Raw genomic sequence first — 60,948 nt, forward strand, 5'->3', positions numbered from 1 at the left:
TCATAAAATGTAACTTTTTACGTCACATTTACATGGCCCGCCAGTCTGGGTGGACAAATTTTGTGGCCCCTGATCTAATAACCTTACCCCTGTTTGTTCCAAAATTCTGAATTTGTAAGCGCATAGACGTACGAAGAATTTACGTTACGTTGGCAAAAATGACATTATTTTAATAATATAAGGCATCCTTAAAATCTTGAAATAATTTAACATTGCCAAATAAATTCGTCGTTACCGTATATTGTTTTGGCCCTCTCAAATGTATTATTTAATAAGTAATAGGACTCAACGATTACTGAATAAAAAATAACAAACCTATAGTTGAAATATATTGAGAACTGACTTCATAAAAAATTGAAATTGTGAAGCCCGTATAGTCAAGATTTCCGCACGGCAAGTATTGTTAATTATAGATAATATTGCACTTAAATTAATAACTATTAACGCACGCTTGGCCTTCGTATATAGTTGGGTCCGAGCATTGACTTACTTTCAAAGTATGTGTTTCAAACTGTGTGAAACAACTTGAAACTTCGATATTGGTATGTGGTGGATATGGTAAAGTGCTCACCAATGGTCTATCATTTAAGGATGGAATCGGTAATTGAATAACGAGGTACATAATATGTAACGCCCAACAAGGCTATACAGAGTGTCCGTCCATGAAGTTCTTTTACAATTTCAATTTCATTATGAAGTCAGTTCTTAATATATCTTTACCAGGTTTGTTGTTTTTTAATCAGTAATTGTTTAAAGTATTTTTACTTCATTACATCTGTGAGGGCTAAAACAATATATGGTATCGATGAATTCCCTTTGCAATTTAAAATTGTTAGGACTTTATGGACGCCACATATAACGCAATTACTTTTATGAAAATGAAGAAAATATATTTCACGCCTACTTTTCTCAGGGGCCAATAAAAAAAGTTGGTACTCCTGAAGTATGCGCACCAAGATGTCGCACAACCTGAACCCTAACCTTGTACACAATCTTATATCAGGTTGGGCGCCATCTTGGTGCGCATACTTCAATAGGTCCAAAAAGTGTATGTGTGTGGTTACGCAATACGGTGTCGCAATAACAGAATTCATACCTTTCCTAATTATCTCCACGTGAATAGAGGAAATTTATTTAAAACTTTAACGTCTGCTTGTGTGATGATTGTACCCAATTTCATTAATTTGGAACGCTTTTTATGTTAAAGTTATGTTTTTTCTAGATTCTAGAATGTGTTCCAAATTACTAGGATTAAAGCATTCATTTATTATTATCAATTTTATGTATGATTGTACCCAAATGATATGTTCTCTCAGAAATATGTTTTGAATAAACTGGGTTATTTTTTGAACCTCTGTTCGTGTATAATTGCACTAAAAATTTCAGTAATCTTGGAAGCTTTGAAAAAAAGATATGCTTTCTGCCGTGAAATATGGTTTAAATATTTTGGGTTCTGTTTTTTTTGGCCATCCGTATTTAGTTGGATATGATATAAATTGAATTGGTAATAATTAGCTGGTTGATTGTTTTTAAACGAAGTCAGATACACATTTATTACGCTTTCCACTTTTCAACAGGCTCTGTGCAAGCAGTCATTGTTACGTAAAGGGGAATTTTAGTGTGCCCTTTGAGTTGTCGAAATGTATAAATTTAGTAACCCTTGCCTTAGACTTAGGGCATACAAATCACCCAACATGATATATATACATGTCTTGAAATTGTTTACCGGATAATCGGTTAAAGATTGTCTATACCCAACGGTTACAGCCATTTTGAACGTTGGTCAGGTAATTTTCTGTTCTGTTCTTATTCTGATTCTTTCAATTTGTTTTTCCTTCTAATATTTCTTAAGGATTCGGTCTCTGATATATTTGCTGCTGGTTTAATTAATTATCATTTAATTCATTTGTTTTACAATTTCGCTTTGAGCAAGGTTTGAAGTGTTCAATCTAACGAAAATATTCAAATATCGTGAAACGACCTGTTTCTTCAGATAAAAGCGTAAAAACGAAATAACTCACAAGGATATCACGTGACATGACGTAATTTTGAACAAACAACTAATGATGACGTCATTCTTACAATAACAAGTTTGGATCAGTAAATCCACACCCTTTAATTGTTTATTTAAAGTCTGGTAAAGCACCTCAGATAGGAGGATGTTTTTGTACAATAGTAGATCCAAATTGGGTTAAAAATACAAAGGATTAGGTAAGAATAAGAAACAACAAGTTATTAATAAAAAAAAATTATTTGTGAAATAAGAGCAAATTGTTTGCACTTTTACGAATTTGCCAGGTTAGGATTAGGCCATAATTTTATTCCGATTTTCCTTATTTAGTTCTATTACAAGTTCGGAGACTGGCTGTGTCTGTGCCTAGTGAATTTACTCTTTGCCGATAGGTTACAGTCTCTTTACACAACTTGATGTAAAGTAGGCGAACAAAATTAGTTACTTCCATATTGGTACATACACTTCTGGAGCGCTGTCAATACAGTGTTTGTGAATAAAGCAATATTCATGACAAACTTCGTACTATCCAATCTCGTAAATACAAATTTATTAAATATAATTTTAAAGTAACATAGACACGCCAGAAATGTTCACTCTTTGCCTTTTAATCATTATCATAAAAAAATATTATTCTAACACTACTTATCGCAATTAGTCATTTTTAAACAACTGAGTCAAAATGATTTCATTTGCCAAGTTATTGAAGCGCTATTATTAACATATTTCAAAAAATTTTACGGAGTCTATAATCTTCAAAAAACAGATTGGGTTCAATCTTATGAAACTATAATAAACGTTTATTTGTTTTCACTCATCCTAACATTAACAAATCCACACTTTTCCATGGATTACATAATTCTTTGAAGATAGCGACGATAGAAAACCACTCAATATCCTTCAACAAATCTCTCACTGGCGATTAGTCATCACAGCATGACTATTATCTTATGGGAAAGAATAATTATTTGTATTTGCTTTTCACGCGTAGCTTGGGCTGTACTTAATGAAGAGTTATATATCGTGACGGTCATTTTGTGTTATTCTGGCCTGGGTTAGAGTTTGCTTACATAATTGCCACTATAGGCAAAAAAACATGGTAACTACTACCTTAATAATACAAGAAAAATATCTTGAAACAATATTTGAAAGCAAAAAAATTTAGAAATTAAACAACAGATATTATCATTCTGTGAAAGATATGGACACATACATGAAATAGCATTCGTATCGGTGAAACAGCCGATTTTTTCGAAAAAAAACTAACGATTTTAAATCGGTTGTTCTATGTGCCATGTTCAAGGATTAAAAATTGAGATGTAAGTGATTGGATAAATACATTACATGCTCTTAAATTACCCAGTAAAGGCCTTTGCCTGTGGCTGCTAGAGTTCACTGCGAGCTCTGTTCCACATGTGCATTTGAAATTGTTATATTCAATAAGAGCGATAAGTAGTAGGTATCTTGCCCCAATCCCTCGATTTGATAGAGATACACTATCGTACACTGTGTCGATGACGACAAACACTATGATTAAAAAAAATATGTTATTTTAGAGTTTAGAATCACTCAAGGTGTCCAAATATATGAAATTCTTTCATAAATAAAAATTAATCTTTTTTCAGTATTCAGTATTCAGTCTAATAGCCTTTATTTGCCGATTTTGAAAACACTTTTGTTTGTGCATTTCCAAAAACTTTATTGCGCATCGCCACAAAAACAAATAGTTTTCAATCTATATTAAACTTTTATTTGTTTTCACTAATTCTAACATTAACAAATCCACATCTTTACAAATCCATGGATTACCTAATTCTTTAATGATAGCGGCGATAAAAAACCTCTTTAGATTCTGAAATGTCATTCAACAAATCCCCTCATTGGCGATTAGTCATCGCAGCCCGACTACTTTGAAAAATATAGATAGTTTTATTCGCTTTCACGAAAAATTTGGGCTACTTAACGGACTTTATGTTAAAACGGCCGTTTTGTGTCTTTCAAAATCTTTAGCTTTGTGGCACACAGTATTAAGAACGATAAAGACTGTACTTTTAACATTTTTTTCACTTTTTGGATCCATTTGAATATTCAAATCAATAAATTTGCTTTTGTCTTACTTTATTGCGTATTATGCGCGCACTATTTTTAATATACGAAGTGTAATTCATTCTACAATAGTGATACATTAAATATATCGCTATTCCACAAGACATTCGTAAAGTTCATCATTCGAAAGATTGTCAAGTCCTGACAGAGTCATATATCCCTGGCTATTAGTTCAGTTTTTGAGCCTTTAAATAGAAACTATGCACTAGAGCAGGGGTGGACATAGTTTTTGGACCCGGGGCCAAATATTTTGCCCGATTTAGACTGGCGGGCCATGTAAGTGTGACGTAAAAGTTGCATTTTATGAAGAATATTTACAGCGTTACAAAAGCCCGAGTGAAAAACAATAAGCCTCGTGACAAAACTAAATTTAATCGCAATATCAACAAATTCCTTCCGCTATTTCATAGGTTAACATCAGAATTTGGTTTTAGTTTGGTTGTGGCAGCATCAGGCGGGCCAGATTGAACAACCCAACGGGCTGGATTTGGCCCGCGGGCCATAGTTTGCCCGTGTCTGCATTAGAGTAATGAACTATGTGTAATGGCACTCGTCTCACGCAAAAATTATTTAGGATCGTAAAGACATCGTAGCTAGTGTTACTATGACGACGTCATATTTTATTAAAAAAAACTTAATTTTACCAGCATTTCATTTTGAATAATGTTAATATTTTAAAAATCGAAATATCGCTGGGATACATTTGAAATCACAAACTCGCTATTAGTTCTTAACTATAGCCTGTTGCAGAGCGAATTATTGCGTGCTATTTACGGTACACCAGTATTATGATTCATTTCATAACAGTAATACATCAAACAATACAATGTTATCAATCTATATTTGAAGTAGGTCTCCACCATTCCGGACATTCATTGAAATTGTTGAAGTACTATTAAACAAATCCACTTCGTGCGACGCGGATATACTCGCCACCACCCACACTATGAGAAAATTTGTGATTTTTACTTGTATTTCACGGTTTTGTGGAAAAACGTCATTGAGCGTCGGTTTCAGAAAAGGAGAAATTTAGCCGTTTTGAAAAGGAATTTTGATTAGTATGCGCTGATTCTTAGACCATGTGAAGGCATTAAATCCAAGATTTTCAAACTGTGTGCCAATATTGTTATATCAAACTGTCTAACACGACGCTTCCCGGCCGGGGAGGGGAGACTTACCATGGTGAAATTTTACCGTTTATGAGGAGCATTTTTGCTTTGTATTCGCTGTAGTATCACGGGGTAAGTATATATAGTATTAGGGGACCGTACATTTGAACCCATGTACATTTGAACCCATGTGTATATCCGCGGGTTCAATCTATATGCGGGTGCTAAAACCCATGGGTTAGGGTGAGTATGGGTTCAAATATCCGTAAAACAAAAAAAATTCCATAGGTGCAATAGTATGCAGGTGCAATTGTCGTGGGTTCAAATGCAATGGAACCATAGTATTACAGTGATTACTATGATAATTATTCATAAACACATAACAACTGCTTGAATTGTACGAACAAGGGAGTGCGACTAGAGCATAACACTAGCAAAAAAAAACTAGCAAAAGATTGAACAAATAAAGTAGTTTATATGCACAGGGAGGGAGAAATGAAGAGTTCCACAATAGGAAAAGGAAGGAATTTAACAAAAGTTAGGTGGCAATCACTAGTCTAACAAAACTCACCCCCATTTTTATTTTCCAAACGACAATATATCGATTTCCAATTCGTTTGTAGTAAAATATTTCCATTCACTTCGCGACATCAATGACTAACCAGACATAATTTTGAAGAGTCCTTGAAATGCGAGACAGGATTTCACACGATTAAGTAATCCGGAGATTTGTTAGAGTGTGGGCTTGTTTGTTTAAGTCAAGTAGGGTTGGATGAGTTTTCCTATGTGTAGGTTTTGGTGTTTTGTTGGTGAAATTTTTTTTTTTTTGCAAATAATTGTTTGTATGGCCCTGTAGAAACGTTTTTCTAAGCTTTCTCACTAACAAATTATATGTAAAATTATATTTTTTTACTCGCAAAAAAAAAAATGCTTTTATTTGAACAATTGTTTTCTATTACTATAGTTTCTATTACCATTCTAAACATTTTTCTATAGTTTCCTAACCAATCGAACACAGAATTAATCATAATTTATATTCTCCTTGAAACGCAAAACAGGATTTCACAGGATTAAGTAATCCGGGGATTTGTCAGAGTGTGGGGTTGTTTGTTTAAGTCAAGTAGGGTCGGATGAGTTTCCCTGCTTGTGGGTTTTGGTGTTATTCGCGCAAAACGTTTTGTGCAGATAATCGTTTGTAACGAAAATCTCATTTTAAATACCTCTTTTAAAAAAATCCATATCCATTATTCAAGTTAGACCGTAAAAGCTGGCGTGGGCCGGGTTTTCAAGAGTCTGTAGATCAAAAAATCGTTTCAAAAAATAAATTACTATATGGATGATACAGAAAAAAGTTTTTTTACATCTTAAAAAGGGTGGTTGCTTTTTCAACCCCAATCCCCATGGCTATGCCTCGGGTACAGCCCAAAAAAATAAAATAAAATTATTGTAACCTACCTTCAGTATTCGGAAACATCCTAAATCAGGCATATTCAATAAAGCAAATTCTTGATTTTGGGAACAATTTCATTTGTGAAAGTACGCTTTATATTTACTCAATTTGTGATAAAAGTAGAAAACCAAATAAATCGCGTTATCAATCTCCAACGTGTAATATCTAATTCATTCTATATTTCATCATGTTTTAAAAAACATATAAATGTTGAACGTACTTAAAATAGTAAAATACAAGCTGTGACCATAATATCATAACTTCATTACAGAAGAAGCATGCGGAAAAATAGCCGATATCACATCAATCGGAATAAGTAGATTTAAGTCAATAGTACTTCAGATAACAATAACTGTTATTACTGGTAGAGAGTTCTTGATATATGCGACTGATAACATAGTGTTTTTTATAATGAATTGCTACTTTCGGGTTGATTCACATTTGTACACTTCACCTAGGTGTATAAATATGTATTCAATAAATATGTGACGATTTTCAAGAAATACGGGAGTGTTTCTATGAGTAGTTGATACAAAAACGCTCAAATGTGATCTATGGAGATGATATATCACAATTTGCCAACGGATTCCTGCATACACCACTGTCCTGGACTCAGACACTGCTGTAGCAGTAGAAAAATGCGGGCATATTGAATATATCATTGCAATCGGAATAAGTAGATTTAAGTCAATAGTACTCCAGATTACAATAACTGTTGGCACTGGCGTAAAGTTCTCGATATTTACTACTGATAACATTGTTTATTATGGTGAATTGCTTTCTATCGCGCTGATTCACTTTAGCACACTTTACCTAGATGTATAAAAACATGCGTTCCAGCCCCCACGATTTTTCTTTCACAAATCTGGATGTTCAAGTATCGCGGTGTGCGTTATAATACACTATCCTAAATCTATATTTATTTAAGTGGATCTTGGTTTTTCCGTGGTATTTAGTAATATTACTTTACCTAGACGTATAAATATGTCTTCAAAAAAAAAATATGTGGCGATTTAAAAAAAATATATAGACGTGTCAACCATGTAGAATGGAGCCTATGCACTTTCGCTAGAAATGAGAAGATGATGATGTGGCCATTTATCAACGCAATTCTGCTCACTATACACTGTGCCCTAGACTTGAACTATTACTGTAACAGAAACTGAATACCAGCAGAGGCATTTAGGTCATTGGTTCAAAACCTTTTATGGCTTGTGGTCCCCTTCCGGGTGCTTTCAGCACATATGGACCCTATGTTTGTCATGAAAGTAGTATTTATAGTGTTGTTTTGATTGGTAGATTCCGAATCCAAATTGGTTCAAACAAGTCATACTCAATACAATAAAAACACTCTGTGATATAACCTTGTCAAGAAATGAAACTGGGGAAAACGAGGAGTTTTTTTGTAAAGGGAAAACTAAAATCAGTTTTGTGGCCAGTGTTTTGGCACATCTTCAATTTTCTCTGTGCCCCCCTTAGGAATCACTGATTTAGTTAAATAGCTGATACCTTAGAAACCAAAATGAGTAAGTTTAAGTCAATAGTACTTCAGATAACAATAACTATTGACACTGGTGGAGAGTTCTTGATATATGCGACTGATAACATTGTGTTTATTATAATGAATTGTTACTATCGGCCTGATTCACCTTATACACTTTACCTAGGTGTATAAATATGTATTCAACACGATCGTCAATGTTATAAATTTTCATGACGTCGTTCACGTTGAGTCGAGTATTATTTACTGGCGCTTTTAGGAAAGGGGGGGGACCATGGGGTGGGGGTCGTACCCTCCTCTAAAATGTAAAAAAAGCATTATTCTGTATCATACATAGAAATTTTTCGTGGCTTGAAACGCTTTTTAGACCTTCAAGACTTTAGAAAACCAACGTTTTCCGCTAGCTGTAACGGTCTAATTAGGCAATTTGAAAATTTCTGGCAACGCCCCTTCTCTAATGCCCCATCAAATTCGATACAGTTTTATTTATTCCAGGATCAAGACAGGTATACCCAATTACTTTTTTGAATGAAAGTGATCTTTCTGGTTCCGCATTGCCAATCCAATTTTCACAACCTGGGTAAGGTTTTTGCGCGGAAGTTAGCCCCGTGACCTTTAACCTGTGACGGTCACGTGATTATTGACTTTTTAAACCAAACGGAAACCAAAATATGTTCCCCGGGTGTAAACTTGCGGTTGCAATAAGTAAACAAGCGCATATGAGACGGTGAACATTTGTAATACAAGTACCCAATGTTAAGTGATATCCTCCCACTTATGGTATTCCCATTGTTTGTGTACCAGGTTAGGCCTAATTTCATTCCGGTTTTCCTTATTTTGGTTCTATTACGAGTTCGGGGACTGTCTGTGTTAGACAGGGTATATACCCCCTGCCCATAGGTTTCAGTCCCTTTACACAACTTGATGTAAAGTAGGCAAACAAAATTAGTTACCTCCATATTGGTACACCCACTTCTGGGGCGTCCTATTTGCTAGTTTGGAGAATATTCAACTTTTATCAAACTAATATGAGTCGGTTGCATGAGAACACCTTCGACCAAACAATTTAAAAAATAGAAACTGGAAGAATGGCGTAAAAAAAATAACATAAATAAAAATAACAAAGGTGTTAGCTGATATGAGGTGTCGCATATGAAAATTAATATAATCGCTTTCCCCACGTATGTTATCATCGGAATGGAGCCGTATGCTAATTTTGTCACTTTTAGAGTGAGTTAAAGGCTGCAGTAAATCAACAAACAGCTAATGCGGTTGGCAACCTCGTAACACAAGAACTCGATGTTAGATGATATTCTGCGACTTCCTACTTGGGATAATATTCAACTTTTGTAAATTAATACTTGTTGCAAAGATGAACTGTTATCCATCTCATTTTTGAACTCAAGGAGATAAAGATGACGTCATAGTATAGTGACGTTATTTTCAGTGAATGTACCTTCTCTTCTTAATAATATATATTTAACAGGTAGTGGCAAAAACTGACCTTATCGGTCACCGCAATGTACGTCTCAAACAGCGCATGATTGCCACCAGGTATATTCATGTCAAAGATGAATAAAGCACATCCGGTGTATATATAGCAAAACGATATAATTTGCCGACGTTTCGAATTTCTATGAAGTTTTTCTGAATAGAAATTCGAAACGTCGGCAAATCATATCGTTTTGCTATACACCGGTTGTGCTATATTTATCTTTGGTACGTCTCAAACGTTTGATACTGCGTTATGTTGCAACATTTTGAGGACTTCTCTCTTTTTAAACTTCTAATTGACCCGTGCGTGGATTGAAAAGTGTCTAGCAGACATGGGCAAAGTACGGCCCGCGGGCCAAATCTGGCCCGTTGGTTAATTCAATCTGGCCCGCCTGATGCTGACACAACCAAACTGAAATCAATCTTTAATATATCAGTTGAAAATAGCTCATGAAATTTGTTGAGATTGCAATTGAATTTAGTTTTGGCGCGAGGTTTGTCGTTAGTCGTGCTTTTGCTCTTGTAACACTCTAAATATTGTTCATAAAATGCATCTTTTCATGTAACACTTTCATGGCCCGCCATTTCAGGTGGGCAGAATCTTTGTCCCCTGTTTCAAATGCCTTGCCCACCCCTGATTCATGGGCTATCTTGACTTTTTACTTGGTATTTGAGTAGCGTAGGGCGTAAGCTACAGTTATCCTTATAGGTATTACAGTAATCAATGTATTACATGGAAAAACCAATTTTTTTTCATTGACGCGAACTTTCAAAGACTGAACGGAGTTACGTTAGGAGAAAATTAAGACGGATAAGTCACTCAACACATTAATCATGTTCCCATTTTAATTATAGAAAAAGGGAAACCGATTTTTTTTGGCGGGGAACACTTTCAAAAAAACCAAGCAAATTAGCAAAATAATTAGGTAATCATAAGCACGTCATTCGTGTATTGCTTGGCAGTTCGGGCCATTTACGATTGTGTGGCGTAGTCAGTGTGACGTAAAGGGGTTCATGACAGGGACCGAATTATAGCATAATATATTAGCATAGGAGTTTCATATTTATAACGGGGGGGAGAGGAAATCCGATAATGCGGTTTTATCATATGGATAACTAGGTACTCTTGTTTACTTACCACTTTATGTAAATAAGGCAGTTTTATGTATCATACATAACAATATTTTATAGTTTAAAACGCATCCGCTAGCTGATATTTATTAACTTGGCAATTTAAATTTGAAAAACAAAATTGAAATATTCTTGGCTACGTCCCTGTCCTCTATCTCCAAGGCTAGGAATGACATGTAAATCGTAATAATAGGATTCAAATTTACAAAATTGTGGAATTTCTCGAAAAGTAGGCTTTCAAAATATTTTTTAATTAAAAATTTCGTCCTTCAGAATAGCGAAATGTGTATTTTGTGTGACGCGCTGTTTGAAGTGTTAACGTTGATATTTTGTTGTCGCTGAATTGTTTAAATTTCGTGCCATCCAATATCTATATTAACGTATAAGTCAAAAATAATTGAGCAAACTAGCATGGAAAAATTAAAACGGTAGAAATTTATAGATTAGTGAGACGAGGATTAATTTTTTCAAACTTCGTATCATAAGATAATTATGTCAAAGTTTCTCAATTTAGGGGTCGCGACCCAAAACTGGGTCGCCTGATAATTTTTCTGGGTCGCTTGCTTTTTTCAACAAAATCCCAAAAGTTACTTATGTTATTTTCTAATAAATTTTATTGTTTATTTTATATTTGGTATCAAAGCGTTGCTCAATAGTAATTGTAAACTTGGCAGTGTTTTTTTTAGGTAAAGCCACGCCATGATTTCGAAACTTCGTCGAGGGCAAACATACGCCGTTTTCTCACTTTTAAGTAATTTGAGAGAATAAAATTTATTTAAAAATGATTGTTTTATTTAGTCAATTAATTTTGTGGACATAAATGTATTATGTTGGATGGCAATTATTATTTGATTATCTCATTGGGTCGCGAGATTTTACTTTGAATTGTCGCGAGAATTTAATTTGAAAATAAGGTTTGGAACCTACGATCTACATCAAAGTCTATTTTACAAAGAGAAACCGACCTCTTAGTGCATTAATCGCAGTTTGAAATTTTTAAAGTTTTATATTTCTTCTCTTAAAGGTGAACCTTGATAAAAGTCGGGTAACCTCCGCACAAAATATGTGACATTAATCTCATTCAAAACGCGGTCGCACTGGGAATTTTTGTCGCTTCAGGGTGTAACAATATGGGGAAACTAATTTTGTTCGCCTACTCTACATCAAGTTGTGTTAAGGGACGAAAGCCTATAAGCAGGGGGTGTATTCACTTGGCTAACACGAACAGTCCCCGAACTCGTAATAGAACTAAAATAAGGAAAATCGAAATAAAATTATGACCTAACCCCAACCCGGTACACACAACACACTACGGGAGTACCCGAATTTCTAATAAAAGTAATTCACGCTGAAATCATACTAGGCCGATTATCTATTATACAAAAAATTCCAGACACATTCACACTTCTTGAGACAGTTTTCTAATTGATGATGTCATCAATCATATGACGTCATTGCAGAGAAATTCACTTTGACAAAGTTTCACGCCAAACTTGACATAAAATAAATGTAACATGCTACCGGTAACTATATCCGTTTCAAGTTTGTTAAAAGATAAATCGTTCATTAATTTACAGTACTCAATCCTAATAAATGTTTTATGATTCACTGGTGTCCTGTTTATTGAATGAGTTGTAAGTATCGTAAGAGGCTCAACGTTGTTTGAATAAGACTTAGTTTTAAGCCGATATTGTTTGGTTTGGAATTGTTTTTAACTTAGAAATCACTGTTCGGTGTCAAATAGGATTAATTGAATCAGTGAAATGGAACCGGTGCACGTATGAGTAATTATGAGACGGGTTTTTAAAAAATAACAATTCCGTGTTATCCACTTACAAGACATTGATGAAAAATGATTTTCTACGAGTATTTTGGGTGGTGCTTTTCATATACGTCGTTTCTACGCTGATTAAAACCCGTGTGGCCACAGTATTTCACTCGGTATATGGCGTCTTTACTCTCTGAACAAGGGGGTTATCAAGCAGCACTGATATGTTGCAAGTTTCTCAAATCAAGTTTTCGAGTCCTCAACTGAAAGTTGAAAGAGAATTGCGAGAGACCACAGATGAAAAAAACTCTCAGTGAATGAGTTTGTTTTTGCGATTTAGGCGAGGCTTGAATGTGAAAAAAAAAGATAGTGGAACATCTCAACTAAACACTGTCAAAGAGCAGCTTTTGTGACAAAAAAAAATTCCACAAATGGCGCAGCCAAATGCCAAACATAATCCAGCCGTTTTAATAGCTCTTTTTAAAAACTATTGTTTGTTCAATAAAAGATCGGATTAATTGGGGAAACCGAGCGTATCGGGGATAAGGGGGGATGAATAATTATGAGACATGTTTTTAAGTGGGGTGACGGTAGTTTAAGGGGTGTCGAATTACCCCTATTTTGTTAATATGTAAACAAATCGTTAAAATTGGTAAAACAAATCCCCGTATGTGATGCAATAATATGTTTTGAAGAGGTTTTCGCTCTGAGTAAAGCTATACACGGGTAACTGTATCTAATATATATATTATCATTCGCGATTTTAAAAGTTTTTTGGCGCTACAGGCTGTGTACCGATGTGTGTGTCTACCGATATGGAAGTAACTAATTTTGTTCGTCTAATTCACATCAAGTTGTGTAAAAGAACTCAAACCTATGGGCAGGGGGATATCCACTTGTCTAACACAGACAGTCCCCGAACTCGTAATATAAATAAAATGAAAAAATCAGAATAAAATTATGGCCTAACCCTAACCTGGTACACACACACACTACGGGAGTACTCTGTAAAGGTAACTGTATCGCATTTACATAATATTATCGGCAATTTTTACAAGTTTTTTTGTGTTGACAATGGTTAATCGTAACTATTTCAAACCTAAAATAAACAAATATCGGTTATGATTACAATATACTCAAGAGATTTATTGTATCAACCCACAGAACCGATATTTGTTTATTTTGTGATTAATATATTCACGATGAGATCAGTGGCTACAAAATTTTTATAGCTCCTGGCCCCTTTTCAGGTGCGTTTTGCATTTAGGGCCCTTTGTTTTTCTTTTCAGTGTTATTTTGATTGATAGATCCCATTAGGTTCAGACATTCCATGAATAAAACTAAAACACCCTGTGGTGTAACCTTATCGAGCAATGAACCTAGGAAGAAAGGGGGGGGGGGGGAGTTTTCTATAGTAAAAAAACTAAAATCAGTTTCGCATCTGGCATGATGGCCTTCCTCCAACTGTTCTGCGGCTGTGGATGCAATATTTCATCAAGTGTCTTCACACTCTCACAACGTGTGGTGATCTGCATAAAGTAGATGTATACGATAAAATTGTTCGGTACTCCCGTAATGTGTGTACCAGGTTAGGGTTAGACCATAATTTTCCTTATTTTAGTTCTATTACGAGTTCGGGGACTGTCTGTGTTAGTCAAGTGAATATACCTCTTGCCGATAGTCTTCCGTCCCTTTACATAACTTGATGTAAAGTAGGCGAACAAAAATAGTTTCCTCCATATTGGTACACACACTTCTGGAGCGTCATCCATGAACTGGGGAAGCGTTCGAAATTTTGTTGACCCGCTAATACCGACAAACGCGCAGCGCTCAAAATGAAATGGCAGTTTCGGTAACGTGGGCATTGAAATACGCTGTTATTATAGGTGCAATTTGGCGTGGATGGAAACGGTTTACTGAAGGGTGGGCCGCCGCATGTATCAACGGAGATCCTGGGCGCCTACCGGCTTGTTTACTATTTATTTTTCTGGTGAAGTTTGTCTGTATAGACACCAAAAACGTTGGCTAGACTATATGGCTGGCTTCTTATCGGCCGTATACATAATAGATTATATTCAAACAATATACATATGATAAAATAATCTCTCGGATTTGATTTGATTTTCCTAATAAAGTTTGCCTGTATAGACCAGCAGTTTAGCAAGGTTTTTAGACCCGGGTTAAAAAAAATTGCCCATCCAGTCAAACGGGCCATGTAAGTGTGACGTGGAAGTTACATTTTATGAACAGTATTTACAGTGTTGCAAAACTGAAAAACAATACGCACCGTGCCTGAAACTAGATTTGATAGCAATTTTAACAACTTCCTTGAGCTATTTTTCGGCTAAAACATCAAAATTTGGCATCATTAGGCGGGCCAGATTGAATTATTTAACGGCCGGATTTGGCGCGCGGGCCGGAATTTACCCATGTCAGGTATAGACATTCGAAACAGCTAGACTATATGGCTGGCTTCTTATCAGTCGTGTACGGATTAGTTTATATTCAAACAAATTTGCATATAATAATATAATTTACTGTATCTAAGGTTCTAGGAAAATCGCTGTTTTACAAATACTTGTTTTACAGCACAATGGCGATTTTTCATGCCGCGAAATTTCCTGCGGTGAATTTTCCAGACACGTGTATTTATATAGGTTTATTAGATTCTATATAATTATATATACATATTTACTTTGATTTTCCTGATGAAGTTTGTTTGTATAGAAATTTGGAACGCTGGGTAGACTATAAGGCTGGCCTCTTATCAGACGTGCACGTATTGGTTTGTATTCAAACAATATACATATGATAATATAATTTCTCGGATTTGAACTACAGTAAACTCGTAAAACCCCTAGACTGTACTGGGGTAACCCTAGTTGAAAATAATACAGATTTCATAAGGAAAATGCATAAAGAATGAAATTTGATATATTTATATATATATATATATGTTTTATGGCATATACATAGTGCATGGGCGTACCCAGAAGGGGCGCTTAAGTGAAGATTTATGGCAATTTATCGTAGCTTGAAACGGTTTTTATACTTTCCAGGATAACTATTAAACGATCTGCCTTGAAAATTATATATTTCACACCCATTTGAATATTCTTCGCCACGCCCCTGACATAGTGTATTCTTTTTATATCAGTACAATACACCGATGAGGTTTGACTGTATGAACCAGGGTTCCCAAACCTTCCGTTCATCAAGTACCCTTCGGACAATTTATAGATCGTTCTTGCACACACACAAATTGCGTGATATGATTGGACAGAACAAGTCACGTGATCTACGAAAGTAAACTTGATAGTTACTGTAGTTAAAGTTTCTACTGTGGTGAAAATGTGACTTCCTTGTCCAACTATTAATATCAGGTGATAAACAAAAAAGATTAGTAAACATGGGAAGAATAGACTTATACCGAATCTAATGTACCCCTAGAAAAGTCGAAATGTATCCACGGGTATACATGTGCCCAGTTTGGTAACCCCTGGCATGGGCGTCCCTCTTTTAAAACGTAAAAAAAAGACATTATATATGTTCGTGTCGTGAAACTCTTTTCAGACCTTCGAGACTTTAGAAAACCCACGTAATACGGTCTAATTTGGCATTTAAAAATGTCAGAACCACCTCTAGAAATATCGAAATGTAATCCGGAGTTTAATTTTTCCCACTTTGTGAACCCCTGGACATTAAACACGTTGGCTAACTATAGGATTCTAAAAAGTTTTAATTTGCAAAAGAAATTTATCGTTACCATATATTGGTTTGGACCTCACAGATATATTAAATGAAATAAAAATACTCAAACAATTACTGACAAAAAAAACAACAAAGCTGGTTAGAATATATTGAGAACTGATTTCATAACAAAATTGAAAGTGTAAAGAGACTTTATAGACACACTATGGCCTATACCACTGGTTCTCAGCTGGGCCATAGTAAAATTTACAGGTTGGCCACAAACAAGTCTATCGAAAGTTTCTATGATTATTGAAGAGTTTAGTTTTGTTTGTGCCATGATAGTCAAATTTTTATTGTAGTAGCAATAAATGATGCTGCTGCTTTTCATTCTAGTTGATAAAATGAAAGTATTAATTTTTGCAAAATGCGTGTTTCGTTTTTCTTGTAGTTTTTCTCTTGCATGAGATAGGTAGTGGGCCACCGAATTTTATGCGACAAAAGTGGCTGCGATAGAAAAAAAGTTGAGAACCACTGGTCTATATCGTTCGCATAATACCAGTTGCACAAATATTACTATGTCACGGTACAGATCTATAACGACATTGCAACGTCTGTCATTACTCTACATTGCCTCCCACACTATAAACCCGTGAAAGTCACGGATTGTAAATATTGTGGTGACAATAGAATATATTCCTCGAGTTTCAATCGTTTTAAACAAGAAGAAAATAAAATGACAGAGCTTGTAACGCGTACCGTTTACCACCCCAGGGCTTCGTGAGAGAAACCTGGGTGCTCCGCGAGCTATTTGTTTACTTATTAAAATACTGACAAATTTATTTTAAATGTCTGAAGAAACAATAAAGGCATTAATAATATTTGACAACGGTATCGTTAATTCGAATATAACATTATCTAAAAGTTCCAACAAATAATTTACAATTACCGCCTTGTTGCTACATTTCGACACTATTTATTGATATTTTTGTAAGTGTCAAATTAACAGCATTAATATAAATTCAGATTTATTTCTACCTTATATCGCATAAAAAACAGCGATATATAGGAGTCAATAAATAAAGTGAATTTTAATTTACACAGGAACTTAATCAATAAGTAACTATGTGTTTATTGTTTATATTTTTATAAATTCATTGCGGCCTCCGTACATAATAGTCAACCTTTTCACGGGCTCCAAAAGTTTAAGTATCCCTGATTTGAATCACAAGACTCCAACTCGAGTCGAGTCATTATCTCCAGCCAGTGGCGTAGCCAGGAATTTTCATAGGAAGGGTTCTAACAATTTCTAATTGCCAAGTTAACATCGTAACAGCTAGCGAGTCCGATCGGAGGCCGGAAACGAGTGTTTCCAAGTCTTGAGGGTTCAAACTACGAAAGGTTGCTATGTATGATGCATAAATATGTTTTTTTCTACATTTCAAAAGGATGGTTGCCATTCTGAAATTTCTGATTGCCAAGTTATCACTGTAACAGCTTCCGGGTATGCGACCGGAGGCCGGGAAATGTGGGTTTTCAAGCCTTGAGGGTCTAAAAAGCGTTTCAAATTATGAAAAAATGCTATGTATGATACATAAATATGTTTTTTTTTACACTTCAAGTTTCTAATGGCCAAGTTAGACCGTGACATCTAGTAGGTCCGTGGATTTTCGCGAGTCCCGTGGATATAAAAAGTCTTTCGAGCCAGAAAAATGCTGTAAATATTGCAATATACTGAAAAATGTGTTTCCCAACTGTGGTTTTTTATTAGTACAATAGTTAGCGTATCTCACAACATATACAACAAAACGCCAACGGTCAACCGATAAAAAAATGCTGTAAAAATATGGCAAATATGGACCGTTAGTTAACCTATCACAACAAACCCATCACTAGTCCCGCTATTTGAAATCGGCTTAGGAATGTCCGCACGTCAACACCTCCATTGAACTGTCAAAAAGGTTGATATATCTCCCCTAAATTACACTGTTCAAAAAATTAGTCGACTCGAAAAGTTTTACACAAAACACATCAAAGAGATTAATAGATGAAAAAGTTATTACTTCACTTAAACAGAACCAAATATCTAATCGCATTTTTGCCATAATTTTGCATTATTCTAAGTGATTAAAGCATCCTGCTGCACACTAACACAAATATATTCTTGTAACGTTTCGTCTGACATTTTTCCATGCAACTTCAAATATATGCGTTAATGCAGGGTGGTCGTTAGAAAAACTGTCTGTCCAATGCTGCTGAACCAAACTGAAACTCAATTTTAAGCTTTAAGATAAAAAAAAAAATAGATTGCCATCAAATTTAGTTTTGGCACAAAGCTTATTGTTTTACACTTTTGCTTTTGTAACACTGTAAATATTATTCAAAAATGTAATTTTTTACGTCACACTTACATGGCCCGCCAGTCTAGGTGGGTAAAATTTTTGGCTCCTGGTCTGAAACCTTGGTCACCCCTGGTTTACACCATACATATATGGGCGTCAAAAACACAATAAAAACGATAGACTAATAAAGCAGTTTAGTTTTGGACTTTGTTTCAGATTTCACGCAAGTGAAAATATAAACAGAAACAAATGAAGTTGTTTACTATTTAAATTCGAAAATAATTGACACAGACATTATCATAAAATTTATTTTTTTCGAAGATTAAAGCTTGTCGTAATACCGGTAAGAGTACGATTGTCTACGATAAAAGAAATTGCAGATACTCATGGAATAATATTCTGCGGGAATGAAATTTGAAAATATACGATTTTTGCGCACATCCAGTCGCATTTTTAGTGTATGTTTTTTTCCTAAAATCTCAGCAAATAGGACTAAAATATGACAAATACAGGTATAGTTTCCACCTAGGATATCATCCTCTTCTGTAGGTACTAAAAATTGAAGGCAATTGCCCAAAAATTGAAGAGCTGTCTTCAAATATGTAGTGTTTAAGGAATAATTTCATTTTAAGATCTTTCTCTCGAATCAGTGTAATTTTGTTAACCACAAAAGTTCACACTAAATACCCAAACTATGTAATTCAAGAGTCCCGCTGCACAATAACACAAATGTATTTCTGTAAAAACAACAATTGTTCTTTTCTTGTCATTGTTGTAACTGCTTGTCTGAAAAAGTCTGATTTTGGTCAGACAAAACGTTACAGAAATACATTTGTGTTAGTGTGCAGCGGGACTTTTGAATCAAATAGTTTAGCATATTATTGTATTTTTATTCCTGCTACAGCATCCTTGCATTATACACATCTACTAGGGTAAAGGCACTGAGGAAGGATTGGGAGTTAGTCTCGCGCAACCTCTACTAATAGTTATAAATACCCAAAGGTCAGAATCGTGTTCAAAATATCACTATTCGCAAATTTTTCTTTTACTGCAGAAACTTTTAATATTTCATCAAATGGCCACCTACCACATATTGTTGACAGAATTAATGTTCAATGAACCGTAACAGGTCCAATATTTAAGGAAGTAGGAAGTGATGAGTAAATTCTGAAATCTGATATAATCAGGTGATAGAATTATAATATATTCTTTCGGTGCTAAATTTGAAACAATTTATTTATAGGTCTTTTTAATTAAATGATGTTTCACGGTTTTGCTAGTAACAAGTCTCGGTACTCCCGAAATATGTGCACAGAGATGGCGGACACCGGATCGTCGTATGTGTCCCAGGTTAGGGCTAGGCCATAATTTTATTCCAATTTTCTCTATTTTAGTTCTATTACGAGTTAGGGGACTAGTTAGGTGACTCCCGTAATATTTGTACCTCAAATTACGGTCTAACTCTAGCCTGGTACACGTACTACGTTCCGGTGTCCGCCATCTTGGTACGCATACTTCCGGAGCGCCTAGAAAAATTATATATTTTGCAGTTTTTTTTTCTCAAAAAACACTTCACTACTTGGATTGATTAATTACTCTTTCTGACAAAACATTCCCAAATCAGATATTCCGAGTCACATAAATTTGTCCTAAATTGGTATTTCATCTCCCACGATCTTTTTTCTATTGAACATCACAAATGCGTGACAATGGGGCGATTGGCGTCATAATGGATCGATTAATCGGTCATAATGGACTGAAAAACAAACATTGTCTATAAGAAACAATGGCGCCAAAGCAAGGACACAAAGAAACGCGTGTAAAGTATTAGACCAGTGGTTCTCAAACGGTGAGGCGTAGACAATTTTCGAGGGAGCGTGCAGCTAATAAAATTAAAAAATATTCGTGAGATTTTAATAAAACATGCTTTCGCCTTACTATCTGTTATTTGTAGATTATTGTTAGCTAATTGCTATTGAAGTGGGCGCGAGACTTGGCAAATTCTAAAAGGGGGCGCGGCTTAAAAAGTTGGAGAACCACTGTATTAGACATCGTGACATACGAAATAAAATAAAAAGTTGAAACAAACTGAGTTAGTCATAAAAATGTTGGAAAAAATAACAGCGACATCATTTTTCAAGATTGAAAAACAAAAATATAAAAATATAAAATATAAGCAAAAAAACTTTATAAATATTTTAAATGTTAGATAAACCAGTGGCTCAATACCATTTTTTTCAAGCGATCCAAATTTTCAAAACAATTATTTTGTAGAATCTCGCGACCCAAATCGGTAATGCTTATGTCTGACTGACTATTATCTTCAACCCAAGATTTTACGTTGTGATATTTTCCACATATACAAACACTATTGAGCAACACTTACAAATATAGAATGAAATTCACTAGAAAATAAAATAAGTAACTTTTAGGCTTCTGTTAAAAAAATAAACGACCAAACAAAATTTCAGGCGAGACAATTTTGAGTCGCGACTCATAGGTTGGGAAACATTGGTTTATTGAACTAAATCGTTTGCCTTTTAGCAGTTGTGCGTGCTTTACTACAGGAGTGTGCAAACTGCGGCCCTATGGTTGAATGCGCCCACAAAGAAAAGAGTGCAGCCCGCGGAGAAGTACCACTTTTGAATGATATGTGGCCCGTGAAACAATTTTCTAAATTAGGTAATTTTGGTACGTGAAGATAATTCTAATCCTTTTTCGCTGCGGAGCCTATACCCGAGTCCAATATATTATCTATGACTATGACGTTACAATGCCTTGAAAGCTAGCTTGAGCGATGCGAACAACAATGTCATAAGATCAATAACTCAAATTTGAGCCTGCAATATAGCCAGGGTTGCCATACCGTGCTTATTTCTAAGATTTGTGCTTATTTTCTAGTGTGTGTCTTATAAAGTAACGATGCTTATGTGCTTATTTCTAAGAAAAGTGCTTATTTTTGAGTTACGTGCTTATTTTGTCTTAGAAACATGGATGACTTGTTTATGTTTTGCGTACAAAGCTTCCTTAGAAACGAGGGGCGATGTATTTTTATTATACGCAAATTAATTAAATTAATTTGTTACCCACTTCTTGGGTTAGATGGCTGCGCATCTCATTGAATGTGCGCAGACGCCTTTTGGGTTGTTGTTTCCTGTGCAAGATGTGGAATGCTGGATGTTTATTGTGTATACCTGCCTACTTTTCTGTAGCTTTTTACATTTTAGAGGTTGCGTGTGGCCATTATTTAATGGTTTTCCATGGCCTTGCGCGATTTCGGGGCTGCATGCAACCTTGTTCGGAGCGACTTCTAATAATAAAAAGTTGGAGTGCAGAAGGGACTTGTGTATGATTTCTTTCTCATTTTCAATCTTCCTTTCTGCCGTTGTTGAGTACCCCCCAAAATAAACTTTAGACACCCGTGCTTATTTTGGCTCTACGTCGATGGCAACCCTGAATATAGGCTATGTTAAACGAAGTTGCGGCTCGCGATTTTATCCAGTTATTTGTATCTGGCCCTGCTGTATTAAAGATTGCACACCCCTGCTTTACTATATCAGCAACAACATTAAATGCCACTCATTGCAGGTCCAGACTCACTGTCGCCTCTGTTGTTTAATATTTATATCCAGCACGCGGTTATCGACGACACATGTCAGTCAATCATTAAGTAACGCAAATCAACTGTTTAATAAACTGTCGTGTAATTGGGCAAAGTGGTCAGACGCAGGGGTTCTCAAGAAGTGGGAGGTGCCCCACAAGGAGGGCGTAGACAAATTTTGAGGGGGCGTGAAGCTAATTAAAATTAAAAATATTTGTTAAATTTGGTCTTGTCGCCTTATTTTGTATATTTACATTTCTTCATTGTTTAGAGATCGCAGAGAGCCGTTGTGACAAATTTTACTGTTTTTTAAAACTTTTCATTTATTTCATTATTTAAGTCCCATCCACGTATTTGCAACAAGATTTTTGAATTTTTTGTCTGGCTTATAAAACCAGATTTCGGAAATATGAAAAATAAAGCATAGCTGTCCAAAACACGATTTCCGATAAATGTGATAATCAATTGAACAATGCTAAATTCTTAATTTGTGAACTTTGTCAAGGGTCAAGTTAATTCTGAGAGGTCGATACGGAAGTAATTTGCATATTTTCTGTTTAATCTCCAGTCCCGTTTGGTCGAGCCATGAACGCTTACTAAATTCTTTTCGTTCTTAGTTTCAATGTTTGTCGCAAAACACAAAACTGTCAAAACATATTCTGTGGTTCAGAACTGCCATTCAGCGAAGTGCGTATTTAAATTATGAGAGTTGCCTGCAGGTTCTAGTGTTAATCTACATTGAATTCTCGTTTCCATTTTACGATAGTTTATTGTCGTGCTAGATTTTACTAAAGACTAATTTTTTTGAAAACTACCCTTCTCAATAATTGTTGGCTTGAAACTAGAAGCCTCAAAGATGGCGTGATAAGTCGACTGTGCGAGTTAATGCAAAGTAAATCCATTACATAATTTTTTTATTATCAATTTTCCCTTCTCATTCCTCGGTGTTTGGCGAGGCGAGATTAAAAGCGTAGGTGTTCCGGGGCAAAAAAGTTCGAGAAACGCTACATTATACCAACAAATTCACGATAAGATATTATCTCTGATATCAGAATCAACAGATTAATACTTTTAGTTACCGCGTCAATGACGTCAAACCGTCAAAAAGAGTTGTTTCTAAAAACAAAACTCCTATTTACCGGCAACAATGTTACATGAACTTGTGGGTAAAAACTGCCTGGATTTATTTATAGTAAAACGCATAACTTGTAAGTAGCAAACGATATAGTTTGATAAACGTTTCGAATATCCATACTAGGGGTTCCCAAACTATGTATATGTACCCCGAGGTACGTTTCGACTTTTCTGGGGGTAGGCTACATGACATGAAGTCTAAGGATATTCTTTCCCTAACTGTTAATCAGCCCTGAAATATTTTTTATCACTTTATAATAATTATTTGAAAATCTTCTTAATAAGTCAGATTTTCACCACAGTAGAAGCTTTAACTATAACTACAGTAACAACCACGTTTACTTTCGAAGTTCACGTAACTGCGTGTAACTATAAATGTATATTTAGATTCGAAGACTCAAAGTGACTCGAAATGGCTCGTCATCAACTAACCATCAATAAGACTTGACTTATTTATTGACTCGACTCGGATTATCCGTTACTCGTTTTGACTCGGGGCTTGGTGACAACTATCCGACACTGTTCAGATTCCAATATCTCCATAACAATGCTAATCCTAATGCAGGGGCCTGCCCCCTCCCCCCCCCCCCCCCCCCCCTACCTCATTTTTAGAAATGCAAATAAAAAACATTTCTCTGTATCATACATCCTATAGCTTGAAAAGCTTTGTATACCCTCAAGACTTTGACCCACTAGCATCTAACTGATACGGTCCTAAAATAATGAGCAGGGGTGAATTGCAGTACCCCCCCCCCCCCCTCCTCCCTTTTTTTTCTTTGAAAATTCTTGGCTACGTCCCTGTCCTTACATCACTCCAAGTAACCAATAGGCAATTAATTACTGATCATAATCAAAATCTTAACAATATGTCTCGATCGTTATCTTATATCGGAGATTACCTGCTAGCGATAAGAATCACGTAGTTTAGTGTTTACGGTGGATTATCATCAAAGACAGGAGAAAATATGTTTTAAAACTTGAATTAAAAAAAAAAAACAGAGAAAAATAATTCTATAGCTGGACTCGACTGTTGGCACACGTAGTCGCCGTTATTACAAAGGCTCGTGTTTATAGCTTGATTCAAAAATTCAGAGGCCGTGTGATTGAACAGTCGTGAAAAATCCTGATTCCTCGTTTTTTGGAAAAGAGTTGTACAGGGTGACCCTAAACACGGATTGTATAAATTTCTTATTTACTATCACAAAATTGGAGTAAATTTTCCAATTTTGTCAACATTTGAACTTTTGTTTGTGTATGATTGTAACAAAAAATACCAAAATTATGCAGCGATACTTTCTTTTCAAATAACGAGCATTAATGTAATAAGTGCCTTTATTTTCGGACTTCAACGCTATCAACCATTCTAATCTGACATATCATGCATTTGAAAAGTTAAGAAAATAAACTTTAGACAGAAACACAGATCTCCCACGACGACAAGTTAAACAAAAATTAAGTAAAAAACGCGAATTTGAATCAGCGTTTTTATAGTACAGGGCTTATACGTTGTCAAATAATATAAACGCTGTATGACTGAGTTAGTTCAGTTCCGTCTTTCCTGCATACTCGATCTAAATAGTGCACACAATTTATTGATACACTTGGGGAGCCGCTCACTTTGAATGCGAATCTGGAAAATTAAAAAAATAGGACTCAAAACAACTCCCGACTTAAATTCTTGAGCTCAGTTACGGCCTATGTCAAATACTGTAATTGACGTAATACGTAATAGCATGTGCAGAGAATTTCAAGATACGACCTCAACTCTACAGTTGAGCTCCATAATTTATCACAAACAAATGGTAATTCAGCATAAACATAAATTAAAACGTCAAAAACGCCAAATCAACCATCATAAAATTGACATTTCAATATTATAATGATAACATTTATACATAAAGGTCAAATCATCACATCAAACAAGAAGACAAGCGTTTATTTCTAAAGTAAATAAACTTTAAGAACGGCGAAGTTGAATGGGCGATTACAATCAACGATTGAACGTTCAAAGAGATTTCTAATAGCTAACTATTTGGCGCTCTAGAAGTGTGTGTACCAATATGAAGTAAACTAATTTTGTTCGCCTACTTTACATCAAGTTGTGTAAAAGGGCTGAAACCTATGGCCAAAAGGATATTCAGTTGGCTAACACAGACAGTGCCAGAACTCGTAATAGAACTAAACTAAGGAAAATCGGAATAAAGTAATGGCCTAACCCCAACCTGGTACACACATTACGGGAGTACCCTCATTTGTGTATAGTGGCGTAGGCGGGATCTCGTTCAGAAATCCATTTCAAAATTGAAATTTGTGACGAGAAAATATACCGTGGCGCTCAATTCAGAGGTTCCCTCCTTACGCCAGTATACGCCATATTTATATCGGGTCTTGCTTTGAGTATAAGCACGATATCGCTAAGAAAGTTATTTAAAATTTGTGACAAAGGGTGAGAGGGTTCCCTCTCCCACCGTAAGCCAGCACTGTTTCCATATTTACCTCGCGGTATTGCTTTGAGCAAGCTCGAATGAGACAAAATATGAGAGTGGTATTTTATAAGAACTATTTACAATTTTGGTTTAGCAACCTGCTTTGAACAATATTGTCACAAAAAATGAACAAGGCACGTCCGCACTGTAGCTTATTGGACACGAAATGTACATATAGATCTTTTTGTTATTGTTTTCCATAGTCTTCTTTTATAAAAAATCGCCGTTTTCTTCAACTTCTAGACTAACTGCTTTAAAATTCCATTGTTTAAATATTGTATTTTTCGCTAAACAATTTATTATTTCAGAACTTTCTGTGGCTTCTATCTGATTCGATTTTAACTTCAAAAATTTATGTGATGACCTATATACAAAATTAATAAATATTATTTGTAGCAGTTCTGCGACCTCTCTCGTGCTTAGCGAATATGGAAGTTTTTTCGATCGTGAAGTAAACCATGTAAGTTACTGTATAAAGTAAGTTAGCCTTCCGCTTTGCTTTGTTCTGCGTGTCCATATACTTGAGCATCGCTCACTTGTGTTCTGTGACGGATCAGAACAGGGATCCGCCGAAGCTGTTACCTTACCTGTCACAAAAATTCATTCCTATGCAGGTCTAGGGGTGAAAATCAAACGCGAGCACATTGTCAAATTGGCAAGCAACTCAGGGTCGCACTCTATTTATCATTAACGTGACGAGCGCCCGCAAGGGACCGTACGTATTATTAGAATATCGATATAATGGAATTGTTACGAATATAAACATGCTTAAACTTTGATAATTACGATAATTGGCGGTATGCAGAACGCAAAAAGATAAAAACATAAGATGTTGAACTATTTAACTAAATTTTGGCGGGCCATATTGAATCAGCCTCGCTTTGGGAACCACTGGTTTAGAGAATTAATTTTACTTTTTACATTAGTGAGTAATGCGCGGTAGTTATTATTCTTGGTCATATACTATTTATTGCAAATCGTCAATTGTAATAACATCTTTTCTTGTCAATAAACTTTGCCCAAATATATCGTTGTTTTTCATATGACAGTAATTTTTGTGTTTTATTGGATGTAAAAATATTCCAATAATGGCCTCAAAACATGATATTTTTCCAAAGTAATGAATGCCCTCTTTGGCAAGATCCTGAAAAGCTACCAACCTAAAGTTCACAAAGTATGGTTGAATAATTTCTCATAAGGCAAATTCGAGTCCATTATCTTTGTACCCACGTACATTTGCAGCCAAGACAATTGCACCAGCGTACTTTGGCACCCAGGATATTTGCACCCATCAACAATTGCACCCATACATTTGCACCCGCGTACTGATTGTACTCATGGACTTTTGCATCCACGTGCATTTGTGCAATGAACCAACATTTTTTATATAACTACAATATTGTATGCGAATGTAAATATAATCCATAAATGACATCATAATATGACGTCACTTATTCAAATTATTGAACGCCCCTATCAAGGAGATACATCACTTGTGGCATCACTGGTCCAAACACAATATAAATTATCAAACGTCACTAGATCGATATAAACTGTTTGCTGACTACAAAATTAAAATTTATTAGAATTTTTGGAGTATGTGCTTGTCAATAAGGAGCTGGTCTCTCAAAATGAACGAGTTTTTCGGACAAATATAGATTATATCTGGCGTAGGATGGTCCAGAGAAAATCATAGCAAATTCCATTTTCTGCTACTTATGACGATCACAATCAAATTGTTTGTGGCTTTGTCACGTAAACAAATAAACAATAAAATATCAAAGCGCGACAAATTCTGAAGTATTTTGCCGTAACAATAAGAAGTGGTTTAAAGAGCTCTTGTGAAACGACTAAATCAAAGGCTAATGTACACTCCAAAAACAATTTAATTGTCGAAAGATTTAGAAAAACTCAACTTATAATACCGAAATGGCGTATTTTTGCCATAATAATGAGACTCTTTGGACATTAAATGAGTTTTGTAATCAATGTAAAACACCGACACAAAAATTGGCCCTCACGAAGTGAGTATTTTGGCAGGATATTATAGGGATTTTTTCAAATTGCAAAGGGAATTTATCAATACCTTATATTGTTTTGGCCCTCATAGATGTTTAAAATGAAGTAAAAATACTTAAACAACTACTGATCATAAAACAACAAACCTGGTTAGGATATATTGCGAACTGACTTCATAAAAAAATGAAATTTCAAAAGGACTTTATGGCCCTGTACTGGTGACTCTTCCGTAGAGAACAGCCTAAAACAGGTGCAACATTTTTGTCGGTGGTCCATGTAACTAAATTCAGACATCTGGCTGAGCCACACGAAAATATAGTGGAAAAGCAAGAAGAGTATGCGACTATCGCTTAGACTTGCAATAATAAAGGCACTGGGCAAAACGACGAAAAACTTAACGCAGCGACAACAAAAAGAAACATTAGGTATCTGAAATATGAACGGTCGGATTAGGTTTTTATGCTTGATGGGAAAAATGTCAGTGCTGCCAGGGACCATACTAAATGGCTTGACAAGCTGGGTTGTGGCCTGCTGGCCATCTCCAAGACTAACTAAGTCCTATTCTGATCGAGAATTGCAATTAAAACACATTCGCATGCCCTCGAATCAACTTTTTAGTTCTGGTACTCCCGTGTAGTGTACCAGGTTAGGGTTGGGACATAATTATATTTAGAATTTCTATACCCCCTACGCATAGGTTTCAGTCACTTTACACTTGATGTAAAGTAGGCGAACAAAAGTAGTTACCTCCATATTGGTACACACACTTCTGGGGCGTCCAAGGTTTTTCTCTAGATTTGCCTTGGTTGAATTTCCAGATAATTATTTTTTTTATAAAACTAATCTCACATCTTTTCAGGGTGTGTAACAAAGTTTTACACGAGAATATCTGTCGGAAACCAAAGACTTATCGATCAAAACTGCGGTTTTGATTCATGACTCTATAGTGACACCGTGTGTCCCATCACTAATTAATTAGTGACTCGCTAATCATACGACATAATTCATCAAAAATCAATAGGCTTCTGATCCGAGCTATGATGAATGCACATGCAAAATTTGGAGCAGATTCAACCTCTCTTTCGTGAGATATCGCGTGCATCTAACAGACAAACAAACACACAGACAAATATCTATCAACATATCTACCGATCTTAAGATTGATGAGTAATTACATTATTAATAACCTAAACAAGTACCATAAAACTCGCTTAATTTCCCACTAATGCGAGGAAGAAATTCAGGTTGTGTTGCGTTGTTTACAAACATAAGGCCGAAATAATTTCATTTACGGTCTTAACAAGTACCATTAGTCATGCGTGAAAGTCACGTGACTTCTAGCTTTTACTTGACCTCTTATCTAAGCAGATGATATCTATAGGATACTCGCTAATGAGCGTGAAGTGGCGATGAAAATATTTGTGAAGAAATTGAGTATGAAGATGTTTGGACACGACCTATGAATCGTTTTGTTATTATTATGTTGATGTTAGTCTTTTCAGAACTTTCCTTCTTATCGGACACGAAAAAATCGCTTCTCTCATTCACTAATGCAGTGGTCGGCAACCACCGGGCCGCGGCCCATCGCCGGTCCGCAGAAAGGAGACATCAAAACGTACAATGACATTGTTATCTTTATGTGAGGTTGGGTTTTTAAATTACAAAAACGAAAAATCGAAGTGAGTTTAACGTAAAAAATACGTTACGTGAATAGTATCATTTTTGAATGTTTTGTCAACATAATTCATTACACTAGTTCGTTTGTATAAATGTGGTCCGCCCAAATTTTGGTCAGGCTTTACCGGTCCGTCACTGGAAAAAGGTTGCCGACCACTGCACTAATGGATCAATTGCTGCGGAATTTGCAGTCGTTAAAAGTTGATTTTGTCTCTGTGAGATCTTATATTTTTTCTTCAATGCGCTGTATATTTTGTAATTATGGCAACACGTTTATATGACATCGTAACAGCCGGTATCGGTAGTCTTCTGTGACAGATTGCATACCCGTTCTACGACGTTTAGATCAATGTGTCCATCGCTCGCTTGTTTAATTGGACGGTCAAGCATATCATCGATCCGTTCCTAGGTCATACCCTTGGATAGCTTGACTAACAACCCAGGAGCTATCTTAGTGCAGGAGACACATAAAATGTCGAGATTTGCAGAATTTTTTTTTCAAATAACTAACTGATATAACTATAGAAAGACCTCCCGAAGTCTCGCGATTAAACGCCTGTCTGCTTGTTTTTAAACAGGTGTGTGCAAAATGACAAATCTGACCGGGTCGCACAAAAAATGGCGCTCTGGAGGTATTCATACTAAGATGTCGCACAACCTGAACCCTAATCTGGTACCCCAACCAGGTTCAGACTGTGCGCGATCTTTGTACAAATACTTCGGGAGCACCCAAAAAATTAGTTTATTCATGCGGGAAAGAAAAGGAGTTGCAGCTATTACTTAGGGTGACCGTACACTTGAACCCACGTACATGTGTATATCCGCGGGTTCAATCTATATGAGGGTGCTAAAACCCATGGGTTAGGGTTAGTATGGGTTCGAACATCCGTAAAACAAAAAAAAATTCATAGGTGCAATCGTAGGCAGATGCAATTGTCATGGGTTCCAATGTACGTGGGTTCAAATGTAATGGAACCATTACCTAGCATTGCAGTAATAAATGCACCGAGCAAAACGGCGATTTATTTAACGCAACGACAAGAGCAATATACATAATGTATTATAATCTGAACGACTTTTTAAATAAAGACTGTCGGATTCGGGTTTATAATTGTTGTGAAAAAGGGCCACGCTAAATGGTTTGGCGGGCCTGTGTGGCCCACAGGCTGCCTGTTGCACACCCCTGTTCTAAAATAACAAAATATTTCTTTACCGAATGCGAAGCAAAATTCTGTTGGCGTTACATTGTTTACAATCACGAACGGAAGTCAAAATCACTTCAATTATTACCTGAACAGGTATCATAAATTACGTGTACGAGTCACGTGACTTTTGACTTTCATTTGACCTTTAATTTAAGCAGATGGTATCCGTAGATTACTCGCGAATGAGCGTGAAGAGATGATGAAAATATTTGTGAAGAAATTTAACACGGAGGTTTTCAAATTTTCCGGTCATGCTTGTCAAGTTTACCAATTTATGCTCAGTCGATTTGATGAAATACAAAGTTAAATATTGATTACTATTACCCTCAAAATAATCGCGATTTCGGCACAATATGCCTATTTTGTAACTATTTTTTTTTTTCGAATTTTATTAATCTTTAAGTGTCAGCAAAAACGAATATGGATCCTACGTTCGAGAATTAAAATAGAAAACAATAGGACTGTTACTCTCTGTTGGGGTTACGCGACACTAACTACGTTTCCCTGCTCTATGCCTTCGAGCAGGCGGATCCGTATGAGTATAAATCAAGGATGCTGTAGCAGGAATAAAGATGAATTCCCATTCTTCAGACGATCCGGACAAGCGCAGACAACACGTTACCAAAATAAAAAATTGTGTTAGTGCGTAGCAAAATTAATATTTGATTTAATAGCACGCGGCCGTTTTACTAGGTTCTTGCGTATCAGGTTGCTTATCTAAGCTAATATTCAAAAAAAAAAATCTCAAAACAACAGTACAATTGTTTTTTTACGTCAAAACACTGTCTCCCAGCCGTGCGGTCAGTAAATACATGTGATTTTTAAACAAACTTCAAATTTACAATGTTATCTTTTTGTAATCCCATAATAAGCAATAATTTCGAGTTAGGTGGTCTGTGCTTATATGTGTTAAATCGAGTACGATCAAATCAAGATGATTTTATATTTGCATGATGTAATACTTGAGCGGTTAGAGCAGGGATGGGCAAGGGCGTTAAACAAGGGCCAAAAATTTTGCCCACCCAGACTGGAGGGCCATATGTGACGTAAGTGTGCCGTTAAACGTTACATTTTATGAACAATATTTACAGTCTTACAAAAGCAAAAGTGGGAAAACAATAAGCTTCGTCACAAAACTGAATTTATTGCAATTTTAACAAATTCCTCGAGATATTTTTTAGATGAAACATAATCTGGTTTAAGTTTGGTTATGGCAGCATCAGGCGGGCCAGATTGAATTACCTAACGGGCTGTATTTGAGCCGCGGTCTGTAGCTTGACCATGTCAGGTTGGAGCTTGCTTTTTTATAAAAACGCGGTTGTTTGAAACTGTTCGTTTGAAATTGTCAGTTTTAATTTCACGAATACTGGCTCTTGTCAGTCATTGTAGGGTATGAGAAATAGTTAATAGCTCTGGATGTATTAACTTTGATGGCGAGGGAGCAGTAATCGCCTAACGGTCATTAAAACGAACCTTTTGCCCGGTTGTCTTACTCAGAACGTTAAATTTAGGAATTGTTTAAAGTTCAAAATGCCTTGATTTTTGATAAATGAAAACAAAAATGAAGTAAACAGGAACAATATTTCTTGGTAAAGATAGGAGAGAGCGATACGACAGATCAGCCCAAAATAGCGGTTTCTAACTGGGAATCCAGGGTCCCACATAGCATTTGGAGGAGGCTAGAATGCTCAGCGCAAAAAGGATTTTACTTCTCATATTCCCAGTTTCATTGCGCTTGAAAAGGTTATTTCACAGAGTGTTTTCAATTATTTGAGCATGAATTGTAAATTGAACAATCAAAATGACACTATAAATATTACTGTAATGACGAACGAGGGGGCAACGCGTGCAAAAGGCCTTCGGAAGAGGGCCACGACCCACGAGCCATGAAAGATTAGGAACCATTGCTCTATACCCGTTTTAAAAATCATCATTGTGCGAGAAACTTAATTAAAATACCCATTCCTATTTTTGTAAATTCTTCTATTAATAAAACTCATAATTCAACCACGGTAATCAATCTATCTTAAACTCTGCTGTGTTTGTCGACACTTCCGTCATGGTTCATTTCCGCGTTTTTGACCTCTGACCTCGACAGATGGTATCTACTAATTTGAGTGCACGTATGTAATAATGAGACATGGTTCTGGTTTTTGCGTTTGTTTTGTGGGAGTTTGTTGTTATAGTCAGCAGAATGGCATAGTGGCAATAGCGTTAAGCCTGCCAATGTTGGGTCGTCAGTTGCAAATCTTATTTTTAAAATCCATACCCACAATCTCCCTCAGCGTGAAACGATTTTCGTCAGCTGTGCAAATGAGAGCAATTGTAAAAAACTAAATCCGGTAGCAAAATCTACAAATTTGACAGAAAAAATTCACAAGTACAAAAAGTTTTATTGGCGCTCCCGAAGTATGTGTACCAAGATGTCGCACAACCTGAACCCTTACCTTATACAGGGTGTCCAAAAAATTTCGGGTGTCCAAAAAATTTCACTCGATTTTATAGTAATACCAATTTAAAATTTCTTTGGTTTTGTTTATTAATAGTTATTGTTGTGCTTGTATTTCTTATTTATAATACAATAAAACCTATTTTGATTTAAAATTGTTATTGGTAAAAAATCGGGCGAAATTTTTCGTACCGTCAGGTTGTGCGCCATCTTATTGCATACTTCGAGAGCTTCGTTTTATTTTCTATATACATCACACGTCAATACGTGCGTGAAGCAACCCTAGAAGTAGTGAGCCATAAAAGGTAATAGATAAAAATCGCATGGAAAATAGGATTAGTCAAGACGAAATAAATGTTTAATAAACAATCAACAGACAAAAAAAAATTTGTTAAAAATCCATATCTGTTTTCACCACACTCAGCACATACACTCCTGTCATTGAACCATTCCTTTCCCGCCCTCTAGCGAAACCGCACCGTCGGATTAATCAAAAATCGCCACGATGATTTAAAAACTGGGATGAGTAGTACACGGCCTTTTCGAGACACCGTATTGTCACCGACGCTTTCGACCTTCTACATCACTGGTTCTAAAACATTCATCATAAATACAATATGTAAAACATTTAATTATATACTAGTGCAGGGGTTCTCAAACTTTTGATGTTGCGGAGCCCTTGAAAGGTTGAATATTATTCGCGGAGCCCCAAAATAAATGTTAAAATTGTTACTTTCAGATTAATATTCCTGAGCAAGTTAAATGTACTTTACTTATTTTAAATGCTGAACCTTTTTTAATAGGGTTAACACAAGTCATAAATAAATCTAAATTTCATACTAAAGCTGTAAATTTGACACTTGACGAACATATTAATAAATTAGGGGTCGAATCTTTTCTCTTTTGACATTTTTGGAAGACATAAAAGGCCGTTAATAACGTTCGCGATTTCATTTTGTTACAATCGCCGATTTTTTTCGTCAGCATGGCGTGTTTTAAACATCTTTACGCCGGTGTTTATTCTCCCTAAATCAAATATTTCCCTCGGCATATACATGTATTGTTACACAATGACGACGTAAAATTGCTTTTTTGTTCTTATGGGGAATTATGAGTTCAATGTGAAAAACATGTTACCATATTATTGTCATCGGCGACGAAATGCTAAAAATAATAAGCAATAAAGAGGTAAATCCACAACTCAAATTTCTTGATTGAAAAATGGCATTCTAAAATATTACAACTGAAATTTAAAATGGAAGATCACAGCAGACACAGCAGGTTTCAGCAGACTTACCTCAGATTGAAAACGCTTTTATAGACATTGTAAATCACAAAAGTTGGTGTTATGTGAGCTTTTCATCGAAGTAACTGCGAAATCGAAACACAGTCAATTGTTCGCGCGATGTACCTTTTTTTCCTATTCTGAAACTACCGACGCAGCCGCACGCAATCAATTGTGAGCGCAATCCGCGGTGTACCTTTTTTCATTCTGAAACTACCGACGGAGCTGAATGCAATAAAATAATTTTCAATTGTTCGTATTTTGCCCAGACATTGTGATTTTTTAAACGGCGATATCTTGCTTAAAAATAATCTCAAGTGCGAAAGAACAATCAAGTTTGACAAATCCCAAGATCGCAAAAATACGACCCCAATTTATTTATAGTTGGCAGTTTATGACATATTTCATGTTATTTTAGAATAGTATTCTTTCATTTTAGTAATCATAATAGTAATCTCGAATCAAACGTGAGTAACGACATTATAACGACGAGACACGTTAAATGCTCCATCGGTCATGGATTGAATATTTTACGCAACAGAAATCTCGTTATCCGTTTTTTTAATCGCGAAGAATGTTGCGCGGAAATTTCCGATTCCAATTTTAGACCACCTCCCTCTTAAGAATCCTGGCTGCGACACTGCTTATAAATAATGTCATTATTTAATTCCGCCTCTTTACCATATATTCCGAGACTATATTGTTGTCAGATTTTATCAAAGCTGTCATTGCTTCTTTGAACAGTTACAAAATTTTGAGTCAGTATTTTGAAGAGTAATCGAATAGCTCGCGGAGCCCCTGGGTTTCTCTCGCGGAGCCCTGGGTCTCCGTACGGAGCACTTTGAGAACCTATGTTAACTAGTGTTTACCTCAACTCGGTTAATTTTCGGGGCGAACTTAGCAAATCGCCGCGGCGCTGTAGTCGTAGTGCGCCGGTGAATTACAGGATCTTTCGACTCCACAAACGCAACCAAAATGACGGTATTTATTCGTAGCACTAATTAATACCACAGCAAATCACTATATTTCTTGCAAAACGAGGATTAGGCTGGACAAGCTGTTGCGTCTAGACAGGTCTAGTAGACAGGCAGGACGAATTGTCGAGAGAAAACAAAACGTATCAAAACCATATTTAAATCTAAAGCCACATGCAAACTTCATCTGGCAAAAGTATCCAAAATTTTGACTCCTTATTATCAGTAGGCCTACCTACTGCTATGTCCTGTCAAGGCAAGGAGACGACTGCTCGATCTGATGAAGGGTATTACACAATATATACAAGGAAACGTCAAACAGAAAGAGATCAAAATAACAGTCAGCGAGATAGCCTAACAGAAAACACATGAACTAACATGGGAAAACAATATGCAATACACAAGACTATGCCACTCATCAGTCTCCAAATTCCCCTATTTATCTTTCAATGTCGAAGTAGAACTTGTCACTATATAAATCAACATTATAACTATTAGGAGTCAAGATAACTTGCGGTTTTCCGCTCAATAGAGTGAGCCGTAATAAAGAAAAAATGAAAAATCGGATGGAAAGCAGGATTGGTTGAGATAAAGTTTTGTTCCAGAATCAAATTGAATGTTTATGAAACGTCTCACACGGCAGCGAAATGTTCATAGATCTGGTTAGATTACTTCTGTATGTGAGTGACATTTGACCCAGATTAATTTTTTATCATTACGAGACTATTCTCAGGCATTTCTTCTGCGTCTCTGTACAGATCGTTAATTTTAAATTGCACGTTACAGTCCCACTTTTCTTCACAACCACACTGATAAAGCTATCTAAGAGCAAACACATCAATCGAAATAACATTCGAATACATATTCATCGTAGATTTCATTTTTAAACGCCGTGTATCAGTTCTTTTTTAAATTTTGTTATTACATAGCGCTTATCTCGTTGTTGGTAGACTCTAAGGCAGCGGTTCCCAAACTATGGGTCGCGACCCACTGGTGGGTCGCAAAAGGTATCTTAGTGGGTCGTGAAAGAATGCTGAAAGCTTCGATTAATTATACTGGTTATTAGGATCGGTGGCGACTTGAATACGTAAATCTTCAAAAATACAAATTAAATTAAAAGTTTAATCTGTTTAAAGTTAAGTTTTCTATTTACGATCTTCTCAAGTGAACTAAAATTTTTCTACACAAAGAATGACTATGTGGCTTTTTTACGCATAGCAGTTTTGTACACTGTACACTCTGTACGGCACTTTTTACCGTGTTTCCTCGAAATTTAGACAGGATTTAGATACATTTTCTTTTGAAGAATGACACTATAATTTTTTTTTTGAAAGAGGTCTTTGGTGTTCATTTATCAAAAAAGAAAATTACATTGTCGAAAATCACGAGATTTTTCAATAAACATTATATAAAAACCTACATCCATTGTTTTTGTTTGTGACAAATATCATAATTGTGACATCTCACAATCTTGAATAGTGGTGTGATCTTAACCTTACCTCAGGTCATTGAACCTTCTCTCTCCCACACATTTTAAATTTATTTTAAGGGTAGGGTTTAATTAAAATGATTTTTTTTAAATTCAAATTAGGTCTTATTTTCAGTCCAGCAGGTCTTATTTTGGAGGAAACACGGTAGTTTTGCGACGATTAGCCATTGTTGTGTTCTGTGTTATGTCATAAATAGTTAAGTGGGTCGCCATAAGCTGTGGTAATGAATAGTGGGTCCCAACTCTAAAAAGTTTGGGAACCCCTGCTCTAAGGAGTGTTCGATAAATTTTACCGCCATTTTAGAGGTAAAATATTAAAAAAAATGAGGTCGGTGAACCAAACGCGTGGATTGTCACGTGCCTTTTTTGGTATTCCTAATTTGTCCGTTGGACTCCGATATGTAGGCCAGACGACAGTTATATACGATGGAGGTTCGGATTCGAATCTCCTCAATTTATAGCCAAGTATCTCGTGCCAGCTCCCCTCCTGCCCTCATAAAAAAAATGAAAAGAGACAAAAGATATCATGTACCATTTGTATTTGTCCGTTGGACTCCGATATGTAGGCCAGACGACAGTTATATACGATGGAGGTTCGGATTCGAATCTCCTCAATTTATAGCCAAGTATCTCGTGCCAGCTCCCCTCCTGCCCTCATAAAAAAAATGAAAAGAGACAAAAGATATCATGTACCATTTGTATTTGAACTGCCTGAAAAAAATACAACATACGATTCTCTGTTTCATACTCACACAAACAAGATATCGTTATATTAATCTGTATTAGGTCTGTTAGGCACACAAACCTAACTTGTAATTCTCTGATCTGCGCTCAGATATTCCAACCTCATTGCTGTACAACTCATTAATTTCAAATCGTGAACCGCCCTGATAAAGCTATCTGAGAGTGAATACATAAATCTAAATAACATTCGAATACATATTCATCGTTGATATCATTGTCAAACGCCGTGTAAAATTGAAGTCAAAAATGCGCGCGAACACTGGTAAAGGAGAGCAGCCAGGAGAAATTTGTTCGTACTTGGACAGGACATTTTACTTTTTTTTATATATATGTGTGTTGTATTACTAATATATTTTACCTATTTGGTAATATTGTAATGCGTATATAAGCACGTATTATAAACTATACAAACCAGAGTACAAACACGTGTCACAAGCAACTGAATACCAAATGCAAATAAACTTGTCATGCGTACTGCGGGAAGAATTAGGAGCTTCGTAATAGGCAAAGGGTGAGATACTGAGATGTTTCAAAAAAGGTTAGGAATCACTCGCCTAGTGGTTATGGTGTTGTTGGTATGACAGGTTAGGGTGGCCCAAAAGTAGATGGTGGCCCAAAAGTAGGTATACAGTTATCAAACCATATGATTTGAAGCTACTTGCAGTTCACTTTATGTTACTTGTTAAGTACCACAAAAATTGCTCATTTTTTAGATAATAAATCTAGTGTGAATTTTACATTAGTTTTCTAGCTGCTTGGAAGGTAACAAAAAATAAATAAAATAACTGTATACCTACTTTTGGGCCACCCTGTTCAAATGCTGATTTAATTTCAACTTTCTCGCTTCAGCCCACATCCCACACTACCCAAAAATATATCGTTATATTAATCTGCATTAGGACTGTCAGGCACATAAAGATAACTTTGTTCTAAGCTAAGATACTCCAACCGCATTGCTGTACAAATCATTAATTTCAAATTGTGAATGGCGGCCTCACTTCCTTTCTATAACCACACTGATAAAGCTATCTGAGAGTAAACACATAAATTCAAATAACATTTGACTACACATTCATCGTGCGTATTAATTCCAAATTCTCCCCACCCCCCTTTCGCCTGCATAGTAAGTAAGCACGATAAAGACAATAGTTATATTACACATAGCTCCGTATTCTGTCCTCAGATATTTCACTCGTAATTTTAAATTCTGCGCGGCAATCCCACTCTTCCCTTCAACCACAGAAATAAAGCTATCGTAAAGGATATACATAAATCTAAATAGGACTCGGATTTTAACGCTAATATCATTCCTAAACGTCTGTAGACTGTAGTATCTTTTACGAGGTTATCAGGGTTTTGGTTAGTTTTTCTAGAGCAGCGTTTCCCAAACTGAGCGTCTTCCGAGTGTTCCATGGAAAAAAAGATCAAAATTACGACTAAAATGGTCGACATGGCGATCTCGGGATAGTGAAGTTATCGCTCAACTGGCGACCGTTCAATATCGCGTCTCCGTCGGACTAAAGCCGACGACTTTTGGAGGGTAGGGGCATTTTGGTTGACCTTCTTCTTCCATCTCTGTCTGGTTTAACTTTGAAATGTTTAATTTTTTTAGCAAATTTAATCTTTTATGGAATGCTTAAGTTTTTCTTTATTAAATTTAACCATTTTATGTGATCCGCGGGGCGAGATAAAAAGCGTGAATACCCCGTGGCCAAAAAATTTTGGGAAACGCTGGTCTTCTCAAACTTTTTAAACCGCGTCCTCATTTTAAGAAATTGTTGCGCCCACCTCAAAAATAACTAGCTAACAATGAGCTATAAATAACACATAGTAAGACGAAAGTATGTTTCACTAAAAAAACACGTTGAAAATATTGAGGTAAAGCGAGCACCACCGCTCATGAACCACCGATCTAGTAGTTAGCTTGATCATTATGGCAAGACATGGAAAGGTTCTGGAAGGGTCCAAATGTTATGAAAATATAAAGGTTATATCTATGTTATTCTACAATACAACATACATAAACACAGCGGATACATCAAACACTCGTCTCTGTTCTATACTCACTTTTTGTATCTGAATTCCTATAGAGCTCATCACTTTCAAATCGTGACTTTCGGTCTCATTTTCATATCTATAACTAAACTGATAAAGCTATCGAAGAGAAAATACGCAAATCCAAATATCATTTGAACCGATAATGATTATTCCTTATCTAACTCCCCTTTCCCTATAAATATCATGCTTACGTCAAATATTGCGCAAAAAAAAAATTTAAAAACATTAAGGGTTAGCGATTGTCATAGATCGAGATGTGCAACATTTTCATGGGTGGGCTATATAACTAACTTTAGACATCTAGCTAGGCCATGCAAAATATAAGTTTTCTAAGTACACAACAAGGTGCCAAGCAACCACAATGACGGATTATTACGTCATACTATAGTTTTAAATAAATATTATAAAATCCCACAGCAACGAAATACTTTAGCGAAAAGGGCCACACTAAATGGCCTGGCGGGCGGAATTAGGCCCACGGGCCGCCTGTTGCACACCCCCGTAGCCGTGTCCTCTGTCAACACTCAGATTTTTCCCTATTAAGCGTAAAGTCCTATTTCGAAATTTTATGATTGAATAGGTGTCTAAATGGATAAAAATAAATATTATTTTATTGCTTATTTCGCTGCGTCTTTTGCGGTTTTGCCCGGTGCTTTTATCACTCTACTGAGGAGCAACAGCCGCATTTTCTTCTTTTGTGTGCCCCATCAAGATGTCTGAAGTTGATCGTATGGCCCACCGACGCTAAATGTTACATCCCCTGCTCTAAGCACAACATCTATATAGTTCCATCAATTTATTCTCACAAAACCAACAAGTAAACTTCAACAAATATAATATGGACTTAAACATTTTCTACTCATATGGACCCCGTCTTTGAATTGTACAAATGCCCACTAATACGTATCGTAGACGAATAATATTTATGGAAAGCACGAAATGTTCTAATTACCATGATGTACAAGGTGATGAGCGTTGGATTTTACCTGAGATCATTAAACTTCCACGCCACTTATTTAGCCCTAACCACTAAACCAGACCACAAAAACTTTCATAAGCCAAAAATCATCAAGTACAAATGTACTTCAACCAAAACATGTATATATAAATTATACGGCCATAAATTGTAACGCTCAGAACTCTACATAAGTGGGCACTGATGCGTACTTGTTATTGGAAGTAATACTGGTCACAGCACCCATTTAGTTCCGTCATCTTATCCTCACAAATGATCAAGTACAAATAAACTTCAACAAGCCAGCAGTAATACGGACAATAATATCCGTGATAGTCTACTTTCCCACTAAGCTAACGTTATAAGCTTCAAATGTCGCGCCTGACTGTCGCCTTCAATGATATAAAAGTACTGGTCACGACTAGGCTTACCCACTTCAAATTCGTACCGGTACACACGGGCTTAAACATTTCCGGCGCCTCATCGCCCCCATCAAAAAAAATATATCTAAATTTCCACATCTACGGCACTTACAATGCAACAAATGCTGGTGTTCACATGGTACCCGGGGCTTGAAAAACCTTATTTTTAGAATCAGCCATGCAGTTAACGACAATTAATGGTAATCCTGAAGTATGCGTACCAAGATGGCGGACACCGAAACGTAGAATGTGTACCTAGTTAGGGTTAGGCCACAATTTTTGGTACCAATAGTACGGGAGTCACGTGGCGAGTCCCGGAACTCGCAATAGAACTAAAATTGGGTGTGATAAATATTTGTTTTTATTGATAAAACTATTTGTACACAAGAAAAATTGCGTTGTGCATTTGACAGAGATATACAATGATAAATATACCCTAATTTATAATGTTTAAAAACAATTATATTAAGTTAGGAATTACAGCATTGAAGACGCGATAACCTAGTGCAGGGATGGCGAACCACTGACCCGCGAGTCACAAATTGACCCACCGCGTGTTATTCGTGACCCGCTAAGGCACAGATAAAATAAAATGCTATCATATCAGTGATAAAAATTGATAAAACCGGCCCTAAAATATTCTAGCAATAACTATTATAACCTCAGTTGGGCAATCAGGGCTGCGATCGCTCATATTCAATTTGTTAATTTTCGAGCCGGTAAAGGTAATTTTCAAAACCCCTAAACTTGGACGCATGTCTGCACCGCTCTGTATCGTTATCCAGCTATTGGCTCTGACATCGTTTATGACATAACAATGCAATTGATGTCCATTTCTCGCAACGTCTTTTCTCTTTCGGAAGTGCATCTTCAGACTGTTTTAGGGGTTATACGAATAATACAAAGCTATATGCTTCTCTGCATTTTATCGTCTACAATGCCGTTGAGAAAACAAAATCATTCAGACTTGAAATAAAAATCTAGAATCTGAAATACCAATAGGGCAGTGTAAAAGTGCCTTAATGTGGTTAAAAGCTGATCAAAAAATATAACATTATCAGAGTGGAATTCCTATAGCAATTAACCCCCAAATGTATTTACTATATTCCCTCCAAATTCTATTGAACCGTAAAATAATTTGCCCTATCAACCTAAACGTTTTTGGTAACTCAGATGCGTGTTTTCGTACTCTAATTTCATAAAATCGCATGGCATAAAAAATGATAGAAGTGCTGCATAAGTGAAGCCCAAAACTACATCGACAGAAGCTTATAAGATTTGTTTCAGAAGTTTTTATAGATACAAACATTGAATAAATATCTGTGACCCACTCTCTTCTGTTCCGCGATAAAATTGTGATTTTTGACCCATTCATTGAAAAAGGTTCGCCATCCCTGGCCTAGTGATTAATATCAGTAGCTGCTTGTATAGACATTACTGAACAGTTCTTCAATTTGATTGGCGGTGTTGTGCATTGCGCTAAGCGTCAGGAATATGCTCGCCACCTCACCTCTGATTACCCAGCGCGAGTTCACAGGTTCGAATCCCGTGCGGGGATAGTTATGTGCGAGTAGATTGCTGGACTCCTCGTCGCCGTAGGGTGGTTCACGTAACCACTGGTCGGGTATGGTTCTCCACCATCAGGTCAACGCTCCAAAAAAAAACTATTCCATACGCGCGAGCTGAACTTTCCACAGCGTTTATACCAGGGGTCACCAACCTTTTCTTCGAAGCCGAGGGCTACTTTTAGGGTACAGATTAAGCTGCGTGCTACCAGTTCAATGTACACTTCTAAAAAAATCAGTTACTCGATTAAGCTTCAATTATTGATATTATTACTGGTATTTAGTGAAGTATAGACACTAATAAACTTTAGGATTCTTCAGGAAATCAAACGATTATCACAACGTTGCAAATAAATTTCTATCAATAGCACTTGTATTTCAAAACTGAGTGTTTTTAAAATGATTTTTAACACTCTGCACAAGTCTAAGATAAAATGGACCTAACAATTGTACTATCAAATGTTGCATAGTATTATACTCCGACGTGTAACTTGACACTGTAACTCTGAGAGAGTCTTGCATATTTTCATCAGTGAGGCGTGTTCCATGTTTGTTCCTGGTGGAGTGAGTTGCGGCGCTATGGCCCATCGTGTTAAGCGTTAGGTTCGCAGGTTAGAATCCCATGCGGGGATAGTTAAATGCGAAAGGATTGCTGGACTCCTCGTCGCCGTAGGGTGGTTCACGTAACCGCTGGTCGGTTAAGGCTTGCTTCGCCATCAAGTCCAGGCTTCCGGAAACAAATAACTAACTAATCCCATACCCGACATCGAATGGTAACTGGCGAGAAGCCGTGGTTTGTTATATGGTTAAGCCGTCCTATCGGCTATCTTCTCCCCAGGGATAAATATGTAAATCTCTTTCTATCCTGAGTTTGTCAAAAATGTTAAAGGATAGGTTGAAACAAACGATGGTCTCGTAAAATAGGATTGCTGTATGATTTGAATCGCGAGCTTTTTCTGACTGTACTGCACTGACCAGTGGATAGTTAGCGCGGAAGATTACGTGACAAGATGTGAAATATTTCTCCGCTCTGCCGTCGCTAAAATCGCCCCACTAATGAGACACACGCAGGCTGTTTTTATGGTGGTATAAATATATCCACCTACCATTCATTGTGAAAATGATGGTTTTACTTTGGAATCAATAATTGTATTATTACTGCTCCGCTAACCAACGGACAAGAGAAAGCGCGGGTTCGTGGAAAGTAATCTCAGTGTGATGTCATAATTGGAAGAGTGTTAATAAGGTTGATGATTAAAATAATAAATATAGTGTCATTTCTAGTTCCCATATAAGTTTGATTTATACTAAAATAGCAGGACAAAATTTATTTGATCCAGCTTACTTATAAGAGCCGTTATTAAGCTTAGTTTGGAACAGACCTGCGGGCGACTCATATGGTCTTCGCGGGCGACTTGGTGCCCGCGGGCAACGCGTTGTTGACCCCTGATTTATACACTATCTCAGGTTACAATAGAATTGAATTACCCAGATAAACGCTTTTCGCAAACCAGAGATCAACCCATATTTGTATCGACCGTATAGCTATCCTTTGTGGGGCCAACGTTCCAGTTCAACGCAAATGAGGCTCATAAATATAACCTCGCCCTGGGATTTGTCACAGTTTATATTTCATTGCGATATTCTTACATTTGTAGATTGTTCCCTAGTGCCTCAATTGTCAATCTGTGTGTAGACCAGTGGTCACCAACCCGTTGCCCGCGGGCATCAAATCGGCCGGGATGACCACATGAGTCGCCGGGCAGATCTGTTCTAAAATAAGCTTAATAACGGCGCTTATAAGTAAGCTACTATCTATTAATTTTTGCCATGGTATTCTTGTATAAATCACACTTATGTCCTATTTGGGAACTGGGAATAATTCTCATGGTAACGATCATCCTAACTTTTATTTGACCTCAGTAATGTGATGGGTCATTTAATACTCTCCCAATTATGACAACACACAGATGTATGCACCTTTCACGAACCCGCGTTTTTTTCGTGTCCGTTGATTTGTGGAGCAGCAATGTCAATAATACAATTATTGATTTCAAGGGAAAATGGCAGAAAAACGAAGGAAAACTTACCATTTTCACGATGAATGGGAGGTGGATTTCCTTTTACCACCGCGAAAACAGCTTGCGTATGTCTCATTTGCGGGGCGATTATAGCGACGACAAAGCGAAGAGACATTTCAAATCTTGTCACTATCCATTGGTCAGCGCAGTACGAGCAGAAAAAGCTCGCATTTTAAATCAAACAGCAATCCTATGTTACGAGATCAGTGTTTGGTTCAAGCCATCTTTGTGAATCAACATTTTTTGACATGAAGTTCACAAGGAACTAAGCACGGAATACGTCTTACTGATGAAAATCGGCAAGACCCGCCCAGAGTTACAGTGTCGAGTTACACGCCGGAGTACAACACGATGGTGGAGAGCTTTAGACCAGATTTGTTAGGTTTGTTTGGTTTTCTCCTTGTTGAAAACAAGATATTCATAATTAGGTAAATGTTTTTTCAAATGTAACATTCGGCAGTACAACTGTTAAGTTCATTTCATCTTAAGGTTATGCAGGATGTTTGTTAAAAAGTAGGTACATTGTGAACCTGTGGTTTCCGATGAATCGGCCACTCGTGGTCCCAGTGTCTTAAAATACAACCAAAAACTCCAATTAAAGCAATAATGGACGCCTTTTATTTTGGATGACTGAGAAATGATGAGCAATTTTTTCTTATTTCATCCGTACAGGAACGGACTAAAAGTAGGCACTCGAAAATTAGGCACTTTTTTGGGCACTTCGGAAAAAGATAAAACGGCTTAATAATAATTAAACTGACAATGAATTAGCAAATTCTAATCTTTTTATGAATGTTACGTAAAATAACCAATTTATTACTAAAGATGCACATGAGTCTATTGGTGTTATTTAAAAGTTATAAATTAGTACCAGTAGGCGCCATCGATTAGGCACTTATTGCGCCCATTTTCCATTTTTCCGAAGTGCCTACTTTTAGTCCGTCCAATATTCTAATATTAAATCAAAGGTATTCCTGTAGTGTGCAAACCAAGATGGCGGACACCAGAACGTAGTATGTGTACCAGGTAAGGGTTCGGTCATAATTTTATTCCTATTTTCCCTATTTTAGTTCTATTACGAGTTCGAGGACTGGCCAAATGACGCCCTTAGTATTTGTACTGAAATTATGGCTAGGCTTAGCATACGTCCCGCTTCATGCGGGACAGTCCCGCTTTTTAGTGTCTTGTCCCGCCGTCCCGACAAGTCAGCTAAATGTCCCGCTTTTGCGTTCAGCCATCCAGCATAATACACGAACATGTTCTCGTTGCTGTGTAGCGCAACGCTAGCCTACTTACTGAAGGTGAATGCGTTATTTTGTTTGTTTCGTTGTTTCCGCTAACATTGTTAGCGAAGTATCACATGTAAAATCAATTCTTATTGGTCCTGTTCGGACGTTCACGTGAATGTGACATTGAGCAACGTCTTTTTGAAGGTTGTAATCTACAGAAAAGCATACTTGGGCGAATAAGTAAATTCTCAATGCTTGAAAACGGCAGACTATCTCATTATTCTGTATTCCTTTTGCTGTACAAAAAAAATCTAAATTCGGATCATTTGTATCGTTAGCGTCTATTTCTTTCTATTTTTCGAACTGAACCCGATATTTAGACAGAGAATAATATGCGCATGAACTCTCGATGACAATACAGCAATATGGGCAATGAAGACAACCGAGATGACTTTAAATGTAGGCCTATGTAGTAAAATCGGAAACTGTAAAGTTACAGGATTACAGATAAGGGGTCGTGTCTTTGGAGGCGTCCCGCTTTGAAGTCAAAAAAAAATATGGTAACTCTAATTATGGCCTAACCTGGTACACATACAACGTTCCGGTGTCCGCCATCCTGGTTCACAAACTACGGGAGTACCAAATTAAAACCGGTAATTTCTAGGTTAATTTAGAAATATGGCAACAGTAGCCATTAAATTATTATATTTACGTCCCGTGAATATTGTGACGTAAGAATTAAAAGTTCCAAATACTTCTGTCTGCTCCGTGGGTTCCGTAGGGAATCGGTTCGGGTTATATTTCTCCCTAAAATACGCAGTAAAAAGGGTTTAATAATAGACTTAGTTACGTGTATTATTAAACTTATGCAAAGTGTTTTTGTTACTTACTACTTACAGTTATTCAATACGTTGTATTAATTCGCCCGCAAATTGGATTTGAATTACAAAAACACTGGTGTAGTCTACGTCTGGGATTTATATGCAGTACGGAACTATTGATATGGGATGTAGTCGTCCATCTTGATTCTTTCCACCCGTCACAGTTGGTAAGTAATGATTTTTATATTAAAATACTAATACTTATAAGTGCGCAATGCATTTCCATTTGAAATCTGGCACTATTTTGTGATTACCCCGCCATTAATTTTCTGGTATTTTTCACTAGTTCAGTGGTTGGCCTCGACCAGGGCTTTCCAAACTGGAGGAAGCGACCCTGCAACCGGGCGCGCAACAAGATTTAGGGTAGAGTTCTACTTCGCTACCCCCTGCCTCAATTTTTTTACTTATCAATAAAATGAGCGGCAAAGTGAATATTTTGCAATTCAATTTTTCATCAAGCAGCAGTTTTACTCAATGTTACGGCTGACATTGAAACCACGCAGCCAACTACGTAATTGGTTGAGTTTTTGACAAAGCTAATCTCATATCATCCTACACCGGGTTCATGTCGTCGAAAAAATTCTAAATTGTTCGAGATGTATTTGGAATGCTTATTCTCCAAACAATGTTTCAATTAGGACGGTTTCGTGGATTCAGCACTGAGAACGACATTGCACAAGCCACAGTGCAGCTTCTAAATTCCGCTGATGACGTATGATGTAAAACCGAACTTCGAATAGTCTTCCTCATATTGTCGCTTCTTCGCCATGGTAAATAAAATAACGGAATTATAACTTTACTGCGGGATGTATGATGATCCTCAGGTTGGAACGACATAGACTATAAACATACCCTGCAGTAAACCCCATGGTATCGAACCCGCAGCGTTCCACAGCATTGCTTCGAAGTCTGCGTGTTTACCGCGTCGCGCTGCGCGTAAATGCAGACAAGTTCGTGTGACGTCACGATGGTTAACATGCCATGAACATCTCGGGCTGTTTGCTCGGTTTTTAAGCAAGAAGCGACATTTTTGGGTCTTACGACAGCTAGTGGAAATCACTCGGAGACAAACGAGTGTCCATTCGAGACTTCTTAGCGTTCTTATGACAACGTTTAACCTGAAGCTTTGTATTATTTTATACTGTTTTGCAAGACCTTCGCGACCCCCAGATTGGGAACCACTGGCATAGAGCGATGCCTATGGGCCTGTTTTACAGTAAGGCTTGGTACAAACTGCTAAATTTAACATGGTTTGTCAAATCTTAGATGTTTTGTACATCCATCATCTATCATACCTCAACGACCCCATAGACCTTATGACATGTTTGCGACCCTACACACTTATCACTCCGACTCAATTTGGGGTCGCGACCCCTGGTTTGGGAACACCTGGTTTAGAGCGAAAGGCCGGAACAAGAGTGGCAGGAACTGCATTATTCCGGTAGGCGATGCCAAAATAGGAAGATTCCGGTCGGTTTTTCACATCGGATGTCAGTGACCGCTCGAACAGTGTCATGTTTAGGATAAAATCCCGAATAATTAATAAAGGATCGACCTTGGCTACTAATTTCCCACTTATAACTATCAAAAAGATTTTATCATTTTAAAATCGGAGAGTAACCACTCAGCTATTTGCACAATTTATCAGTCAGATTGAGTACTTTCGCAAGATGAAGATGTTTTATTAAGTTGACTGAAATCATTCACAAACGTTACATAATTTGCACGAGTTGAAGTTCTGAAAAATTATCATTAAGTCCGCATCGAGTCGTTTCAAAAGCAAACTACAGGGTGTTAATAAAGCAACGCAAAAGTAACAGAAGTTAAGACGAAATGCTACTTAACATTTAACAACTGACACCTTTTAACAGTATCGAACTACGTGAAATGCTATTTAAACATTTCTCGACTCTTTCAACAGTTACTTTTCAGCGTTGACATGACGAAAAAGTTTGCCTTAATTTGAGCGTGATATTTCCCGATAGAATAATTTTCGATTCGCTTCAAAAAAACAATTAATTCGTGATATTTACCGATGAAATACTTCCGATAGGATATGAACAACCGGAAATATTCTTATAATCCAAAACAGTATCTTGGCATGTGCTAGGGGTTGCTTATCCGTTGTCTTGTTGTAAGCGATATGAAATATATGAACAATTAAAAAAAAGAAATTCATTGTAATGTAAATCAGTGTTCTTAGTTTTCCGTCGGTTTCGAGTTTTTAACCTATGCATTCTAATTTGCCAAGAGTGTGCCATCCATTTTCTCCATTATCCCCCATGTCGCCGAATCTTATTTCCTTAACCGGTAACTTGGTCTTGTCGGTCAGGAATCCTTCGTCCACCCTGATGGTGCCGACGTCGTTCTTATCACAATTGCATTTGTAGAGGTTTTCAGCACATTGACCTTAAATAATAAAAAAAAGAGTAGGCTAATCGTTTTTCGTCATTTTCGAAAATGTGAGAGAACGTTGGCCTTGCTCCTCTGGCGTGTAATTCTAGATTCATGGCTTACTATATAGCTAGACATTTTTCATACTACGCTCAATCATCATGCTCTTAGCTTCGAGTAAGGCCGTGTACTAGCAGCCACCAATATCGATTGATATGTAAACAGCTAATAATTTTTGGATTGACCAGTATCTTTTTGGTTTGGTATTGCCTGCCTAATTTAACACACCCTGCGTAGGTGTGGTTATGAAGTCGAATCCCGAGATGTGGAATATGCAATGCCATTACAGTTAAGTCAAATTCTTTAACCGCTAGGCCGCCCTGAGATTTATCGGATAACGCATTTTGGCGCTCCCGAAGTATGTGCACCAGGATGGCGCACAACCTGAATTTAATCTGGTACACATACTATGTTCAGGTTGTGCGCCATCTTGGTGCACATACTTCTGGAGGTACCGTATTTTGGCGTGTTGGCGTCGCTGGTCAATGTCATCGGATTACTTTTAATCACATGTTTTGGATTCGATTCTACGCCTAACTAAGTTGTCAGCCGGGAACAGAGATCATGGGTTCGAATCTGAGTTGTCGATGATAACTTCAAAGTCTTATAATTATCTGATATTGAACAAATTACCGGGTAATGAGGAGTTTATAATTCGGTAGAGAAAGTCAAAGCTATATTTTTGTATAAAGCCCAATAAAATTATATGCAAACCAGAGAAGCCAAGGTCGGAGAAAGCCACAGCCAACCAACGGTTACGTGAACCATCGTGCTGCAGAAAAAAGTTTAGCAATTCACTCACATATTGTTATGTCAGACACTATTCGAGCCCGTTGAATAACAGCTTTGGTCAAACGTATTCGTGTAAAGCAGTTTGGCATGACATGACGCTCAAAACATTTTGGGAAAATTAAATAATTCCAGAGTTTACAGACTCATTTCATGTAATGCAGATTTAACCTAAGTTAGAATCCGACATTTTTGAATTTATTACGCAACGAAAGTTCATTTTTACAATTATTTTTGCTTTATTGAAAAACATTTCTTTGTTTGCAGTAGATATTGGTGGATACAGTTTTTATTTTGAGTTTTTTTTTTTCTAGACGTTACCTGTCTCTCCGCAAGCGCAGTAATTATTTCTTCTAGAAGTCGCTCCACCCCAATACAGCATTTTCTCTCCATCTCGAGAAACCCACCAGGCATATTGATTATCATAAAAAATCACCATTCCTTGACAACGGGCCTATATGGAGAGAAGAATAGATTTTTTTCAATAGTGTTATTCCGCTACAACGCGCCTGTTTGAAAATGAAGTCGGAATTGATTATTGACTTAATCTAGCTTAGGTTTTGTATGCATGTATGTTCTGTATGTTTATTGGACACGCAGTGGATCGTTTCAATATTATGTTGTTGTTCTTGTTCTTTGACACTTTTTGGACACCTAGTGGAAAAACTAAAAAGTCGCTTTTCTCTTTGATTACTGGACCAATTGCTTTGAAAATTTTAGTGGTTAAACATGAAATATTTCTCCAGAAGGCTATTACTTTTATTTAAATCAAAAATTTCTGTTGGCTCTGTGAGATTTGTTTTTGTTTGCTATGACGTCACCGAACGTTCTGCGGACGCATATGGCACTACTCTTCATGTCTTTTGATCACGTGCCATCGAACGTCGGTGGTTCGTAATGAAATCCTTGCTTTGCTAAGATTTGAGGAATGGTGAATGGCGAATAGAGCGGTACTTGGTGTTATATTACAGCAGTGACTCGGATCGATGGTGTTACTACAGTTGTGAGTCGGACCATCTTGCAATTTCAATTCACGCTGTCACAAGATGGGAACTTCTAAAGATAGGGCAGTTCCGGTACCGTAACACAGAGCGGTGACACTGAACTAACTCGTAGCTGTCTGGTAAAAGCGGGGCTTGTTTTTTATATTTTTTCCCAATATTGAAGAAGGGAATGAAACGGATTACTTAGTATTTCAATTCATGTTGCAATTGAATGGAGAAGAGTAGATCATTGTCACGGGACATGTGAAATGAGAGGCAGACAACTCGACTGCACACGGACAACTCGACGACAGATAGACCTGGTGAGTTGTCCGTGTAGTCGAATTGTCCATCAGCCCTAAACGGCTATGACAGTCACTGTACCAAAATTTGTAACCCGATTCAGTTGGTGTTAAGTTGGCGCATGTTATTTAGTAACGTTTTTATGTGGAATGTTTGACTGTGGTTCGGTACCTGATCCGTTAATACGGTACATAGTTAACTCATAACACGAGATATTTCAATTGATGTTTCAATATTACCAAGAAGAATGAATCAATGTCACATGACCTAAAATAGCTATGACAGTCACGGTACCCCGGTCCCCGATACAGGTACTAGTAAGTCACCGCATATGATTTTTGGAGAATTGTTCTGCGTGTCCATATATTTGAGCATTGCTCTTTTGTATTTTAATCAGAAGTTAACATTTTCGTTCCGCTACGCTTATCCGAGCCCTTATGCCATACTGGTACTGATGCGCATCCATATATTTGAACACTACTCTCCTGTTTTTTTGCACAAATTAAACGCAGATAAGTTATTTGATACAGTGTTCAATGTAATTAATAGTTGCCTCATTTAGGATATATTTGAGCAGGATATTTTACGATATAAAACACGTTTTTCAAAAGTGAGTGGAATGACCTAAATATTTTGAACAAAAAAGATAAAATATTTTCGATTGCCTTACTTCGCCAAAAAGAATCAGGAAAGTTACAAACCTTAATGTACTGCCGACATTCTCTTGAATTCTCTATGATTTTGATCATGTCATTCAGGCTGATCGTATACCGAGGAATCTTGGAGTAGCAACCCCGAGATTCGCAATGTAGCATCATCACTTCTTTCATGGAATCGTGTCGAATTTCAGTGATTGCTGTAAATGTAATATCAAATAGTTGCCGTGAATCTCCAACCTTCCATAGGATTTCTTATAAATTAGAAAATTTGCCTCAAAAGAATTGTCAGTATATAATTGGTTTCCTTTTTGTTTAAATAAAAAAAATTATCTGGTTAATTGAATCTTGTTTTGAGCAAAAACAATACCAATTTCCGAGGTGAAAATGAATTCCGTATAATCGCGACCTTAATTGGATTCATTTCATATTCCATTGTTTATTGGTAATACAACAGTTAAATAATTTATTCTGTGAGCACCTCTCGCACAGACTGCACTGAATTCGAGGGAAATTTACATTCGACCCCCGATTCCAACGTGAAAAAATTTAGCCTTGATTCCCGGTGAAAAAAAATGACTCTGACTGGTAACAAATTTTACCTCCGACTCCAGCTCCTCCAATATCTAATTTTAATAACAAAAACTTCGGTACTCGTGAAGTATGCGTACCAAGAGGGAGGACACTGGAACGTAGTATGTGTATCAGGTTAAGGTTAGGTCATAATTTCAGGTACAAATGCTACGGGAGTCACTCGGCTAGGCCCCGAACTCGTAATAGAACTAAAATAAGGAAAATTGGAATAAAGTTATGACCTAATCCTAAACTTGTATATATATATATACCGGTATTACGTTCCGTTATCCGCCATCTTGGTACGCATACTTCAAGACTCTCAAAAGTAACAAAATTTCTAGTATGCAAGCACGCTTAGTAAATTGGTTTTGAGTATCTGTTGTAAATTTCTGTAATCGCATTTGAAAGTAGGAAATTTTGACCTTCGACGTTAGAGAGTTTGAAAATAAGACTCCGACTCCACAGCCATCCCCAAAACAAAGCTCTGGCTGTATTTGGAAGCGCTTCTAAGCAGAATACAGCTATTAAAAAAATTATCAACGTACCATCCGATCCAGAAAAGTTGCAATAAACCTCATATTGGCTGTTGGCGGGTCCGAGAAGGTATTTTCCAGACGGCGTAATTCTGTCTCTTTTCTTCATTTGCTTGCACGTGAAAACATCTGTTCAGTAAGAACAAGAGATTATAGTTTTTTTATCGCTCGTCTTCACTGCTAACATGGATTTAAGCTTGCGGTCACAGATACATTAAAGCTACTAATTTCAGAAAGACCGACATTTATCTTACTCGACATTGCGCTCCCACCCCTATGTGCTTGGCATTGGGGTTGACCCTATGTTTTTTTGAATAAGGCTACGAGCAACCTTCTTCATAGTGACAACGTGTTTTTGGTTTGAAGTATCAAATTATCAAACGGCGTACTGTTACGCTATCAATAGTTATATATGCCATATGGGGTGTAGTTGCGAGAGGAGGGATATAAAGGAGGGAGAGCGGGCATGAAACGAGTCTATTGGTGATCAAAGACCCACCACGTGACTCAAGAGCGGGCATGAAACGAGTCTATTGGTGATCAAAGATCCACCACGTCACTCAAGGTGCTTATAATTGGGAAAGCATATACAAAATCTAAAAATTTTGAAAGAATATTTGCAAATGCATCAATGGCCGTCCTGACCCGTATCCCGTGGCCGGAAGTATTTTATGTCAAAGCGTATTGTGTTAAATAAACATACCTGGACATCGATGATATTCCGGATGTCCCCAGTTGATTCTGAGACGATAATACCCGTATGTTGAAATGCCGTAGTGCAATACGAGCTCTGCACAATTGGATACGCCTGAAAATTGAAAAGCTTAATTACAATTATTCGCTTCCATCTCATAGTTAGAATTTACATAGACAGCTTGAGAAATACTCGCGTCAATTAAGTGAGGTAACATAAAAACGTTCGGCCGGAACAATCTAATCTTCAAAGATTTGAAGTGACTCTTTCGAAGTAAAATTGCTGCGTTACCTAGTCCTATTGAATGATGGGTGGTGTATTTTTCCATCGTACAGAAAATACACTTTGCACGTACAAAACGCCGAGTGTTTAATATTGCATTGCATAGTGAGCATATTGCATAGACTCATTAAATCAAAAGTGATTTTCAAGCACCCGCAGTCAATGATTCATCAATAATTATATCAATTATCTAACTGTTGTCGCTCCGGCTCAAATTTGCGGCAATTTGGTATCAACTTCAACATAGAATACATTCCAAACCCGACCCTTCAGCCTTCCCCGCCGCACTCATCGCGCAGGATTGTTAGTTAAAGATTCCGCGGTTTCAAGACAATGACATATATACTGACTTCTATTATTGGATAGGATTTGGGATTATTCTCCGGAAAAAGGATAGTCAATAAAACAACTTAATTAATCGAAAGTCCTTATCAAGTATGGAAATACGTAATCACTTATTCGTATGCATGGACTTGGTGCTGGAGAAAGTCGCAAACGACTAACGACGAGGAGGAGTTCTCAATCCTTTTGCACATCGATGACAAGCGTTTTTACTATGCCCAGGACGATGCACAAGCCCAATTGATAACTAGGTTGCATATTAAAATATACCAAGCTTTATAATGAAGAAAAATAGCAAAAGATGCCCTTTTATATGTTGATGGAAAAATTTTGTTTCCGAGCTTTATTTGCGGCATAGAAATACTATTATACAACGAAAATGCTGAATCTTTAAAGGTCTGTATATTTCTCAATATATGGAGTAATCTAAGAAAATAAATTTAAATACCCAATCTGGTTTGACGTTTCGAAGGTTAGGTAACGGTATTGGCGCACGTTTTGCAAGGTCAATAAGCCGGCTTAACCATGTGGCGACCCACAGAATCTCCTCCGGTTACCAATCCATGTGTAGTATGTGACTAGTTAGTCACTTATTCATTTCAGATGCATGGATTTGATGGCGGTGGAACCCGTATCCGACCATTCCCTCCCACATAGATTCGAACTTGTAAACCCGCGCGAATATAATCAGAAGTGCGATGACAAATGTCTTCCCAGTCGCCCAGCCTAGGTGACTTACAATGGTAAATATTTTAATAGAATATGATAAACATTCCAGTAAAATCTTACCTATGAAAATCCGTTTTCAAATATTTCGAACTTCACGAGCCACAAAATTTTTTAGAAGATGCCTTTTTATTTTTGACGGTAAATTTCGTTTTATTTTTGGCTACTTCACTTTCATTCGATGAAAATATTGAAACGGTTTAGAGGTGTATGACATACCTTCGTAAGTTCTGAAGTCGCAGTAAACATTGATTAGAACTCCGGTATCAATCGTTTCTATTTGATAGTATCCGCTTGTGGAAACTCCGTGAGTTTCGTTCAGATCCTTGCAGCTTGTTGCACCTAGAACAACAGGTATATTACAACGCAAACGTGCTGATAAAATTAATTAAATTAATTTTGCATTGTATTAGCAGAGATTTTTTTGTTTGTTTAAAATAAACGAGTCAAGTGTTAAAACATCGTAGAATAATTTGGAGATTGTACTCACTCGTATAAATATGCACAGGATAAGATTTTCATATTTGTCCAGAGAAGATGGATGTCCATAAGACGGTTTAATCATATGACAAACCTCGACCTCTCGTTCGGTTACCATTCCATGTCGGGTATGGAACTAGTTAGTCACTTATCCATTTCAGATGTATGGATTTGACGGCTGAGGAGGCCGTACCCAACTAACAGTTTTGTAAACCACCTTACTACGAGGAATCTAGCAATTCTCTTGTACGTGGATTCGAACTTGCAAACCCGCGCAGGATATAATCAGAAGTGCGATGACAAACGTCTTCCCAGCCGTCCAGTCTAGGGGATTTACACAGGTAATTATTTCAAGGAACATCAACATTACAGAAAATGCATACTTATGAAAATTCGTTTTCAAATATTCCAAACTTTATTAGACAGCAAATTTGAAAAAAAAAAAATTTGTTTTTCACGGTAAATTTCGTTTTATTTTTGGCCACGTTACTTATATTCAATGAGAATTTTTAAGTCAAGAAAGTTTCCAGTGAAAACAGGTTTTTACGTACCGTCGTAAATTCTGAAGTCGCAGTAAACAGAGACCAGAACTCCGGTACCAATCGTTCTCAATGAATAGTATCCGCTTGTAGAAACTCCGTAAGTTTCGTTCAGATCTTTGCAGCTTGTTGCACCTAAAACAACAAATTTAAAACGGAGATGTGCTGATAAATTTACAAGAAAAAAGAAATACTCATAGAAAAAAGGGCGATTTTTTCTGCAGTCGAAAATAACAGGACAAATGGCTGTAAAATACTCTCAAGAGCGTGCATCTTAGCGTGCCACTCGTGCGTTATCATGCCTCCTTGGCAATGACACAAGATCTTCTCTTGTTTAAACATGTTTACATGCACACATATATATATGTCTGCGTGCAGTCACAAAGTTGGCTGAGGTTGAGTTATTCTGAATGGACTTTTCATGACCCGTCATGTCTGCCCAATTGAAACGAATACTCGGAAGTCAAAACAATTGTAAATGATTCAAATCTCTTGTTGCGTAATTTTTGAATCAATAAATTGTGCTTACTAGACAATCTATATATACAGTATACAGATTATCTCAAGGTAGCCAAATAATTGAAATACCTAACATAAAATTTAATGTGAAGTGCCCTGATTAAATATGCAGCCTCACAGAAAACAGCTAATAGTTATTTTCCACTCAAATACTTTCCATTCATGTTCGAAAAGAGTCACTATAGATCTAGGGCAGAGGTGTGCAAAGTTTTTGAAGCAGGTGCCAAAAATTTTGCCCACCTAGACTGGCGGGCCATGAAGGTGTGACGGAAAAAGTTACGTTTTATGAACAATATTTACAGTGTTTCAAAAGCAAAAACGGAAAACAATAAGCCTCTCGACAAAACTAAATCTAATCGCAATCTCAATTCCTTGCGCTCATTTTCAGTTAAAACATCAAAATATGGTTTTCGTTTGGTTGTGGCAGCATCAGGCGGGTCAGTTCAAATTACCTAAGCGGCCGAATTTGGCCCACGGGCTGTAGTTTGCTCATGTCAGTTTTAGGGCCACCGAACCGAGCAAAATAGGTCACAATTTTGGTTGAAGTAAAAATGAGTGATCTTTTGTACAAAGCTCGAAATATAAAAATTAGTAACTATACATGCCAGGTGAGGGCTATAGGAATGCAGATTGCGTTGGAAATTCGAATCATTCCGAACCTTAATTCTAACTAAATAAATATTTATATATTATTTTGAAACGTGGCGGGAGTGTTTTTTCCTTAGCTCACATTTTTGCATTAGTGGCGGGAGCTTTGCACAAAATATCCAAAATGAGTATACTTAAAAACTTGCGTTCAGGCCTTACTTTCACTTCATCGTCCAAAAACATATTTGCAAACATAAATTTCGTGCGGAGAACTCTTAGATCGTTTTGAATTGAACGGTTTTCGCAGTAGCTGCATCGTGAATGAGTTTTCCACAAAATGTCATTAAATGTTTTGAATTAAAAATATTTCAGAAATTTTAGTGTATTTGTTCGCTTACTTTATGTGAAATTTAACGCAATATTTAAAAAGCTCAATAGACAAGTGACGTAATCGTGCGTGACGTCATATCACTTTATGGAAGGACTGGACGATTACCCCAAGCTGGGTAGCTCTGTACAAAAATGACAAACGAGACCATTTCTGAAAATACTGTAGGTAAAATAACAAACTCACTCATCATGTTTTGTATTCTCATGTAATCGGTGGTGTCACCTTTCACACCTTTGATTCCTTGTTGTCCCTGTAATGAAACATAGCCTATGTATAAGCCTCCGGAAGTATTTGTACCAAGATGACGCACAACTTAAACAACCCTAACCTGCCACACATACTATTTTCAGGTTGTGCGCCATCTTGATACGAATACTTCGGGAGCACCTGAAATTTTGTGTTTGGTAATATCGTTTCTGACAAAATTAAAAACAATAATGAGTTCGATACTTGATATTCCTTAAAATACTTAATATCCTTTCTATTACACAATCAACCCGTGCAGGTTTCTCGGATCTTTTGTAGAAAATTTAAAAAAAAAAAAATTCTCTTCAACGCTCAAAAAAGTAAACTAGTAATTGTCCAGTTAAGGTTAGGAATGCAGATTCCGCCGGAAGGTAACATTTTCAGATCATTCCTAATTCTAACTGAATAATTCTTAATTTCTTATTTGAAACGTGTCGTTTTTTTTTATCAAATCTCACATTTTGGCATCATTGGCGGAGGCTTTGTACAAAAGACCCGGGTTCTCCCTTACGGGTGATTTATTCTGCATTGGGGGTTAGTTTTGCAAGAAAAATTTTACTTACCAAGAAGGGCCAGACTAGAGAGCTATGCTCAAATATATGGACACGAAGTAGTACGGGTATGTAGTCTGTCACAGCAGCATGTCACACTGTTCACGACTTCGCCTGAACACAATATCGCACACGCGAAGGCGAAACCGCCACAAGGAACGCAATTTTGATGACGTCAACGCACACGAAAAACGAATCCTTTGGAGCCGGCAAAAGTTTTTGAAGTAAATAAAAGTAATTCTAGCGGAAAATACAATCTTTCCTTACTGAAAACTTTAAAGCAATTGGTAGTTGGCATCAGTAGTTGAAGAGGAATTCCGTAACAACAACAAGAAAAAAAAAACTATTGACAACATAATACCACTACGATCCATAAGTTCACTTCGTGTCCAATAACTTTTCGCTGCCCATAGACAGTATAGCTCAGCCTTACCCTATTTCAAAGGTGGCCAACCTACTTTCGACCGCGATCGACTGAAATCTTCAAAATCGCTTGCGATCGACTGATCAGTAATAAGGCTATACACAAAAACAAATGGGTACTAAATATGCAGATAACCACGCACATGAATACAAAAAATTCCACCACTGCCAATGAGCTCGCCGAAAGTTGTATTTTTCATGTTCCAATTAACTCAATTATGTTTTTGTACCCGGACTAAATTTTATCGTTTATTTAAGATTTACTCGAATCATACAATCCAGATTTAAGGCCTACATAATTTTTAGTCCTAAGTGTAGAAATTCCTAAAAAAAAAAAACATTTTAAGTTTCCATATTATCTGAACAGCGAAGAATAAATATTCTCAAATTATAAATGTTACATCACTGCTCAAACTTGATTACCTAATTTAAAAGTCAGATTCTTCGCTTTCTTGGAATTAGAAAAAAAATTGGCATTCTGATGTCCATGGACGGCTATCGCTGCGAATACAATTTATCGCACTACTTTTTCACATATATTGGCTACTGCAGAAGTTATTGTAGGATCGTTTCTCAGTCGAGACAAGTTCATTTCTAAACCTCGGCAGCGACTGAACTGTTATTTGTTATGTCATAATATGCTCTATCGGGCTTGCCCAGACTCCAATATGTGTATATCGTATTTTACGCATGTACAGTACTGTATTGTTCCTGTTTAAAACACATAACAGGCGCTGCATAAAACTGGTTCAAGACAATTTTTTGGGGTATAGTATTAATTTCACTCAACATCAGACGCAATCGATTATCCGAGGCGTGGCAATCGACCTGTCGATCGCGATCGACGTGTTGGCCATCCCTGCCCTATTTCATAAGATGCACACTGGAAAAGATATTTTATATACACATTATAGTCATTTTATACACAAACGAGGGGGTATACACCGTTTGGGGGGTAAATTTTACTTTTTAAATTCACGAAAATAAAAATCCTAGATTTATGCCTGCGGTAAAAACTATTAATAATTGTGACGTGATCAACTTTTTAAAATTCATCACCTTTTCCCGTGTGAACTGTTGATTGGTGTTCGTCGTTTCAAATATTATCAGTGGTGCGCGCGATGGACAAGCGATTGACGTGCGTAGGCTTAACTCTATATGGTCATGGCAGGTTCAAATCCCATGCTCACCACCTCACCCAAGGTGTAATGAATTTGGTAGACAATACTGAACCGAAAAAACCTGTCCCTTCAAAATTGGTAACTCGATACTGTTGAGTGGCAGCTTTTACAAAAATGAAAAACGTTTAGAATCAAAAATTGAAAAACTTGCCCAGTTTACTGACCTTTGAACCTTGACTTCCCTTATCACCGGCTGGTCCAACACCCCCAAATATTCCTTTTGCTCCTTTGATACCTTGGGGTCCAGCACGCCCAATAGGACCCAAGTCGCCTTTGGGGCCACGCTTCCCGGGTGGCCCCGGGTATCTAAGGTGCTGAGAGGCGCTTTCATCGTTAACAGGAGCGGCCGACCCGCAGTTGACTTGAACTACGTTGCATGAATCCCCTCCCTTTGATGGAAACGGCATCGAATGCTGAGCAACGACAGTTGTAATTGCAATGTGGCAAATTAGCAGAAGGATAATCACCATGGATTTCTCCATCGTATAAGATTAGTTATAATTGATCTGTAAAAAAACGTTGATAAAGTGAAAACTTCTTTTGGATGCCATTGGTACAAAAATGTTCAAAACATCTCTCGTCTGACCCAAGTGGTTTCACCATACTCATACTTTTTGTGTGACATCCCAACATATGTTGCAAGTTATTAGTAAGATGTTTCTCCGCAATTCTCTTTTACAAGGGGGCTCAATATACAAAAAGAGAACACCACTATCAGTTGGCACAAAAATTTTACATCCTCCTCTCGTGTATTTCGAATGCTTTTTCCCCGTTTGAAACGTGTTGTTATGCAACTCAAATACTCAGTGAAGCGTTTCTCTTTCAAAAAAATGCTC

At 36.8% G+C, this 60,948-nt stretch overlaps 1 protein-coding gene across 1 annotated transcript; it reads right to left on the reverse strand.

The window, feature by feature from the left end:
* Positions 1–48,533: 48,533 nt before the first annotated feature.
* LOC120345828 (uncharacterized) lies at positions 48,534–60,614 on the reverse strand. Its single transcript, XM_078117299.1, has 9 exons — positions 60,277–60,614; positions 57,895–57,961; positions 56,226–56,348; positions 55,414–55,536; positions 53,854–53,958; positions 53,163–53,279; positions 52,087–52,241; positions 50,421–50,553; positions 48,534–49,265 (listed from the first exon to the last, which is right to left on the reverse strand). Exons 1-9 carry the CDS (start codon positions 60,592–60,594, stop codon positions 49,081–49,083), a joined length of 1,326 nt encoding a protein of 441 aa, XP_077973425.1. The 5' UTR covers positions 60,595–60,614; the 3' UTR covers positions 48,534–49,080.
* Between the last annotated feature and the right edge of the window lie 334 nt (positions 60,615–60,948).

The sequence above is a fragment of the Styela clava genome, chromosome 10 (assembly GCF_964204865.1).
Source record: "Styela clava chromosome 10, kaStyClav1.hap1.2, whole genome shotgun sequence".
Taxonomy (NCBI): domain Eukaryota; kingdom Metazoa; phylum Chordata; class Ascidiacea; order Stolidobranchia; family Styelidae; genus Styela; species Styela clava.

Excerpts from the sequence above, each read along its gene's own strand:
- LOC120345828 (XM_078117299.1), bottom strand. The coding sequence starts at position 60,594 with ATGGAGAAATCCATGGTGATTATCCTTCTGCTAATTTGCCACATTGCA. Across the intron at positions 55,537-56,225 it reads CGACTTCAGAATTTACGACG|GTGCAACAAGCTGCAAGGAT; the intron begins GTACGTAAAAAC and ends CTGTTGTTCTAG. Across the intron at positions 53,280-53,853 it reads GGAATATCATCGATGTCCAG|ATGTTTTCACGTGCAAGCAA; the intron begins GTATGTTTATTT and ends CTTACTGAACAG.